This window comes from Scleropages formosus, chromosome 18 (assembly GCF_900964775.1).
Source record: "Scleropages formosus chromosome 18, fSclFor1.1, whole genome shotgun sequence".
Taxonomy (NCBI): domain Eukaryota; kingdom Metazoa; phylum Chordata; class Actinopteri; order Osteoglossiformes; family Osteoglossidae; genus Scleropages; species Scleropages formosus.
In genome coordinates, this window is record NC_041823.1 from 25,643,735 (window position 1) to 25,708,736 (window position 65,002).

The window sequence follows — 65,002 nt, forward strand, 5'->3', positions numbered from 1 at the left end:
TAATGAAAATGCAGCCAAGGTTAGTCACGTTGGTCTTTGAGTCACTAGCAGAGACATTTCTGCATTGACAACTAGGGAGAGGAATGTGAGAAATGAATTTAAAAGAAAAATACATTATACACAACCTAAGATAGGTTGGTATTCTGATGTGAGCCATGGTTACAGCCATGCCCCAAACAGCTGTGATTTGCTCACAAGTCCTCGCACTTCTGGTCAAGCAGCTACGTAGAACCAAAGTACATGTTACTCAGTAGCCTTTTGGGCTGGAATGGTGTTCAGGTTTTTTGCACCTGCACCCATCGCCCCCCAGCCACTTGTCTGCCTTGAAGCAAGTTTGTGACGAGTCACTGCAGAGCAGATTAGCTGCCACATACAAGGTCGTGCGGTGCTGTTCCCAATTGGAAAGCCAGGTCCCTGAGCGACCGCATCCTGGGTCCCTGGGAGCTGCATGCCTCTGCTTCCCTTCCCCTTCTCACTGTACTTGGCAAAGTTTCTCTGTTGTACCAACAGGTCGTTTGTTTTAAAATGTCTCTTATTTTACAATAATTTTAGGTTTATGGCCTTTAGTGTTGCTTTGCTTCAGTTTGAAGTGTAACTTTCACTAATACTTGCAATAAAAAGCTTTGCTTTAATGTGTGGTGCTGTCTCAGATCTTTTCCAGCATATTTGTGTTGACTTATTATTTTTAAATTTTTTTCTGAAACACAATGGTGTATCAAAATTGCATTAGACCGCAACATGAATGGAATTGTGAAGAAAATCAATGTTTCCATGGTAACTTTAGGATGTGTTACCATGTAGAACTGCAATGGGTTTGAGTTTTATGAAATAGTCAAATGCAACCTCCACAGGAAACTTTTGAGGTCCTGAAAAAGAAATCACCTTGATGTTAAAATGATGCCATAAACGTCATGGTATTTTGATTGATTGACCCCTGCTGCCTGCTACGCACTGCTGTCTGTTACCTGGAAACGATTTACATAATATACTGAACACAGAGCCAATTTACTGTGTAAGAGAACAAAGAAAATAAATTTCCAGTAAATTGGTTTAATGGAACTGTTAATGTCAAGTCATACATTACAAAGATTCAGGAACTGCTACTGTAATCCTTAAATACTGTGCTTTCACTGGCCCTATTTGAGGTACATCTAGCTCACACCACCTGGGGACCCTCTTTTGCCTGCGGAACAGCATGAATTAAGCCATAAGATACTGAACACGTACCATTTCCATGCTGCATACTAGTTTGACAGTTTGGCACATTGCTTCTAACATTGTGTTTCACCTCATCCGAAACATGTTCTACTGGCTTAAGAGGTGAGGACTCTCATATTTGTGGAACCATCTTGTGTGCTTTATGACACGGCACATTATCCTACTGGCGATGTCTGTTTGAGAAAGACCTGATTGACCACGAAGGGATGTTAAGGAAACGATTCCCACATCACTACACCACCACCTGCTGTCTGCAGTTGACACCAGGCAGTATGCGACCATGAATTCTTTTTTTTTAATTTTTTTTTTAATTTAAAAAAAATGCCGCTTTCCGCCCTTGCCATCAGGATGCTGTGGGATTTGACCGGGAAGTGTTTTTCCACTCCTCAGTTGTCCTTTTTTGATGACTGTGTGTATGCTAGAACTCTTGTTGCTGCACTCCATCCCTATGAAGGTTTACTATGTTGTGCATTCTGGGATGCACTTCTCTGCACTAAGTGCCTGTGAGACTCTTGCTGTTTTCTTCTGACCTCTTATCAGTGAGACTTTTTCCACTCATAGGGCTCCCACTATTTTTTATTTGCCCATCACACACTCTCCTGGCACTGTAATGAGCAAAGATTTTGGGGGTAGGGGTTGGGGGGTGCCTGTTTCTGAGATGCTGGAAGTAGAGTGGCTGCAATCTTGCCACATTCGAAGTGACTTAGATCACATAGTCTATTCTAACATTTGTTGGAACAGTATGTGGACTTCTTGACCCTGTCTTCATGCTGAGTCACAACCATGTCACTCGCTATTTGAGGACAAGCGATACGTGTAGACAGCCTGTTGTACCTAATAAAGCGGTCGGTGAGTTTATACTATTCCTAGTTTTCACGAATACCAAATAGTTTCCCAGTTGTAGCATTGCAACGCTTCAGGCAGTGTTGGAAAGGTCTAAGGCGGGGTCTCAAAGTACCGGCCCACAGGATGGTGTAATACGGCCCTCGTCACTTTGCACAGTGTCAATGGACTCGGCCAGCGAGTAAATTCGTTCTCTTGAAAGCTCGCTCACGTCGAATAAAGTGCTTTCCCGTGTACGCTTTCAGTGCTGACTATTGTTCAGCTGCTGAAACTAAGCAAGTGGAGCTTTCTTACTCCACACCTTTTGGAAGTTCGCGACTAGCTCTGGTTTCCCCAGTGCGGCCCTTTCAGCGGAAAAAAAAAAAAAAAAGAGAAGCTGATCCTGAGCAGAGACAATTTCTAGAAAAACTGACTGAGTATTTTTTCTCGAGTATAATGGAAATGCCACTTGTTTGATATGCAAAAAAAAAAAAAAGAAGCAGTTATGAAAGAATACAATGTTCGGGGCTGTTATGGTTCTGACACATGAAAAATACCAAGGCAAGCATAGAGATGCTTGTTTGGATGTTAATTGTCTACAGATATATATTGCTCGGAATGCTTCTATGTATTGTACAAATGTCACTATTTTAAAGAGAAGGGTTTAAAATGTTCCTTAATGATAAAGTTCTGTCTCCCTCTTGCATCACTGGAGAGCAGAAGGACTGCGTTGGCCCATGCTGAGCACGAGCTTTGTGGTCGCCCCTCGCGTTTTGAGTTTAATATACCTGATCTAAGGCCATCGTCAGTTCTACTTCTCATTTTGTGTCCTGCTCAGTGGGGCCGCGGCTGGACGAGGCGGTAGAGGCTCTCGATACGACTAACATGGGGCCTCCTCCCGGCAGTACTAGGGTAGGTCCGAATCCGAGCCTGGCCTCTTTGCACACATTGTTTCGTCCACAGTCTTCTAACAAAATTTAGAACAGACGCCAAGTTGTTCTTAAAAAGAAGAATTAACATTCTGGTTTTACATTCATGCCTTCAGTAACAGCAGTTTTACATTTTCATTCATGCATCTGACATGCTGTTCACCAAAGCAACTCAGTCAACAAAACTACATCAATGTGCCATGGGCTTAGAAAGCAATCATCAACACGGCCATTTTCGTAGCACATATACGGGTGGGGTGACGCATGGGAACGTGTTAGCAAGTTAAGCAACTTCTGCTCACAACATTCTATGTCTGGGTTTCAAGGTGGAGGCTGGGAGAGGGTAGCTGGTAGCGTGCGGGTTAGCTCTGTGGCTTGAAGGGTTGCAGGTTCAAATCCCCCCTCTATCGGATGTGATGTTTAACAATATCAGGCTCTAGACCAGTTGTCCATGGAATGGCCAAACAGTTATAAATCAGACTATTTTGCATCAAGGCTGTCAAGATGATTCATCCAATACACTACATTCAGAAAGATCATACAAGTGCACACGGGACTTTGTTCAGTGTGTGTTCATAAGCCATACTTTATTTTCTATTTAATGCTTTTTCAAAGTTACAAGTATTTCTGAACTCCCCTGAACTTCTGATTGTATAGCTATTTTTTGGAAAGTGTGTCTATCTAGAGTAAGGATATGGAGAGAATCCTGCCCACCATAGCTCTACACGTGGCAATTACTAGGAGACACAGGACTGAGGAAAGAGAGAGAGAAATGCTGCTGCTGAAGATCAACAAGGACTTGATACGTTTTCCAAGACTTGTTTAATGAAGACTTGATTTTACAAGAAGGAAACCTGTATAGCTTTGAAATCTGTAGCATCTGTAGCTGTGAAATCTGTAGCATTCCTGCTTGTTCTAAAGAATTGTAACGCAATTATTTAGTAAGCACTTCGGTGAGGTCAGGCTTCAGAGACATCTCAGAGGCCCACTTTCATGTGAGCATCCAGCTTTCATGTCTCAGAATATTTTGTTTAATGCCAGTCATGGATGTATTGCACAGACCTTGTGTTTGGCAGTAGCAGCTCACAATTTATTGAAAATGTGAGCATTTTTAATAGCAAGGTTTCCAGCTGAAGCCCCACTATACATAGCTACTGTTATGTTGTAACCCTTGAGTAAAGTAGATATGCTGAATTGCTCCAGTAAAATACTGGTTGAGACAGTGATGATGATGATGATGATAATAATAATAAGACATTATTGGCGTGCATATTCTGTGCACACCAGCAGAGGGAGGTATGGCCTAAGCTCTGAAGGAAAGGCAGCTGTTGCAGTGGCTGAGAGAGCACAAAATCCTGAGCACCATAAGCAAAGAAGATGGTGTTAGAATGGGAGGGGATGGAGAGTGGGAGATGCTTGGAAAGCATGAGTGATTTCTGTACATAAAATATTGTCGCAACGGAATGTTCCTTGTTGGTGTGAAAAGTTTTTGTTAAAAGGTTCAAGTGGAAGGGGGTGCAGTGGCGCAGTGGGTTGGACCACAGTCCTGCTCTCCGGTGGGTCTGGGGTTCGAGTCCCGCTTGGGGTGCCTTGCGATGGACTGGCGTCCTGTCCTGGGTGTGTCCCCTCCCCCTCCGGCCTTACGCCCTGTGTTGCCGGGTAGGCTCCGGTTCCGTCGTGACCCTGTATGGGACTAGCGCTTCTGCAAATGTGTGTGTGTGTGTGTGTGTGTGTGGTTCAAGTGGATGTGGAGATGATGATGGACCAGAGGCTGTTCGTGCTGTAATGACAAGTGTGCCGTAGCTTTGAAAGACACCAGGAATCTGGTGTTCTCAGTGACTGAAGGGCTCTTCATTCATCATTGGCAATTAACCCTATTGCTACCCCTAAACCCATCTTTTTCCCTAAGCCTATCCTTCTCTGTATCCCTAACCTTACCTTTCACCCTATTGCTTTCCCTATACCTAACCCTAACGCTTACCCTAACCCTAACTACTACGCTACCTGCTGTCCCCACTAAAGACTAGACTGGACACTAGAGACACTAGACACTGGCTGTAGGAGCAGCAATAAGTTAAATAACCGTTTGAGTAGATTTGTTATTTGCTTAATGTGACATGCACCTTGTTCAAGTGACTAGTGCAGACTTTTCTTTACTAATATGTGGAGAAAAAAACACTGCAAACTGTGTCAGGAGGTGGCTGTGCGGCTGGTCTGGGGGTCCATGCTGTTGAGGATTCTCACAGCCTGAGGGAAGCAGCTGTTGCACAGTCTAGAGGAGGAGATAAGGATACCTTGGTATCTCCTGCTGGACGGCAGGGGAACCAAAAAAGTGTAGGAGGGGTGGGTGGGGCCAGATCTCATGCTGTCGGCTTTACAGGTGCACCGTATGTGGTACATGTCCAGTGTGGAGGGTCCAGCAAACCTCTGTGACCTCCTCATCTTTATTTCCACTTCTTCTTGTCTTCTCTACATCTTCTTTGTCCAGTGTTCTCTGTGAAAACACCTTCAGGCTCTCATGTCATATATGGCACTTTTTTTCTCTTTTCCCCCCCCCCTTCTCCACAGTTTCTCATCATCTCTGGCTCACTAGTGATTCTCACACCAGCACTATCTTCATGAAACACATGGATCCCTTTCAAGATAAGACCTAGGAGAATAGAGTGATATCAGATTTCTCCACTCTTACTCATTGTTGTTCCATATGAGACTGCTGCACTGGCCATGGGCAGGCTGTTCTCCGTGTGAATGTATGCACTTCTGCCAAAAAAGTGACACAATAACCTCAGCAGAGCTGGAATGCTTGTTGTTAGCAGTGCGATAAGCCTTCGTGATAAGCATCGGTGTGGCGGTAGTGCCCGCCTTACTTTCCCATAATTATGTTCCTCAAAGTTTGTCCTGTGCTCGCATGCCAGGGGCAGCAGTGTGGCACAAACTGTTAGAGGTGTGTGGTGGTCAGTCTGAGCTCCCAGCGTGCTTGCTGGGTGGTGTGGATGTGAAGGAGCAACTTTCCTCTGTGCCCTGGACTGTCTGTCAGACAAAAAACAGGATTACTGTGCTGGAGGCAGAACATCTACCATCTGGAGGAAGACCTTCAGGCCAAAAGCATTGCCTGGAAATTGGCTCACGCATGTCTGAATAGAACAACATGTCGAGGATTCAGCGCTCTTGGCTCAGTGGGTATTATTATGGTGGAAGTGACCCAGGGGTGCTGAAGAGGACAGAGTATCTAGAGTTCAGATTACTCATCTGTGGTACTTTCAAAAGTCAATGCTCCTCTTGAATTATACCTGTAAGGGCAATTTATGTGTGAAAGTGTAAAAGTTAACTGTTTGACCATTGTCACTCTCCCACACCCAACACCATCTCTCCTGCCTTCCTGGATTCTCCACACTCCTCACCCTCTCCTTGTATCACAGTGAAGAGCTTTCCAGCAGACCCCAACAATCAAAGGAAACCTTTCTGTTGCTGGGGGGAACAGTTTGTGCAGAGCAAAGCAGACGTCTGTTTCGAGCCCATAATGTTCATCACAGCCTTAACATATTCAAAATAACAAACTGTTCAAAATAAAGACCCTTTGAGGCACAACTGCTGTTTTTAAATGATGACCCTGTTGTTTTTTGCCTTTCCATCCAGGAAGAGCACTCCAATCCCCCCAGCAACACCAAGGCCACATGGGCTTGGACCTATCCTATTAGTGGGTGACTCTAGCCAAGAATTGTGTTTTCTGGAGAAACACATTCACCTTTTGGCACACAGCAGCGAACCAAAGTGTTCTAAATATCCTCTTGTTACTTTGAATGTCCCCTTGTATCTCTGGCCCTTAAACATACCGTATGTACAGCACAAAAGCATTCTGAGTGCTGTAGGAGTCTGTTTGTTCTCTGAGTTCAGCGGCTGAATTGTTATAACAGGAAGCAAGCCTGTAATTTATCATCTTCAGAGATTTATTGTCTTGTAGAAAAATACAATTGAATATAAATAACACATTAGCCTACACAGGGCATCTACTGGTGTAATAACAACAGCTTCTGGTCCTGCCTTGTAAAAACAATCCCCTGTGCACCGCTTTATTCTCATTCAGCGAATTATTTTTTCCTCATGATTTAATTTTGTATAAACCTACAATCTGACAGATTCATTTTGTCAATATGACTGCCCCATATTTTTTTTAAAAAAAGCATAAAAATTCCTTTAATTTATTTTTCTATGTAAAAGGTCATTACAAAAATCATTCCATAGAATTTTACAGACAATTGTTTATCAATTTAATCATTATCATAACAGAAGACTGAAGCTGAAATTCAAAACAAAAACAGATCTCCTCTACTATCAAGCTTCAAACTGCTGTCAAGCAGTCAGCTCCCCCCACTGTTCCAAAGCTCAGCAGGAGGTCAAAGGGGTGCACACAGGAGGAAACCCCTCCCAATGGATGGCGTTCATTTCCTGCAGTTCCTGCAGCGCAGTGTCCCCAACAGGCAGTGGAAGTTCAGACAGCGAGAGGAAGGGATGGGCCCTCAGTCAGCTTTCTGTCCAGTGTGGTTCTTCAGAACTGAACCTCATACGACTCAGTTAGCCGCTCCCTTCTGTTCAAGTATCTTCTTCGTCTCCTGATGGACACACCGGTGGTATTATTCACATAGGACAAATACAGCAAAAGTTCACATAAATTAACAAATTATTTACACATTTCTACTTTAAAATTACCTGTGTGTGTTTGAGGGAATGAATGTGTGTAACTGCTCTGCAACAGACTGGTGCGCTGACAAGGGCGTACCCTGCCTCATGCCCTGTACTCCCAGGACAGTGTTTGGACCACCGTGACCCTGCACTGTACAAGTGCTTACTGATAATGAATGAAGAAATGTGCTTACACATTTCTGTATTTTAGCAGACTTCAAAATTATGGCATCTCCACCAGTACAATGAGTTGTGAGTCTCATTATGTTGTCATGACAACGTCCTTGTGACGAAGTTTATTATTGTGTATTTAAGCCTTAGTTCCCTTTTCTACAATCAACTGCTAACTACTTTTTTATAGAAAAGTTGTTTCACCTCCACATGATGAATGCCAGGGCAGCGCCACAGCTGAGCTGAATGACCAGGAAGGCCACCACCACCACAGCAGTGCTATTGCTCTGCTTCGCACAGGGCTCTGAACCACAACCGGGTGGAATGCACGCATGTCCCAAGCAGCATGGAGCAGACAAAGGGAGGGCAACAAAAAGCACAGACACACAACAGAAGTTACCATATAACATCACAAATTAAAGGTACAGAGATGAGGAGAAAAGCAGCAGGAGGGGACACACAGACAGGGGTCATAGAATTAGAGAGCCCAGTACCCGCAGTGTATGTGGCAGAACTCTGTCCCAGGCGGTTGCTGACGATACAGGTAAAGTGTCCGCAGGGTTCCGAGGACAGGTACAGCACGTGACCATCGACAGATGGCTTTCCCACCTCCTCATTCATCTGGGTTCTCTCATGCAGCCATTTAAATTTGGGGTCAGTGCCCCAGGCTTCCTGACACAGCAGACTGGTGTGGGACACGTTGATGGACACGGTGACATGATGCACAGCCTCTGAGGACACACAGAAAACAAGACTCGCATCAGTGAGGTGTACAACACAAGCTAAGCTCTGATTTCGATGACTGAGGTCCTGCTTTTAGATATACAGTAATTTAATGAATGCCAACGCTAAATGTAACACATGATGGAATATAGTGAAAAACGCATGTCTTCAGGCCTGAGTGCTTTCGTGATTAAGTAAGCAAGGTGTTGTCAGATGTGTAGTCCTCTTACTGTATTCCTGCACAATGCAGTCTGCAGACGCAGAAGTGCGGGACTGGCTGGTCACGGTTAACGTGTAAATCCCGCAGTCTTCCCTGCGGAAGCCCAGCACCCTCAGTGTGGCCCCATTATTGCCCGTAGTTATCCGGGAATTGATGTTGGAGCCTGGGAACTCTGCCACTGTAACCTTCCTCAAGCCAGTGCTGCTCTCTGCCCGTATTTCCCAGGTCACATGAGCAATTTGCTCCTTAGGGCTCTGAATGTGGGCTTCCAGAACCATGGTCTCATTCAGAATCACATGGAGGGGTTGCTGGATATGCTGGAAAGTAACCGATATGCACTGGCACAGCCATGGCACTGGGGAGAAGAGAAAAGGTGATTGCATTTTATACATTATAAATGATCAGAAACTTTTACAAATGTTTTTCACTATGCAATGCTCAAATGGAATAAGAAAGTGCTGTTATGGGGAAATAACATATAGTGGGGCTATTTTCCTGTTAGCAATAATGGAAAATGTCACTAAATCAAATCAAATCACTTTATTGCCACTCACCATAACCAAAAGTGAACAGGTAGTGAAAATCTTTGGTGCGTTCTCCTTAGCTGTTTGGCATAAATTATAAATATACACAATATACACAAAAAACACCTGTACAGTATGTGAACTGATGTGAAATAATGGTTCAAAAGTATTCTGACCCTTTCAGATTTTTGGTGGGGGCTTTAAATTCTGCTTGGTCCACTCTGAAAGCTGCTTGAGATGAATAAACAGAACAAATATAGCAAGTTGGACTGTACCGTATAAATGCACACTTTGTGCAAAAATGACACAAAGAGAGGCACTAACAGAACAAAGCTCTATGGAGGTGGATGACTACATCTCTTATTTTCATTTTTTTTATTCAGCAGACGCTTTTCTGCAATGAACTCTGTGTAGTGTTATCAGCCCACACACCTCATTCACCAAGGTGACTTACACTGCTAGATACACTACTTACAGTGGGTCACTCATCCATACATTAGTGATACTCTAGATTAGATACACTACTGACACTCGCTGTGTCATCATGCCACCCTATTAATCTTACCCTAATCATTCTGGTATTTGTTCACTTCCCACCCTTATCCTTGCAAATTTAACTGCCTTCATAGGTAACAGTCACTGTAATTTGGAAAATATATTTAGGAGGCATCCATACATGGTAACAAAATGAATTGTAGACAGTAGCAGAAGGAAGAAGATGCAACAAATGCATCTTATTGCAGTACTGTACTGTTTACTCCAATAATACTGTACTGGATATGTATTACTGTATGTACCTTTAAGCCCCCACCACCAGTTTCCCTTATTTCTGAAAAGTGAGTTCAGTGTATTAGAGGACTATTCTTCCTTTATTTTTGTCTTTAAGTGTTTCAGGGAAAGTGCCTTTTAGGAGACATGGTCATGAATAAGTTGCGACGGGTAGCGGGAACACGTGTCACGTGACACACGAACGGAACGATCGACTGTCCGTCCGTTCGCTCCAAACAGTCTAGTCACTACTACGGGCACATAATAAACTAAAGCGCTTGAATATGCAAATAAACAATGGAAACAGAAAAAAGAGCCCCATAAAAGAACCAAAAAAAGCTCAGCTAACGACGGTCACTTACCGAGCGCCAGCAGAAGTCCCAGAGCCCAGATCCGCTCGATCCCCATAGCGCCCACGTGTCACGCGGGAAGGAAGGTGCGCTTCTAACCGCAGTCTGCAGGGTGACGCTGTTCCTTACCTGCACGTCTTTCGTATGCGAGCAGCGCGCGCCACAGGCATGTGACACCGCTGACAGTCAGACCGCAGGAAATATGGCTCGCGGGAGAGGCGACGGGAAACTCAGTGTCAAGACTTTCCGCGCGCACGCTCCAAACAACTCAGCTGTGCTCGCGTTTGCTTTCCTTTGGCTAAAACATGAATGTTAGGATAATAAACGGGCTCTGTTCATGTGTAGAAACCTCAGATCACCCGCCGGACTCGATCGCTCCGCCGAGTGTTGCTCTGTCAGGCGCCTTTTAACCGGAGCTATTTCCTGTTTCTACAGTGCGTGCCGTGCCGTCCCGCCACTCTGCGCGCGCCGCATTGTGTTTTTTTTTCTTTCCCCTTTTAATGCAGTACAACCCACCAGTTTCCTTTTGTCTGACTTTATTATTATCAAACAGTACATTTAGTTGATTTTGTTAGCTTGCCAAACCGTATTCATATTGTAACGACCCCGCGTTACTGTTTTAGGAGGGGAGTGTGTGTTTAAATGCAAGTAGTTGCATTATGGGAGATAATGTTAAATGGTGTGTAACCACTGGGGGCACTTAAGGGGAAAATGGTAGGGTGACCGTCTCTCCCACTGCGTTGGGAGAGTTTGGGGGCGTTAAGGCAGACTGGCTGTAAGCGCAGGTCCTAGAGGAAAAGGGGTTTTCGGACCAAGAACATTTTTTTCTTTGTGCTGGTGTTTAAATTAATCGTTCGTTATAAGCGCTGTCTCCGCGTCCTTTTTCGCCCCATCCAAACCCACGGCGCTGCGCGCCACAATATTTTGCCCAAGCGTATAAAACAAATAACAACACACAGCATAACGAAAAGAGTATTTGGAGACGAGTTAGTCAGATGTCCAGTGTAATATGAGGCACAGCGAAAAACATCGATAAGCTTAAAGCTGATAAAATTTATGATAGAGGGAATAACTTCTAGAGAGTGAAATTCATTTTTTTTGAAAATCTTGAGAATATCGCCATAACATGTACAATTAACGAACTGAGTTTGACGTCTTTTGAGGTCACGCTTCGGTCTAAAAACAACTTACGAACTCTATACTATTGCACAAATAAGATTTGTGTTTTACCATCATGGAGGAGTTTGGACATCATTTTCAAACAACATGGATTTGTTTCCATCTCACGTACCAATTTGTGACTATATCAGATAGTATTAAAGTATGCTGAAAAGAACAGGCCTCTGTAGCTACCTAAGCAATACAATGTGGGTGTTGCTGGAAAAGTACTGTAAAGCCACCTCGGATGTCATATTAACATTATTTCATTCCTTTTTTAAATTCAATTTATTTTTATAGAGCGCTCTTCTCACACAGTTACCTCCAGTGTTTGAACACAGGCATAAGGCAAAGAAACAAATAGATCAGACAAAGAAACAAAGAAGACAGTTGATTACAGACTAGTGTAATACATTATCAATGCTTTTATAAAGCTATAACTACAAGTATGCCTACTGGCCACGGGGGAAAGGAACAAAAACTCCCGACTGAAAGTTGAGGGAGAAAAAATCCTTCCGGGGCACCCTTTTATCCTGTGATCCCTTGATGAGCTGCAGGTGGCGCTGATGGACCAGTGGGCGTGACAGTACTACCCCCCCACCTATGCTGCGAAGGGGGCGAGGTGCTGGCTGCTTCGGATGGTCCCTGTGGAAGGCATCAATAAGGTTGGGGTCCAGAATCTCTCGGGCACCTACCCAGGACTGTTCCTCCAGGTTGTACTCCCCCAGTCGACCGGGTACTGCAAACCCCAACATCGTTGCCGAGAGTCCAGCAAGGACCAGACTGCCTACGCTTGGTCCCCATCGACCTGCACTGGAGGGGGTGGAGCTACTGAGAAGGATGGCTGATGGAGAGAGGTGCTACAAGGCTTTAGGAGGGACACACGGAGCATGGGATGTACCCGTATATCTGGGGGCAGTTGCAGTTTGTATGTCACCAGTGTGACCCGTCACACTACCTTGCATGGGCTGATGTATCGGGGGCTCATCTTCTTGGAGGGTAGTTGCAGCCGAAGGTTCTGGGGAGACAACCAGACGTGTTGCCTGGGCACAAAGGACAAGGTCCGGCGCTGATGATCATCCTGTAGTTTGTACCGTGCTGTGCTCTTCCAGAGGTGTTCCCGGACCAACCGCCATGCGTCGCCGCTCTCGCAGTGCCAGTCCTCCCCGCTGGCACTTGGCTAGGAGGGGTCTGCCAAGGAAACAGGGAGGGTTGATATCCAAGACACATTGAAAGGGTGATAACCCCATGGCGATGTGGGTGTATTTGGCCCAGGGGCGGTACCAGGCCCACTGATGCTGTTTCGAGGTGCAGTAGGTTCGCAGATATCGGGGTATGTCCTGTTGCAGGCATTCGGCCTGACCATTAGCCTGAGGATGGTACCCTGATGCAAGACTTACCGTAAGCCTCAGCCTGTCCTAGAAAGCCCTCCACAATCTGGACGTGAACTGGGGGCCTCTGTCTGAGATGATGTCCTCTGGCAGGCTAAACAGCCGGAATACTTGGTTGAACAGGATTTCATCCATCTCCAAGGCGTTTGGCAGCTTGGGGAGAGGAACCAAACAGCAGGTCTTTGAGAACTTGTCGACCAACATCAGTATCACGGTCTTACCGTCTGAGACAGGGAGGTCCACCAGGAAGTCTATTGCTGCATGAGCCCATGGCTGGTGCAGGCAGTGGCTCGAGGAGGCCTGTGGGCTTCAGTGTCGGAGTCCGAGCCTGAGCACAGTTGGCACAACCCTCCACATAGTCTTGGATGTCATCCACCATGGAGGGCCACCAGAAACATCCCTGCAAAAGCGCAAGTGTCCTGCAGACACCTGGTGACCGGAGGCAGGCAAGTCTTGTGCCCATTGCAGCAACTCGGACTGCACGTGGGCAGGCGCATACTCTTTTCCTTCAAGCTTGTCGGGAGGTACTGATTCAGAGGTCTGGGCTGCGTGCAGGTCCGGGAAGAATTGCCATTGCATGGGGGTGACCACATGCCCTTTGGGGAGGATGCTCTTGGGGTTCTCTGGGGCCGGTTCGGGGTCGGGGCCGGGACAGGGCATTGACCTTAGTGTTCATGGAGCCTGGCCGGTAAGACACAGTGAACTGGTAGCATGTAAAAAATAAAGCCCAGTGGCTTTGGCGGGAATTGAGCCGATGGGCCTTCTCAAGGTACTTGAGGTTGCGGTGGTCTGTCAGCACCAGAAACGGGTGAATTGCCCCCTCCAGCCAGTGCCGCCATTCCTTGAGGGCTAGCTTGATGGCCAGGAGCTCTCAGTTCCTGATGTCGTAGTTGCATTCAGCTGCTGACAGCTTGCGGAAGAAGAAAGCACTAGGATAGAGTTTTGGTGGGTTCCCTGACGTTGGGAGAGAATGGCTCCTACTCCCACAAATGAGGCGTCCACTTCAACCATGAATGGCGAGAAGGGGTTTGGGGTGCCTGAGCACCGGAGCTGGAGTGAAGTGTGTCTTCAGGCCCTGGAACATCCTCTCTGTTGCCTCACTCCAGGGTAACCGGGGACCTTGGTGGCCATGAGGGCGGTGAATCGGGCTGTGTGAGTGCTGAAACCATGGATAAAGCGACGGTAGAAGTTTGCAAACCCCAGAAAGCACTGGAGCGCCTTCACGGTGTTGGGTCTGGGCCAGGCTGTCATGGAGCTTAGCTTCTGGAGATCCATGGCCACCCCCTTCGGGGCTCAGAATGTACCGCAGGAAAGACACCCGATGCTGGTGGAAAAGGCATCTCTTGCCTTTCACATACAGGCGGTGACCGAGGAGCCGGTGCAGGACAGCCTGAACCTGTTCTGTGTGTTCCTCCTGGGTCTGGGAGAAGATCAGGATGTCATCCAGGTAGAATAGCACACAATGCTTAATGATGTCCCCAAGGACGTGATTCACGAATGCCTGGAAGACTGAAGGGGCATTGGACAGACCAAACGGCATCACCCAATATTCGTAAGGACCCAGGGAGGTGCTAAAGGCGGTCTTCCACTCGTCTCTCTGACGGATCCGGATGAGGTATGAAAATGTCTATAAGCTTCTGTATCCTTAATTATGTCAAATAAAACTTTAAGTGGAAAATTGTATTATATGCACATAGTTTTAAATAGGGATATGTCTACATTTTTTCCCTAAAGTAAAATTTAAAGCTCACCAAACTGAAATTTGTTCAGTGCCCCTGCAAACAAATTCAAACTGAAATCACACTCCGCAGGTCTCCGCACTCCGCAGATCTCCGCACTCCGCAGATCTAATTTGGTGAAAATGGTAGCCCCATGAATCCTCTCCACGGCAGCTGTAATGAGTGGTAACGGGTGTGGGTACCTGACGGTGATGGCATTCAGCCCCCGGTAGTCGATCCAAGGGCACAGGTCCCCGTCCTTCTTACTGATGAAGACAAACCCAGCAGAGGCAGGCGACGTGGAGGGCCTGATGATCCCCACGTTCAGGGCCTTGGTGATGTCATCCTGCATCAGGTACTTTAAGGCAACCTTCATCCAATGAACAAATATGTCGTCCTGGGGTATAAGAATCAATAATCTCACATAGGTAAGACAGAGTAATGCCATATACTGCCTTATTATCATTGATGAGGACGCGAGGCTGAGGAATCAGTGAGGACCCAATTGTAGATTCTTTCATTGAAATCACAAACAAGGAGCAGACAAGAGTCATTGTCGGGGGTGGGCATGGATCGATTCATGAGCAAACATTGTTCCTGGGAAGAGACTGGAGACGAGATCGAAGAAGTAAAGCAGAGGGTCTTGAACTGGGATGTTGGAAGCAGGAAATAAGAGGATAGGTACGAAGGGGACCTGGAGAACGAGGAGGTAGGTACTGTTTCTTGCTGCCGCGCAGGAGATGCGGATTCACTCTAAGAGGTTCCGCAACCAGGTGTGCCGGACCAGCCTCTTTATACCCTGCTGCTGGAGCAGAGTTAGGAGCAGATGCAGGTGTTTGGTGTGGGGTCATGGGCGTGACACTTACAGGTCAGAATTAGGATTTTAAAATCAAATCTAAGTGTAACTGGGAGCCAATGCTCGTCTTATATCTGAGGAGGTTGCAATATTTGCCCTCTTTAAACTATTGCTGAAACAGTATACCAGTTCAAAGAGGATACTTACCTCCATGTTGGATTATTTATTATACACTTTTACACTTTAATATCAGATTTTTGCAGTAAATTCATTTCTTGTCTCATGAACTTATTGCATTCTTCATAGTCACAGTTAAACAAGATCATTGATTTAATTTTGATTAAATTCAAACTGAAATCAGATGGATTGCTGGCTTTAACAGTATTGACACCTTGCACGTCAGTTATTTAAATCTGTTTTTTAAAAAATGTTTTGTTTAAATATATATGTATTTTAATCCATACCCATTTCACATATCAGTGGACAGTGAATAGCAGAATTTCCAGTTCAGCCCTATATTATAATATAGCAATTTTGCCTTGTAAAATGAAAGCCTGGTTATAAAGTGGGTTTTTGAATATTTCAAACAATATTTCTTTACAGAGAGTAACCTAGTACCTCATGAAAAGAACTCATCACTAAATAGTGAAAGAACATAATTTGAAGAATCTGAATAAAAATTTGCTCTTTTACCATCTACAAAAGCAAAATCCATTTTTGGAAAAGTTTTTCAGGATTTGATGGGTGCTGTTATAAATCACATACTGTATATTAGGAAAACAGTCAGAGTTTGTCATATTCTACTTTGAGTAAGAATTTAGCTGGAGATTTTTTGTTGCTTTTAATAGAAAAAGTATTACAGTTACACTTATTTAATACTGAAATTAGTACCTACTATTATGTTTGCACTAAGGTCAACATATGAAATTTTTGCTGGACTACATGTGTGTTTGCCTTTGTATGTTTGCATGTATAAACTGTCGACATTAACTTGCACCTTCCTTCTAGGGATAAAGGTTTACAGGGGCACTGAACAAATTTCAGTTTGGTGAGCTTTAAATTTTACTTTAGGGAAAAAATGTAGACATATCCCTATTTAAAACTATGTGCATATAATACAATTTTCCACTTAAAATTTTATTTGACATAATTAAGGATACAGAAGCTTATAGACATTTTCATATCTTTAGTACAACACAGTATCAGACTGCCTGAAGGTGACAGTATTCATTCAGTCTGTAAAATTCTTGTCAGTGTCCCAAACCATTCATCCATCTGTCCAAGATCCTCCACTGTGCATCTGATCTGACCTCAGTGACTCTGTATTGCCACTGTGAAGGCTTACCCTCCCTGGCCCTCACAGCATCTGTCTAAGGGTGGCACTTCCTTCCTTGACTCACTTCTTTACTGATAGTTAAGCTTTTGCTCTCTCACTACTGGGAGATTAGATCAGAGGCCTGTGCATTCTAGGCTTGTACTTTGGTTCCTGGTGCAGGGGTGTCAGTCAAATCACACACAGTCTTTGTCATAGGTGTTACAAAATTAATGATAAAGAAATATTTGCTAGTCACTGAATCCAGTGGCTTTCAACTATTGATCAAGAAATGTAGTTTTTAACATTTAAGCAGAGATGCACGTGGTCATAACTTTGTTACCCTTTCATATAAGTGTGAGCCCTGCAGATGTGGAAGCTCTGTGTAACATCTCACCATGCTTGTGATGCACTCAAATATTGTCCAAAAAGCTACTGCTCTAGTGCTGACCTCTGTTCAGAAAATAGAGGTCGATAACCACGTTGCCAGGTGTTAGGCATCTCCCTCCTCCTGAGCCTCTGTAGTAGGGTTCATTTTTAATGTCACAGGCTGGACATGAGCCACCTGCATTCTGCAGACGAATTGGTCCCATTTGTGTGATCCATCCACCAACACCTTGGAGAGCATTGCAGGTAGTTAGATGAATTTGATGAGAGAATTTTTGTGCAGTGCCACTTAGATAAGAGGGGTAGAAAGAAGTGGTGGGGGTGCGGTGGCGCAGTGGGTTGGTCTGCAGTCCTGCTCTCCAGTGGGTCTGGGGTTTGAATCCCGCTTGGGGTGCCTTGCAGCGGACTGGCGTCCTGTCCTGGGTGTGTCCCCTTCCCCCTCTGGCCTTACGCTCTGTGTTGCTGGGTTAGGCTCTGGTTCCCCGTGACCCCGTATGGGACAAGAGGTTCCGAAAATGTGTGTGTGTGGGTAGAGAGAAGCAGAGGGATGGGGTTGCAGGGCCAGCACAGCAGGGTATGAAGAGTTGGAAGGAACAGAGAAGGAGGGAATGTATTAATGTGAGGGTGACTGGGGTTTAAGATTTAAATGAATCAGCTCTTGCTTGCACAAATCCTTTGTGGATCATTGAAGGACTGGGTAGCACTTACTGTCAATCACATAATTTGTCTCTGAGGTGATAAATCAACTTTGTTAGATAGTATTGGATATTTTCCAGCTGCTTAAGCGTGAAAGTCGAAGGAAAAGGTGCTATGCAGCACAAAGCCTAATATATAATATAGGTGGTTCACTGGCACCCTGTTGAGGATGAAATCTATCGTTGTAGCCTCCTTTCATGAATCAGATCAATTTTCTTTTGCTCCAGAATATAAATGTCTGTATGATTACTGTTAAAGGTTTGCAGCATGCCAACAATGGGTTGTCTTCTGTGACTTTACTACATTTTTCTCTCAGCTAGCAAAGCTTTTATTCCCTTCTGATGGATGCCTAACAAAGTGGCGAGCCAGTAGGGTTGTCCTGTTGTTGGCTTCTGGAAAAGTCTGGACACAAAACTGTTGACACTATAATGCCTTATGATTGAGCGAAGTCAGGCAATTGTTCCCCATGGATAAAGTGAGATGACTTTTGGCCATTCTAAAATACATTTTGTTTCATGAAGAAGCTGGTAATCACTTGATCATGTGTGGATTATTTTTCATCTTAATTTCTACTCTATCCCTGTTTCTCAACTATTCCCATGCTGTTAAAGCTATGAAAAGGAGTTTTTGCATCCATATGTGTCCTGTTTAAGCAGCTGAGGGTTGTGCATGAATCCTATCCATCCACGTGACCTTCAGGACCAACTGGTCCATCAGTTGATCTTCTGTTCCACCAACTAATTCTGAACGGGGCTCTGTCCCACATCGACTGTGAATGGGATCTGTGCTCTCTGGTGTGGATGTTTGCAGTATGTTTTGCAGAAGAATATCTAGAAAGAAAGGTTCTCTCTTTATAGACAGAAATGACTGCAACAATATATGGTGACAGTCACAGTTTAGTTGTTTTCCATTTACTTTCTTTTTCTTGACTTTAAGCCAGAGAAAAATGTTGAAGGAAAAACAGCTTAATGGTCAGCTTTGTGTAACTTTCATTATCACAGTAAAGTTAAAAATCCTGTAAGCATATACACAGAATATAACAAAGCAATGCATAAGAATACAAAATGATTACTTGCAGTTTCGAGGTACTCTATGGAGATCAGTATTCTCAGGTCCTTTTTCATTTACTGTGGTTTCCTTAATAATATTAATGACTCTAACATAAAATGTAAATAATGAATCAGCTATGAAAGTGATGCTAACTGCATATTCTTAGCAGGCTGGTTTTACCAAATTAGCAAAGCAATCACTCATAGAAATACCTTTTTTTGCATTAAGTTTAATTAGGTTTAACTTCTTGCCTGAATTAATGTTTTGATTCTTGATCAATATTAGGTGAGATAAATTCATTTAAATTAATTCAGAAGTTTTGTTTTTCCTTTACTCATCTGAAAAAAACTAAGGCAAAAACCTAACTAGGATGAATGACTTCCTTGTCTTTGGCAGGTATATAACTTATAGTTCACATCCATTTCTTTCAACAATGTTAAAAATGAAAAATATAATCATATGTTTTCAAAAATGACTTTTATCGGGGTTTTTGGACCAGCGTCCACGTAATACTTCTTATTGCCAGCAACATCACCCATATTAGTGACAGAAAGTGTCCTGCTGTAGGGACACAGCATTTATAACATCAACCGCTCTGATTAGTATCTAACAGACAACTTCTCAATATTGATCTAGAGAGATCTAGTAATTTACTACTATGGTCATATTATTAACTGATGCAAAAATAAACTTTGATTAGCTGTGTAATGTTAGTTGCTGTGTTTAACAGTATGACTTTGGCTTGAGCACAGATGGTGGAGCAGAAATATCCTGTAACAGTCAAGTTGTCTTCTCCGCTTGCAACTTTGCTGATTTACTCATGATGCAGTGAGCTGTTTGGCTGTACATTCTCATCCAGCTCAGTCGTGTGGAGTGTACATGTTCTCCCCATGTCTGCTCCCGGTGCTCTGGTTTCCTCACCACTCATGCAGTTCAGGTGAGCTGGCAATGCTGAGTTGCCTGTAGTGTGAGTGTGTTTGTGTGTGGCTCCGCTATAATGGACAGGTGTACCCTCAGCTTTGTGCCCAGTGATTCTGAGAAGAGCTCCTAGTGAGTGAGTGAGAGAAAATGAATGTCATTCTGTGTTGTCATGAGCAGTATATGAAGTCCAAGACAAAGAGAATTTATCATAAACTTTGTAAAACAAAGGTTTTATATCATTATATCTGCGAATAGTCATGTTGTATTTTTTATATGGATACTGAAATGAGTACTTTCACAGAAAACTCCCTTTAATGATTAGTCTTTCTGGCCTCCAAGGTCCCCTAGACCAGATGCTGATCTTGGACCAGGTATTTGAAAATGATGAATATTGAGGCCAGTGCTTGGAGTTATATGCATCTGAAGAGTTGAAGATCTAATGCAGGCTGGAATGCTGACCTGTAACAAAGTTAAGGGACTGGACCAAGACATGTAGCTTCTCAAGAGGGATTGACTTATATAAAAAAATATTATGAGCATAAAATTGTGTGACACTGAGGTTTCTGGCATTCTTTGGTTTTGAGTTGGAGGTATCAGAACCAGGTTCTTCAGGCAAAGTAACATGGGAACATTTACCTAGAAAATATAAAAGTTTAAGTCAGAGAGGCTTAGCTGGACAACAGTTTTCTTTCATCAGCTGCAGTACATAATATTGAGCATATTATAATATAGAGTAATACATGAATAATATACTATGTTATTAACTGGTCTAAAACAACTTGTCCATGTCATGTTAGCTTGTATTTTCAATAGTAATGACTATGGGTGGAACAGAAATGATGAAAAGCAGATATTTAGCATTTCACATAGTTGTGTATCAAGCTATAGATTAAAAAAAGATGAGATGTACGTCGTTTTGGACAAAAGCATCTGCTAAATGAATACATGTAAATGTAAATGTAAAAATCTGACAGTCTTTCCTTTAAAAATGGCAGAGAAATTTTAAAAAACTACTGGCATCCCTTGATTTATGAAATTGATCCATTCCTATAAAATGGTGCTAATATTGATATTTTGGATTCCAAAAGCCTACTTTCCCTTATTTTCATTGTGAAAAATAATAACAATTTGTTCCCAGCCCCTCTGAACACCCTAGATGAATTTTTCCAAATATTACTAGAAAATTGTAAAATTACACCTATTACCTTTACTGTCTTCTTCCAAACCATGGTCAGAAAACCAAGGGAATTTTTTTCTGGAGTTACTTCTCCAGATTAATTCTGACTTCTTTTTAATTGACAAGTTCTCTGCGGAATGAATTATAAACTAAGGAGGAATCACCTGAACACATCACATTTATTGTGTACTTTATAAAACAGTGCACTGTCGCTAAAAATGCACATACCTGCCAAAAACAGACAAGCTAAACTTTTCCTGCTAATTGCTCTGCTCATTCAATTAAATAACACACCCCATATGGCCAACAGACAATTTTGTGGAATTTCGTACTTCCCACAATGCTCCAGTCTCTGACAGACCAAGAGCTCTGGATGCAGACATGACAGCTACAGTACATTACTGCAGTTTTGCTTTACATGTGAAATGTGTTTCTTTCAATTATTTTTTGGGCACCTTTTGGATAAATTTTGTTAAATATATCAATATCAAAAGCCAAGAGCCATTATCCTGAAATTTAAAGAGATAAAGACAGTTTGTAAATCAAGGGATGCCTGTAATGTATTTAATGGTCATTTTGTATTGTCTTATACAATAAGAGTCACATAAAGAATATTGTACTTTAGTATTCCATCTTTATGAGATATGTCCTAGATTATATGCCTTACTGTTTCAGACAAGGGAGATGAGAAGACCAAGTAGAAGGAAGACTATTTTCGCAATCCAGCCCGTATACAAGGAATTGGCACCCGACATCAAGTCACCTGTAGTTGCATTAAACTGGTTATGACTCAACAAAGTTATTACAAGTATGAGGCTTTTATGTCTATGTTGAAATATGCTTACTGTAAAATAGCATTCCTTCTTAAACTTGAAATTAAGTGATTGCAGATGAGTGCATTGTAAGAAGCACTGTGTATCACTGCATCATAAGGTAAAGTTCAGAGGGGTATAAAGACAGTTTACATCTCTAAATGGATCGACATTACAACAAATGGGTATTGTCTAACTTTCATATGTTATGTGAAACGTTTCTTGATGTACATGTCAGAGTGCAAATAGACAACAGGTACAGATGGTTTAGAATGGGCACACAAAGGCACAAACAAATGAACTTGTACAAAGAGAATAAGGAACACAAACTGAAAATTTGGTACAAATGGATAAACATGTGGCACAGTTGGGGAAACTTACTTGTAATGTAGGTAGCTGTGCTTCTCCCCTGGCTGCTAGTCACTACACAGGTGTAGTTACGCCCGTGAATCCCTGATGGGAATAGCTGTTGTCCATCCGCCGACAAATTAGCGGTCTTGTTGGACACAACCTCCCCGTCCACCAGCCACTGGAAGGCTGGACGGTCCCACTGCTCCCTCTCCCGGGACACATCGCAGAGCAATGAGATGGATAATTGAGGTGGTACCTCTGGGAGCCCAAGGGAGACAGTGAGAGAGAGTGAAATAGAGGTGAAAGAACATAGCAAGCAATCAAGTAGGACAGAAAGAAAGACTGGTGAAAAATAAAGAAACTGCATTCATCATCTTTGGTACTCTGCGATGGACTGGTGTTCTATTCAGGGTGTATCCCTCTCCGGGATAGGCTCCAGATCACCGCGACCCTGCTCAGGACAAAGTAGTCATTGAAACTGAATGGTTGGATGGATCTTTGGTACTACATATCTGTATAAAGCAGCACATTTCTCAACAAAACAGATATTTTGAAGACTGTTTAGCAAGCTACCCTTAATTTATTACATTTTAAATGTTTTTAGAGAATACTTCAGCATGACTTCAGTTGAATTCTGATGCAGAACAGAGTTACTATATTGTACAAAAAGGATTTCAATAGATTGGAGTATATCAATTCTCTGTAGATGATCAGCCAGGGCTGTTTCTGTAGAACACATCATAATGTAACTCCAGTGGAAATATACTTGATTCTGGCAGTAACACACACACATTTTCAGAACCACTTGTCCCTTACGGGGTCACGGGGAACCGGAGCCTACCCGGCAACACAGGGCGTAAGGCCGGAGGGGGAAGGGGACACACCCAGGACGGGACGCCAGTCTGTCACAAGGCACCCCAAGCGGGACTCGAACCCCAGACCCACCAGAGGGCAGGACTGTGGTCCAACCCACTGCGCCACCGCACCCCACAAATTATTTTTAAAATGATATCATAAGAGGGGGGTGCAGCGGTGCAGTGGGTTGGACCAGGTCCTGCTCTCTAGTAGGTCTGGGGTTCGAGTCCCGCTTGGGGTGCCTTGCGGCGGACTGGCGTCCCGTCCTGGGTGTGTCCCCTCCCCCTCTGGCCTTACGCCCTGTGTTGCTGGGTAGGTTCCGGTTCCCCGCGACCCCGTATGGGACAAGCGGTTCAGACAGTGTGTGTGTGTGTGTGTGTGTGTGTGTGTGTGTGTGTGTGTGTGTGTGTGTGTGTGTGTGTGTGTGTGTGTGTGATATCATAAGAGACAGCATAAAAGGAAAAGGAATGATATGGTTAAAGTTATGCAGTAAATGCACCTCAGTCACAACTGGTAATACTGCTAAACTGTCAGTGCAGTAAACAGTGGTGCTCAGTCCTGGTTCTCATATTCCTGCTTGTATTGGTTTTTATTTCAGCTGAATTCATAATTATCCTTGATGGAGCTGTTGATAAAATGAATCATTCAAATTCACATTAGATCGAATGCATTAGCAAATGGTTAGAATTAATGCAAGAAAACTGTTAGAGTTGTACTAGCACAATTTTTTATTCATTTGATCTTTTGCTGAAACTTCAGAAAAAAAAAACAGAATAAATTAGTACTGAATGCCATGCGGATTAGTTAAAATTTTAATATCGTGGCTGGAGAGCTAAAATCAATTAGTACATAACAGCTGTAACAACTGTTTTATTAAAATAATGGCTGCTATATTAATAAGTTTAATGACAGTTAAAATGATTTTCTTACCAATCATTTCATTACCACCAATATTTATGTGAACAACACAAATTTAAAACTATTTAAAAATTCTGGCCCCAGCGTTTGAGAACACATACTAATGAACTGGTTTTCCATGATTGCTAAGAGTGGGTGGCCAAAATAGCAAAAATACTAAATGATTTATTGATATTGATGACCTATTATAAGAAGTAGAGCCACCCTTTGCTTTCAGAACAGTTTCAGTCCTTCTTGAAATGCTGTCATACGAGTCTTGAACTGTATGTAGTGGGATTTTGCACCATTCTTCAGGAGGAAAGCCTCCAGTTCTTTAAGGGATGAAAGAGGTGGAAATGAACTTCCCATATAGGTTTAATGATGTTCAGTTCTGGTCATTGGTGATGCCATGAAAAGCATTTGAATTTATCCTGGTGTTTATCCATACACTGCTCTTGAATATGTTTATGAGAACATTAAGTAGAAACACTGTTTATACCATAAGGTATACCTAGTACTGTAAAATGGCCTCATATTCATTGGTCTTTATACAACTATGCAGAGGAATAATCAAACTTAATGGCTTTCACAAGATTGCTGCCCATACCATTATGGATCGTCAACCATGTTTACCAGCTGGCAGCAGACACAAGAAAGACACGACAGGGTTGAAGGCATTCTTTGCCTTTTTCCAAACAGAAACTCTTGTGGATGGAGGGAATAAAGTGAAAGACGGTTCATGCAACCATGTTACGTTTTTCGTTGCTTAGGGGTCCAGGGTTTGTACTCGTTACACCAGATTTTGTGTTTTTGTGTGTTGGCCTATATATAAGCAGTTTTTGAATGGCAGCCCTGCTATAAATTCCAGCTTTCTGAGCTCAAGATGTACAGTTTTTGTTGAGACTGGGCCACAAAGGTGCTGGTTCTGTTTTGTGGTAATTTTTGAGGCTGTACTTTCGTAGCATTTAGCAACTATCCTGTGAAGAGTCCATGTCCTGTGAAGAGTTCCTATCAATGAGCTTTGAATTGTGACCACTGTTCGCCATATGGTGTCATCATACTTGAGACTATTCCCATTGACATATTATATATAATATTTGCAGTTTCTGGGCCCACTGTACTTGTAATCTAGGGAGTAACGGTTAGCTTCTTTGGAATTCTTCTGCTTTGAACATTTACCTATATATGATGATAATTGATAATTGGCACTCAACCTAATGTGACTCAACTTTGTTCCTGCGTCTGTAATTGTGATTTAGTTGCTTCAGTTAAACTCCCATTTTATGTGGTGTTTTTTGTACACCCCCTGTATGCTTTAAATTCTATAATGTATGATGTATGGATGAGTGACCCATTGTAAGAAGTGTATCTAGCAGTGTAAGTCACCTTGGTGAATAAGGTGTGTGGGCTGATAACACTACATAGAGATCACTGGAAGTCACTTTGGAGAAAAGCGTCTGCTAAATAAATAAATGTAAATGTAAATAATCTTGTCCATTTCAATGAAATAAGTAACCAAAGCTGTGGGATTTCTGTCTGCAACAATGGTATTGCAATACCGGCATAAGTATAAAAGTATCTTTGTTAGATGTTAAGAGCATGTTACTGAATTAACCATGTACCTCTAACTATAGTTAATGCTTGAGGATTCATGGTTGCTTTGCAGAAGGTAGCATGTGTTTGTTACTTTCTGAATGTAAATGAGTAGAAAATGACAAAATATACTAGTTAAGCAAAAGGTAAATAGAGCCTTATGAAGGTAAATCATTAAGATACACTGCAAGAACTTTGAAATGTCAAACTGCTTTGGCCAAGCCCATCAAACGATTTACATCTACATTATATTTACATTTGTTCATTTAGCTGATGTTTTTCTCCAAAGAAACTTAAAATTTGAAGAGCTTTAAAGAAAGAGGAAATCATGAGGACTTAACAAGGTTAGGCAGGTCAGAGGTGACCTCAAAATGACAGAGTAAGAATATCAAATAGCAAGTCTGTAAAACTAGCAGAACTTGCCCTTGAAACACAAAATCAGCTAAATGCAACAATTCCGCATGAGTGAGCACCTTTATGGTTTGCACTGTCTAAAATGGAAGAGGCAGTGTCATGGTCTAGGATTGCTTTGCAGGTGATAAAGTTGGTAATCTTCACCATGTTCATCATGGCTATCATAGCATAGCTCAGAGACATGCTGTCCCATCAGGGTTTTGCCTAGTTGGACTGTTCTTCATTGTTCTGAAATATAATCAGCTGATACAACTCAAAGTTCTGCAAGAATTTTTTGGTGAAGAATGAGACTGATCGAAAATGATCACTTGGCCTTCTCTGTCATTGGATGTGAATTCAAAAGAATGGGATAAAACGTTAATGCAGAGCAACTCACAAATGCTCTACTTCTCTGGGAATTTCTACAAATGAGTTGGGAAGTCATGTCAGCTGATATCCTGTTCAGATTTGTAAACCAAATACTAAGCTTATAAAATTGTCATTAAGGCAAAGGGTGGCTGAATCAAGGCTAGCATCCCAGGGGCAGTTTTCAGTTTTCTCGAATGTTGCTTTGATTCTCCTAACTTTTTAAGAAATTTACTCTAAGACATTTTGTTTTCAAGTGTTTACAGATATGTATAGGGGGTAAAATATTGCAAATTATGAATAAAATTGATACTAGTATGCTTACTTAAACATTTGACTTATGGTTTAAATCATTCGTTCATTAAGTTGATTTATCAAGTGATGATTTGCAAAAAAAAATGCGTATACAGTGCCTGGCAAAAGTGCTCATACATTACAAATCTTTTAACGTCCTTATTTTTGTGCAAATAATATTTTTACTGCAAAGTATTAATGCCAAAAAGGTACGTATTAAAAGCCACAATGAATTTCTCAGAAAAAATTCTGTAGACGTGCAAAGAACAGGGTTGAGCTAGCAAGCAGACATCTAACAAAAGCATAATTTGAGCTCTTACCAGCTTCTCTGACAATTCGTTTGGCAGACACCTGATTTCCGTTGTTCTCGGTAACCCTCACTGTATAGATCCCACAGTCCTCTTTGCGGAACTCTGTAACTTTCAGTGACATTCCTTGCATGTCCAAGGTTATACGAGGATCAGAGTCAGAAGTGCTGGGTGGAAACTCAGCTATTCTCACTCTCCTATTGGTAGGCTTCTCTGTATGTCTTTCCCATGTCACCTTGGAAAAAGTTCTAGCAGTTCTGTTGATTTGGGTCTCCAGAACCAGAGTTTCACCTAGAGCCACATACAGGGGTTTCTGACCCGAGAAGTGGATCAAAGAACTCTGGTTCTGCCCAGGCACTGGAAAGTCGTAAAGCATGGAATTACTGGAAGTCATCACCCATAGCTATGTCAGCATGAACAAATTTTCACTGCAACTGCTGGACAATAACAGTTGTTATATGCATGTTTCATTTCTTCTTTATCCAATATTTAAAAGTATTTCAACCATTTTGAACTGTGACTGTCTTTGAAATATTTTACCCACAGTGGAAAGTCTGTGCAGGGAGGAAAAACATGGATTATAAATCCTATGTCCTAATCCAGTCCTATGGATTGGATTCATTTTCATTGAAGTTGACTTCACAGATCTAACTGACCTGGTATCATTTCTGAAAAGTCTACTTGGCTTGTGTACCCCATTCGTTTATACCTAATCCTTTTTGGAGACTGGCAGGTTCTTGATCACTGTTATCATACCCTCTTGTTCTGTTACCAAAGGTTACTATAATTAAAGCATTCCTCAGAGAATCACATTGCGATACAAACATCCCCATTGTTTAACTAAATCTAACATCACTTTTATAAGATTCTAAAGAATGCAGTTGTTAAGTGGCATCTTAATAGATATATTATTTAAAAAACTTAAATCTAGTTTTAGATTTCACTATAGTACAGATATTGCTCCAGGACTTGTGTTCCATTAATGTATGGATGAGTGACCCACTGTAAGTAGTGTATCTAGCAGTGTAAGTCACCTTCGTGAATAAGGTGTGTGGGCTGATAACACTACATAGAGTTCATTGGAAGTCACTTTGGAGAAAAGCATCTGCTAAGTAAATAAATGTAAATAAATGTGTTTAGATTAATACATTATTTATATCTTTCCTTGCATCACATTGTAACACTGATACATACAGACCTGAGCACTTAATTTAATTAGTGTGAACTGTTTTGTTTCTATAGGGGGTGCGGTGGCGCAGTGGGTTGGACCACGGTCCTGCTGTCCGGTGGGTCTGGGGTTTGAGTCCCGCTTGGGGTGCCTTGCGACGGACTGGCGTCCCGTCCTGGGTGTGTCCCCTCCCCCTCCGGCCTTACGCCCTGTGTTACCGGGTAGGCTCCGTGACCCCGTATGGGACAAGCGGTTCTGAAAATGTGTGTGTGTGTGTGTGTGTGTGTGTGTGTGTGTGTGTGTGTGTGTGTGTGTGTTTTGTTTCTTAAGTAGAAGAATAATAAATTTTTGGGCCCCCTTTAGGTGTGGAAACCTAGAATCTTAATGATAATGATACTGGCTTTAAAAAATGCCTGGAACAAGTTATCAGACCCTGAACCTTGATTACCCCCATTATGTTAAAAAATGAGCTTTGTCCCATGGTGGCTTGATGTCACAGTGGGTAATGCTGTTGCCTCACAGCTCTTTGGGTATGGGTTCAGAATTGGTTTTGTCTGTACAGAGTTATTGTGTTTTCCCTGGGCTCGCGTGGGTTTCCTACGGATATTCTGGTTTCTTCCCACAGATATGTATTGCACAAGAGCTAATTATGCTAAACTGCCCTCTGATATACCATTGCAACTTTTCATTGGACAAGAGGTTATTGATAAAAGATGAATGAATAGCATCTTCTATTTTGTCACTACTTCTGTGAAAGATACTGCTCAAATATGTAATTTTTCCTTAGAAATACTGTCAAACTAATATAGTAAAAAGCTGGTGTACACATCTGAGAGCTCTACTCTACTGTTGAGTAGAGCTCTATTATTGTATCCTGTTAGTTTCTTGTATCTGTAATTCATCTTTAGGGTTTATGTGCAAGAAAACAAGAAAACTGCTTGTTTCCTCGTGAGAAATATAGACATATTGTTCCAGATTGGTGCTTTGATTTCATATTAAAATCCATTATTAATAACATTCACTAAATTATTAAGGTTATCACTTCAAGGCTTTATGTAGACTAGGTTTATGTAGAATATGTTTGAGACCTCATTATTCAATATAAGCCAACCCAAACCCTTTATTGAACCCTAAATGAGAAGCAGAAAGAGCTTTTGGTAATAGAGCTCCAACTGTATGGAACTGATTGCCTGCTTTTGAGATGAAGAAATAGTCATTTTAATATAGTTTAAATGCACATTTAGTCAGAAACACAAGTGATTGATCTACACTGTAAAGCATTTTGAGGTCGCTTTAAGATGATAGTGTGTGTTGTATGGTATTATGTGATGGTAGTATATAATGTATATGGCAGTATTCCTTTACATCAAGACTTTCCAACTCTTTTTGGCCAAGTATCACAAACATTTCTGTGAACTGGCAGCAGATGTGAAAATCAACATAAGTGACATACTGAATTTCAAATGTCTGAACAGAAAAAAATATTATTTATATTATTGTTTTTTCGTTCAGTGTGCGTTCAAATGTGTGTCTAACCATAGCTGTATTATCATGTGATTCAATAGAATCTATAGCATTTATGGTTTATATAGGTAGCTGGGTATATATTTATACTTTTACAGATGTTCTTCTGGGCTGCATTACGTGAAACGGTGCACTGTGTGTAGCCCTTGGACTACGTGTTTGACACCCCTGCTTTACAACCTTTTTCTTAAACTCATAGAGCAGTTTTCTGTCTGCTATTGCTGTTGGTATAACAAATCTGATGTACTGCATTTGACACTTTTTATTTTCTAGGTGCAGATATCCTAGCAATACAAAGGGACACAAAGAGATTGACTCACACAGCATGAGCACAACACAGATGGTCCCAAATGGAAGTGGCAGAACTCCCATAATGTATCTTCTCCTGTAAGATTTTTCATATTCATAAGCAAACTTCCTGCTAGTATCAGGACAGTGTTTGAGTTCCTAACAGCCAGAAAGATAAAAATATTGAAATAGGATAATGATAACTGTACTGATAGAATGCAAATGAGAACAGTTTAAAAAGAATACTATAGTGCTGTAAACAATTAACCCCCTTTTTGTTTTGCATTCTCAGACATAAAATAACATTCACTTTCCTCTATGACAAGAACTTCTGATTATTTTAAGTAAAATGTTTGATGTAAGATCACCATTTGGATGTCTCCGCCATAAATTTCTGAGTAAATAACCTAGCAAAGCATAGCTTTAGTGAGGAAGATGATAAAAATACATCTCTTACCTCAGGTTCTTTTTTTATTGTCTTCTCATTGCAGGAGTTCTTCCGGAAACTGTGGGCTAACAGCGCAGATTTGAAGCAAAAAATGTTTTTTTTTCTTCAAGTGAAAACTGAAAGTAAAAATACCAATTTTACAGGAAAAAACGCGTTGCCGCACTCGCAGCTGTACCTCCGTCTGTGGCTTATTTTCCAATGAACTTTGCTTGGTGTTTTTTGCATTTGAATACTTCCTTTTTCCTTTTCAGGCTGATAAGCCCTCAAACGCAGCGCTGCAACAGCTAGGCGACCAGATCACTGACACAGAGCAACAACACCCGGACTCTGTTATAATCATTCTCTGGGACTTTAATAAAGCAAACCTCTCCTGATAAACCCTGTCTCACACCCCACACCCATTCAGACCCTCTCTCCACAAATCAACTAACACCTCCAGTAACCCCCACCTTCCCCCCTCCTGCACCTTTGATCTGCAAAGAGGAGGTGCGTCGGGTCTTCATCAAACAGAAGACAAGGAAAGCACCAGGCCCAGACAGTGTCTCACCAGCCTGTCTAAAAACCTGTACTGACCAGCTGACCCCTATCTTCACAAAGATCTTCAACAGATCACTGGAGATGTGCGAAGTTCCTTCCTGCTTCAAACGCTCCACCATCATCCCCATCCCAAAGAAACCCAAAATCACAGGACTTAATGACTACAGACCTGTCGCCCTAACGTCTGTGGTCATGAAGTCACTTGAAAAACTGGTGTTGGACTACCTGAAGGACATCACTGGACCCTTGCTGGATCCCCTGCAGTTTGCTTACCGAGCAAACAGGTCTGTGGATGATGCAGTCAACATGGGACTGCACTACATTCTGCAACATCTGGACAAACCAGGGACTTATGCGAGAATCCTGTTCGTGGACTTCAGCTCAGCCTTCAACACCATCATCCCACACCTCCTCCTGTCCAAATTAACCCAACTCTCTGTGCCCACCTCCATCTGTCAGTGGATCTCCAACTTTCTGACAGACAGGCAGTAGATAGTGAGGCTGGGAAAATTCTCATCCAATATTCGCACGATCAGTACTGGCGCCCCCCCAGGGATATGTGCTCTCCCCACTGCTCTTCTCCCTGTACACCAACGACTGCACCGCAAAAGACCCCTCTGTCAAACTCCTGAAGTTTGCAGACGACACCACACTCATCGGCCTCATCCGGGATGGTGACAAGTCTGCTTACAGACAGGAGGTCCAAGAGCTGGCTGTCTGGTGCAGTCATAACAACCTGGAGCTGAACACGCTCAAAACAGTGGAGATGATTGTAGACTTTAAGAGAAACACCTCAGCATTATCCCCACTCGCCATCATGAACAGCACTGTGGCAACAGTGGAGTCATTCAGGTTCCTGGGCACCACCATCTCACAGGACCTGAAGTGGGAGCCCCACATAGACTCCATTGTGAAGAAGGCCCAGCAGAGGTTGTACTTCCTTCACCAGCTGAGGAAGTTCAACCTGCCACAGGAGCTACTGATGCAATTCTACTCCGCAGTCATTGAGTCCATCCTCTGCACCTCTATAACTGTCTGGTTCGGCTCAGCTACGAAATCAGATATCAAGAGACTACAGCAGATAGTTCGGACTGCTGGAAGAATCATCGGCACATCCCCCCAGCTCTCCAAGAACTGCACTCGTCCAGAGTCAGTAAAAGGGGTAGCAAAATCATTGTAGACCCCTCACATCCAGGCCACTTCCTCTTCGAACCCTTGCCATCTGGCCGGTGCTACAGAGCACCGAGCACCAGGACAGCCAGGCATAAGAAAAGTTTCTTTCCTCAGGCCGTCTACCTCATGAACACCTAAATCTCTCCCCTAGAGAGTAAACCAGTGCAATACATAACGCTATTTATATTTATAACTATTTATGACATCATATCTCTTACTCACACTCCCTTGCATTTGTATCTAGTGACTATTTTTGTATATTGGGTACTTTATATTTTTAAATATTTTTTATCCCTTGTTCACATACTCTATCTTCTCACCTGTCTTGTCACTGTCATTCTGTCTGTGCTGTGGAAGTTCCTGTCACCAAGACAAATTCCTTGTATGTGCGAACATATTGGCAATAAAGCTCATTCTGATTCTGATTCTGATTCTGAAACTGTTTGTTGTATTCTCAGCAGTATTGTGCTGAGAATGATGGGATTTACAAATAAACAAACCAAACATTTGGAGGAAAACAGTTAAATTTACATTTATTTAGCAGGCGCTTTTCTCCAAAGCAACTTCCAATGAACTCTGCGTAGTGTTATCAGCCCACACACCTTATTCACCAAGGTGACTTACACTGCTAGATACACTACTTACACTGGATCACTCATCTATACATGAGTGGAACACACTCTCTCTGTCACTCGCACACTATGGGTGAACCTGAACAGCATATCTTTGGACTGTGGGAGGAAACCAGAGCACCTGCAGGAAACCCACACAGACAGGGGGAGAACATGTAAACTCCACACAGACTGAACAGGGATCGAACCTACATCCTCTCACCACCGCCCAGATGCTGTGAGACAGCAGTGCTACTTGCAGTGCCATCTGTTAGATGGGTAATTCATCATACAGGAAGAAGGTAAATTGGTACTGGGTTAAGAAACAAGAGTTCCTTATTTCAGTTCTCAAATGGGCTTATTGTGCCCCCGTAAAGCTCAGCATCGCCTGTTGGAGACCATTCACCAAAGCCTTTCTGTACAATGCTACACAAGTTGGTTGTGCAGGAGCCACTGGTGTTATAGGTGTGGCGTGTCGACATACTTTCTCCCACAGTTCACTTCCTGTTTTTCTAAAATAGTGCAGTACACAATATATGTCTCCGGATTTCAAACACGACACATAATCACAACACAGATGTGAACTACACTGGGACCTTTATGTATTCTTTTAAAAAGAAGTCAGAATTCATTCTTAGTCTTCAGTTGTAACACTCTTTACTGTAACATGGGTTAATTCATACTACTGTTGCCTCTGGGCTTTTTTCATGTTAATACTAGACATTATACTACAGTAATTTAGGATAAGGTGGTTAACTGGTAGGGCCTTTAAGCAAGTATCAGCCCTCGTTATAGACCGCTTTGTCTGGCAGGCAGTGACACGTAATGAGTCGACATACCTTTAGTTAGTCAGATTATGAAAGCCTCTACTTGAGTGGGGGACAAAGTGAAAATCTGAGGGGTAATGACCACCCCAGACCCCACCTAGCACCTGCCCTGGTGAGTGTACTTCCCACTGCCCATACACCTTCCATTTACACAGCTGCTCACTTCACTTTCCATAAGATGCAAACCTGCTATAATAAATGTAATTCAGTGACACATACGTAGCCTGATTTAAAATAAAATCAATGTAATCACACTTCAAATGCAAATAGATTTCAGCGTTATAGTATCACTTTCTATAATCTTTGAAGATTAAAGTGGTGTAACACAGAAATGTATTTGTATTTGCAGCGTTGCCTGTTTTAGTGGACAGGTGAGTAGAATGAAGGTGGAGCCCTACCTCCAACACCCCAGGAGAACAGGATTGACAGGTTAAAATTCCAGGCGTGGTTTACAGTCAGCTGTGACGGTGAGAAAGAGGAGAAAAGAATCTAAATCTAAAACACAAGTAACAAGTGATTCCACAACAAACCAAAGAGCAAACATGAAGAGGACATACTCAGGTAAATGCATTATGTGCCCTAAAATTTATTCAATATGAACCATGTGAATTGAGCATGATTTTCCGTCATATATGGTAAGTATGATTTTGTACTGATACAAAACTTTTTTTCCAGGTATACTGTTTATTTAGAGGAAATGGGAGCTGTTGTTGTTCTTGCTGTTCTAGCAGGTGAGGAGGAGTCCACATCTCCTTTTTTTCCACTGAATTTCTTGATTAGTGCCCCTTTATTTTGCTTGTTTACCTGTAGGGAAGCTATGGAGGGTGGAGGTTTCTTGTCTTTAGGGGGAAAAACCCCAAGACATGTTTATTTGGTATTTCCTTCAGCGTCAACATACACTTCACTCAGTCAGCAGTCTGTCTTCGGCTTGGCCTGGGAGTGTCTTTCCTTGACTGGAACTTTCAGTATCATACACTGCAACAACGGTAACAACTGTCAGTGCCACAGAAGTGGGATGGTGTTTTGGTAGCATCATATCAGTTTCGCAGCAGTGTCACACATGGTCACAGCGATATCATGCAGTGACTCAACAGTTGCAAGCAAAGGGCTGGATTTACATTTATATTTACATTTATTAATTTAGCAGACACTTTTCTCCAAAGCGACTTACACACACACACACACATTTTCAGAACCGCTTGTCCCATACGGGGTCACGGGGAACCGGAGCCTACCCGGCAACACGGGGCGTAAGGCCGGAGGGGGAAGGGGACATACCCAGGACGGGAGCGACTTACATCTCATAGTAAATATAATGTGTTCATTATGTTAGGAGAAAGAGACATTGTTGCAGACATGTGATTCTTAAGTAAACCTAGTTTGTTTCTTTCCACTTTATGCACCAATGTTCATCGCACGAGTAGGTGCATAAAACTCAAAATAGACTATTCCTGATCACCATCCAACAATTTTTTTGAAAAAAAAATGTAAACGTACACAGACATTTACGTACAATATTGAATGGTACGTATGTTACGACGGATTGAATGAAACCTCGTGCACACATCACTAGATTTGCAAATTCTTTTTCTGAAACTATCATATAACAGCTCTTGATATACAATTTTTGATTTATGGAAGAAAAAATCCATAACAAATTTTAGCCTATCCAAAGAAAAAACATTTAAAAGTCACGTGTTGTATGGGGGGGGGTGTGGTGGTGCAGTGGGTTGGACCACAGTCCTGCTCTCCGGGGGGTCTGGGGCTCGAGTCCCGCTTGGGGTGCCTTGCGACGGACTGGCGTCCCATCCTGGGTGTGTCCCCTCCCCCTCTGGCCTTACGCCCTGTGTTACCGGGTAGGCTCCAGTTCCCCGCGACCCCGTATGGGACTAGCGGTTGTGTGTGTGTGTGTGTGTGTGTTGTATGAGTAAAGCAGACGTACAGTAATGTAGTCATTGGCATTATGTCTGTTGCTGTCTACTGAGTATAAGGAAAACACAATTTGTTTGTGAAACTCACTGCCTACAAGCATACCTATTAAAAACCAAATTAATTGTCTGATAATCATGAAGTTTTATATCATTCTGAAATCATTTACATTTATTCATTTAGTTGACCCTTTTTTCCAAAGCGACTTACAATGTTATGCTACCTATAATTATTTACCCTTTTATACAGTTGGGTAATTTTATTGGAGCAATTTAGGGTAAGTATCTTGCTCAAGGGTACTACAGCTGGAGGTGGGAATTGAACCTGTGACCTTCATGGATTCATGAGTTGAAATCATGGGTTGATTATTATTGTTGTGGCAGTGGGGAGAGCTGTGGATCTCCTATAATACAGTGCTGCCCCTGTGTATACACAGTTGAGCAGACAAGTGAATTTGCATTGGGGAATCATTGTCCCAGTGTTGTTCTGTCTGATCTACTGTTCCTGTTGGGTACATGTGTGTGCTCTGTGAGGCAAGTGCCAAAAGCACACTCAAGGCAGGCTGTGCTATTATGTTGATATTTTAAAATGTACTGATGGTACTTGGGGAAATTGGTTCTGTTTTTTTATGTAGGCTGAGAACACATTATTCTTCTTCCCATTTAAATAATGGAAAATAGGCTTTCGGTGTCTGAAAATTTGACGTATCCAATGTTTTCTGGTAAATCAAGGGATATCACAAGTAAATCTTCAGGAGTAACAGTAATTAATTAACTAGAAATGCTTATCTATGACAATTTTTCAGTATTTTGACAATTATTACATGCTGTCAAGTTGATGTCAGCTACATAAATATAGTGTCTCCAGAATGTCCAGTCCTTTACTTATACTAAATGGAAGGTATCCGTTGTGGTTGTCATTGAGTTCACCTATCTGGTCACTGATTGTCATGTTTTTCCTTCCATTTTCCATTTATGTATTTTCCAGAGAAAAATAGAGTTCTTTGCACGACACGTCTAAAGTATAATAACCTCAGTCTCATCACTGGGGCTTCCAGTGACAGTTCTGTTTTGATTCGGCCCCAGATGCAGCTGTTTGTTCACCTGGTTGTCCATGGTGTCCTTAAAAGTCTCATCCAGCACCAGCGTGCAAACGAGTTAATGTTTTTCCCATCCTGTTTCTTCAATGTCCAGCTTTCACATAAATTAAGTGTTCCGGAATATACTGTTACTTTAACTGTTCTAATCTTTGTTCTTGTAGATACAATGGCACACTTGAAAACATTTTCCAGATATTGTTATGGTATACTGGTACATGTTATATTATTGCTCATGCTGCCCAGGTGCAATCTAGTTTTAGACTGAATCTGTATTTGTATTTGCAATTGAATCAGTCCCCCTATGACAATGAAAAAGGTTTCATGTCATATGTTTCTCTTTCTGCTGTCCTTCTGTATATGTTCATAGGTTTCTGAGAAATATAAATTGCTTGCATTTATTATTGTCCCTTTCTCTAAGCAGTCCTCTCCTCTATTGTGCTGTCCCTGGATCCGGTCCCAATCCAGTTCCAAACGGCACCAGTGCTTGTGCAGACTGGAGGCCAAGCGGTAATCACAGTGGTCACCATCTCAAATGTGCTGTCGATCAGCTGGACCTCTCCAGGCGGGGCTGCGTTGGGCGTGTGGGTGCCTGCTGGTGCGGTGGTGAGCTCTGGCGGACAGTTCAATGGCAGAGTCAATATCACAGCCACACAGCTGCAGATCAGCTCCGTCCAGCTGATGGATGCTGGGAACTTCACTGTCACCGTGGTACCCTCTGGTGCCACAGGGCTGGGGCAAAACTCACGCTCTGTCGAGGTGAGAGTGTATGGTAAGTGGGCGGAAAGGAGTGAGTAGGAGTGCACATGAGATGGTTCTAATAATCAGCAATTAATAAGGTATTGAACAGAGAGTTATTTCATATGTCATGAACATTTTTGCTCATAGCAGGGCCACGCCTCTGGTTTTGTCCACCCATCTTGAAGTATTTACTTTGTCTTACAACAACAGATGCTGTTAATGGAGTGAATCTTTTCGTACCGTCTGTGGCTCTGGAGGGGGGCAACATCTCGTTGACCTGCACCTGGACACAGGGCACACAGATATCAGTGATTTGGGGAAAGGGGGGAGCAACCATTACTCCGAACTCTAGAGTGACAGTTTCAGGGGGGTCCCTGATGATCAACCCTGGCAACAGAAGTGATACAGGGGTGTATTCTTGTACAGTCGGCAATCCTGTCAGTGCTAAAACTGCCACAGCCAGCCTCACTGTCTACTGTGAGTTACTGTGATTTTTGTCTTCACTGTCTAATGTAAATCACCATGGTTCTAATCTAATTCCTCTTCCATTTTACTTTACCTTGTTTCTTAACTTCACTGCCTACTGGGAGTGATTGTACTTCATTTACAGTATATACATTTTTCATAACCAACCTCACCTCACGTACAATTTAAGTCAGTACTGGAAACTCTTTCATAAATATTTACTACAGGGTTTTAATTTCTAATTATGATTATACTGTTGGGGGACAGCCGATAGTGTAGTGGTTATAGCTGCTGCCTTTCAGATCAGAATGTTGCTGGTTGGAATCTCACCTACGGGTATAGTACTCTTGAGCAAGGTACTTACCCTAAATTGCTCCATTAAAAATTTCCTAGCTGTATAAATGGGTAAATAGTTGCAAACCACTTTGGAGAAAAGCATCAGATATACATTTCATTGCATTGCATAATTTGTTTCAGGTCATGTAGGGTTAGTTAATGCATGTAAGTATCACAATATTTTGAGCACTGGACAGTGTTCCAGGGATTGATACAGTGTTACAGGGTGCGATACTGGAGATAGAAAGGTAGCAGATGGCAGCTGAGGAGAAGAAAAAAAAAACATATAAACATAACAATGAAGAAAGGGAGAAAAAGAAACCGCTGTGAGTCCAAGTACCAGTTGTTGCCCATCTATTTTTTTAAGAAAAAAGTATAAAACTTAATTAACAAATGAATTTAGTTTTTGCAGAATATAGCTTAGCTGCAGCAAGTGTTACTTTGGCAAAGTTTCTGTACTCTGTAAGACAAAGACAGACATCATGACGTCTGTGTTGACTTTATTTCTATTTTGTGCAGATGGCCCAGACTCTCCTACCCTGCAGTTAGATCCTCAGGTAAACTGTGTGGGAGGAGGCCAGGCGGAAGTTGGGAAGATGGTGAAAGTCACCTGTCAGTCCGCCTCCCTGCCCCCTGCCCTATTCTCATGGCAAAAAAATGGTCAATCCGTGACTGCAGACCCACTAAACGGCAGTGTGATCACCTTTCAGTCCATCTCCTACAGTCAAAGTGGTGAATATGTCTGTGTGGCCAGCAATGCGATCACAACAAAGACAGCACAGCAGGTCATCAGCTTGACTGTTGTCGGTGAGCTATAATGTTGTGGTGCTGTTGCTTTTAGGAGTCAATGATTAGACTAGTGTTAACATTGATGCTTCAATAAATCCTTTGTTAAACACATGGCACTTCCAGTAAATAGAGTTCTGACTTTTACCACAGATCTCCACAGATACAGCACCACCCCTCTTCTTACTGTCTCTCTCTCTCTCTATCACTCTTTTTCTTTGCTTTCCTCCAGGCACTTGTCTCAGTCCTGGTGCAGTGGCGGGAATTGTCATTGGCTGTGTTCTGGCCATCATCTTAATCATCATTGCCATCATCCTGCTGCTACACTGGAGGAAGAGTGCGTGAGCCTCAGGGTGTTGAGAGATCTGTCACTATCTGCCTGTCCTGTTTATGATTTCGCTTGCTTGCATGTCTCTGTGCATGACTGCTGTGGCCATTGTGGAGGTGATGTTAATGGTGTTTGCACCTTGTTACAGAGAAGCACAGACTCAGACAAGACACCAGGAAATCAAAGTCGAATGGAAACCTCCAACCCAGGGTATGAAACACTGCCTTAGCCTTTATCTTAGCTTAATGTCTTTCTGCATCTATGTAATTAGCTGTATGTAATCTCTAATCTTCACCTCACTCAGAGACCACCATTTCAGACATCCCCCACTGGAGAACCCACCCGCAGTTTAACCTGCAGGCAACGCCCAGACCCCCCCTTACATAACTCTGTCCATCGTGACAGAGTTGCCTGTAGTCAACATCATGCCTATGCTCTCCCAAAGAAGGGCCACCAAGAAACCGGTACAGTGCAACAGAATGGTCTCCAGAACCCCAGTGCCCCAGAGCCCCATGGTCTTCACCAGACCAGTACATTTGCTGACCAAGGGCGTGTCAGTGGGGACACAGTCGCACCAAGTGGTCAGCACAACCTGAGCACAATGCAGCACAACAGCCAGCAGAACCCAAACAGTGTCATTCAGCCAGCAAAATCCAGCATTCTCATACAGACTGGGCCCACGCAACCTGGTTCACTTGCCCCGGCGATCCATGTGACACTCAACACTGTTCTTCCCACAGAGCAGCACGGTAACACCATCCAACCACAAACTATCCACCTTAATTTAAATGCTTCTCCGAACCAGCAGAACACCGATGTATTGCAGAACGCTAACGCAGATCAGCCCAATGCTGCCCTGTCACCAAATCCTAACCATCACAGCCTTATGAATTTCGTACCGAGTGCCCCGCCGCCCTTGAGTCCTGCTGTACAATCTGGACAGACAGCTTCATTGATCGTTGCAGAGAACGGTATTGTAGGCTCTGCCACTCGGAATGGTGCACATATTCAGACAGACTCAACACACCCTACTAACTGCACAGGCACTGATCAGCGGAATGCCATGACACAGACATACTGGACAAACCCCCGTAAAGCTCAACCTTCCTCTTCTCCCAGGCGTGCCCCAGAGGAGTCCCAACAGCTACCTTGGGACAACCCTCATGGCACCCCTGCTTATCCCAATAGACCCTCCACCCTGCAGCAGTTGGGAAACAGCTCCTCCAGCACCACAGAGTCCCAGCATAGTGGGCAAAGCCAGAACACCAACCCCCAGTCCAGGCCAATGGTGCCCAGATCCGTTGGTGGGCCCAGGGGCCAGACCATCACGCATACAACCATGCAGACAGCCACACGTGACCCCATTAGGCACACAGTTATACCGCAAATGCAAACTCAAACTCAGTCCACAGAACAGAATGTCACTACTCACCACCAAAACCTGCTCACTGTCCCAGCACCTCAGAACCAGGGGATGCAAGGACCCATTCGTGCACCGAACTCAAACTCCCAGCAGCAACATGCACCACAGAACAGCTCTGCTCCTGTAGCTGCCAGTCAGAACCCTCCGACACAAACAGTCCTGCAAAGTCCCCAGCAGATACGTGTCAACCAGCCAGGTCCCACTAACCCGGTTTCCTCTCCGCAGCCAATAACATCCCAAAGGCTTGTGGCTCACAGTAAGAGCAATCAAGCATACTGTGTAGCACAAAACCCTGATGGTCAGAGACAGGACCCAAACATTCAAGTGGACACAGTGACACACAGTGCAAATGTGCAGCAGCAGGTCTCACCACAAACTGCCAACAAGGCCAATCCGACTGCACAGGCCCCCGGCGCTCTCACACAAACTGCATTAAAAAGACACACCGCTCAGACCCACAATCCTTTCCAGAACCGGAACGAGCAGACCCGTGCTGTTCTGGCCAGGCAGGTCCAGCAACCAGGCCGCCGGCCTCCCACACCTCCTCCTGTGATACCCCTTGCTCAGTTCCAAGCTCTACCCCAGCAACGCCTCCCAGAGTCCCGCCCCAGGCAACCTCAAGTCACTCGTCGACCAGTGACCCATGCCCACCTCAATGGCCACCAGCTCCCTGGTCATGCACACCCCAGTATGCAGAGACTCCCTCAAACACAAAGGCACCTTACAAAGCAAAGACAGGTGAGTTTTGGCCTTACGGTGACTTGGTTTTACCGGACTCCTCTTATCAGTCTGTGTAACAGAATTGCTTTTTTGTAGGCAGCAGGGTGGCACAGTGAGTAGTGCTGCTGCTTCACAGCGCCTGGGTGGTGCAAGAGAATGTGGGTTTGATCCCCGCTCAGTCTGTGTGGAGTTTGCATGTTCTCTCCGTGTCTGTGTGGGTTTCCTCCTACAGTCCAAAGACATGCTGTTCAGGTTCCCTCATAGTGTGTGAGTGACAGATAGAGTGTGTTTCACTGATGTATGGATGAGTGACCCATTGTAAGTAGTGTAAGTCACCCTGGTGAATAAGGTGTGTGGGCTAGTAACACTATGTAGTATCCATTGTAAGTTGCTTTGGAGAAAAGCATCTGCTAAGTAAATAAATGTAAACATTTTGTGTGCCGTAAAAGATAATTCTTGTGTTCCTGTTTTTTTTATTTTTATTTTTAAATTATGCTGTACTTTGTGATGAGACATTATTTAAAAAACATCTCTTTTGCTAATGAATTTGTGCTCCATTTCAGTTCAGGACAACAGACCTGGCCTAACTGTTCATGTCTAATAAAGAAGATGCTTTTTATTCTGTGTTACAAGTGCAAACAGTTCAAGCACATTCCACCCACTATTTCATCTTTGTTTTATAAGTGACTTGTCATATAGGGGCTGATTACAATTCTCAACTAGGCTATAAATATTGAACGCGTTGCACATCCCTGTTTAAGTGCACTACATCGAGAGCTGTTTCTCCCCATGTCTTTAGCGTGGATTGAGGCTGTGCTGCTTGACAATGCTGTGAATTCGGGTGACATGACGGTAATGAAAAGTATCATTTGTCCCTCTCAAAACAGGCCCCTGGAGGCAGGCCGAGGCTCTAGAACATGTTGGTGCTGACAGTTGGATTGCTAACATGGCCCATTGCTTGACAGGATCTGCAGAGGAAAGTGATGGGGACATCGTGAGAGGGGTCTGATCTGCTGGCCTGTGGATAACGGGAGAACAATAAACCTCCATTATTCCTCGCTATTTGCAATATGGGCTTATTGTTGATGTCATGGACTAATACAGTGGAAATTCAATAGCCTCATTATTTATGCGATAGAACTGTATTGGCTGGCAATTACTTGGTCAGAACAATGAATGTGAAGAGCCTTGTGCTGTTGGCGCCCTACATTCTGAATGATTACGTGCTGCATTTGTATCACCCGAATGATAAGGCCAAGATAATTCCATTGTATTTCAACGCTTCTAGAAACAACAGCAGACCTACAGTAACAGGGACAAAAATATGGAACGGCTCCAGTTATTTGAATGGGATTGACTGGGGAATTGTTGAAAAGAATTGGATGGTCACGGTACTCAATTCCTGTGGAAATGGTAATTCAGTGGCGCCCATGTGTGGACCCTTATATTGACACTGTTCAATTAATGGGATTCCTTGTAGTGTCTTCATGGAAGAGCTGTTCAGTTAACTGTAGAGGGGACCTGAGACACACACCAGCTCAGATTAAATAACTGTATTAATTTAACGACTTGGCAAATCGTATTATTGCAAAGGCAGGAGGTCAATGTGCCAAGCGGCGGGGGGATGCATTTTATGGAAGAATTAAATGAAATTGTTCATTCAGGGATGTTAGCTGTTTGTGACATGCATAGTCAGACCTTCTTTGTTGAATGTGGAGAGGTTCAGGAGCATATTGTTCCCTTACATGTGTATGGCCTAATTTTATATTCTTTTATATTCTTGATATTTGTTTCTTTAACAACTTTTTGTCTTAAATTGTTATTCACATAACCTGCAACCCAGGGAAGCATGAAGAGCCCTTGTTTGTGACCTTTGCTTTTTAAGTTAATGAAATAAAGGATAGTAATAAAACATTTTTATGGCCTCATTGGTGTTTGAGTTATTTCCTTAGGTACAGACATTTATAGACAGGAGACACCCATGGGTACATAGTTAGAAGACTCCAATGGGCCTTGAATGTCCAGCAAAACAATAAATGTCTGTTAAAGCAAAATATTTGCTTAGTTTTTTTGAATCAGTTGTGATTCTTTTAGTTTTATGATTGGGCTGAGCCCTCGTCTATTATTTACTTGTTTTTTATTTTAAGTAAGCTCCTAATTACTCCACTGAAGCATTAGTTGAATAAAGAGTCATCTCAAAGTTTTGTTGTCTGAGGCCGGTGCTAATTAACACGTATTCTCTAAAACCTGCTGGATTTTGGTCTTCCACCACCATGATTAACCACCCCTGTGCAAAAAATGCAAGCAATGCTCACATATGGAAGACATGATGTAATATTTTACACAATAAATATTCAAACCATTTGTATGTATTTTAAATCATAAAAATATTGCAGTACATCAGTGTAAAACAATGTCTATAATTGAGAATAGAATAATCAATATTCTTTTTCATGACTGACATGCTGCCAAGTTGTTGTTTCTGAGTCACAAACAGAAAAACAAAGCCCCTTATCTATGGAGAGTAACAATAAGGAAAGAATGTTGAGCTCTGCCCTTGCACCCAGGCTGGGTTGGGAGACACTTGTTCTGACTTACAGTAAAATGGAGAGGCATATGAATGTTCTGCTGAATGTTGCCTGCACACTTATCCTGGGTAAGTGAGACCACACTGGGACACACTACATTTGTGTGTGTGTAGCTCAGCTAGAGAGAGGGAACAAGACAAATTGCCTTGGCACACAGAATGAAGTTCAAAGTTCATGCACACTTTATATAAGTATATAACTTAGTTTCCTGGATTTTTCCACTAGTAGTAATTTTTGTAAATTTGTGATTTACGCCTTGTGTTTTTCTTTCCTTATGTCCTTACAATTTATGTCATAGGCTGCTGAGAGGATTCACAGAGTAAGAATTTTGTTGTATGGTGCAACGAACTGCTTACTGTACACATGACAATAAACTATTGAATCTTGAATCTGGAATCTTGAATGTTATTAAAACAGCTTTGTAGATTATCAATGCTGTTGGAATGACTTTAGTCTGAAATTGGACATATTTTATATGGAATTCATTAATTCACCCTGCATGTAGTTTCCGCTGCCTGTGTATCAGACAGATCCCAATGGGCAAATCCTGTATGTTTGTGTGTGACTGAGCATTTATAGAGAAATGTTCATTTTGCCAAACATTCTTGAACAGATCATTTCAAAAACTATGGCTGGAACTTGTCCTTCCAGGATTTCACTTCCAGCAGTAATATTGCCTGCAACTCTTATTGATCTATCTGTTCTTAATGTAAAACTTTCTCCATATCTGATGTATGCCTTATTGCAATATGACTGGTTGAATGATCAGTCAGTTCCCAGCTTGCGCACTTCACTATCGCTGATCTAGTTTACATTATTTTTGAAGCGCTCCACTTAAGCGAAACTCAAGGCCGAAACTGTCTGGGAGAGCATTGTTTTCAAGGTGCATGGAGTTTTGCTCTATTTCCTGTTCTTTCCTTCCTTTGTTTGAGTTCAATGTAAGAGATGATTGTTTCAGAGCTGTAGCTGAGAGGAAGCTCTTGTGGCTGAAGCACAGTTTACTTTGCAGTGTGATTAACGTGGTTCTTCAGCCAGGGTCTGGGTCTCAGCTGTGGCCCCACCCTCTGAAAAACAGGAGTCAGAAAGCTCTCATCGTTCTGGACTTTTTGGAGGGACTTACTCTGAATCGCTCCAATGAAAATTGCCCAGCGGTGTAAATGGGCAAATGGGCCTGTATGCTGCACTGTAACAGTGAGTAATCTAAACTCTAAGCGATATTTATCGGCTCAGAGAATTTTATTTTATCAAGTACTGCACAATTACGCTGAGATCTGTGCCTCTGCAAGAGGAAAGGGAGACAGGACTTACATAATGCATAAACCATAACTATTAGAGCGTTAACCATAGCCATTTACAGTTAATGCCTTCCTGATTTATGCTTAAGGGAAATGGTTCATTTTGCATTTTTTCTTAGGCTGAATTTTATATCAGTAGCAGAAATATGATTGTCTGAAAAAGGGAGAAAGTTTGAGTTACTGTAACCAGAATATGAACATAAATACATAGAGGACTCAGAATGTGTTTGTGATTTCCAGCTACTGTCCATCCACCTTTTGATACAGTTGAAAAGTATGTCACAAAGCTATAGTTTTCATGATGGATTTGCAGAAAGTCATTTTAAACATCAGAAAACTGTATTATATCCTGTCTTGACCTGCTTCATGCTGATGCTGGTTAATGTTGGTTGCTGACTGCATACAACATAGCCAAGGTCATGTTTCCTCACTGTTCAGATTGTCGTGACTATACAACTCCATTTGCTCATTTCTTATATTTCGAACCCCTTTGGTCATCTCCAGTATTCTCGTGTGCTTTTCTCTCCGCCAGCCCTACCCTGTCCTGTCCTGTCTTGTCCTGCAATGGTATCTCATGCATTTACCATCAACACCCCCTGCAAGTGCCCATGCTACTGTTTGCCAGTAAACTGTAGTCTGTTACTGCTACAGTACTGTTTTAAATGTCATTTTATTATGTACATGTTCATATAAATGTATTAGTATGACACAACACTATACATACTACGAAGGGTAAATAGAAACTTAGATAAAAATTAACGGAATGACATATGAAAACCCATTGTTTAACATACTGGGAGAACCAATCTTCTGTTATTTGAGTAATCTAGAATCATTTACATAACTATCTCCTTCCTCTCTTTTCTTGTCCTGGACTTTAGCCTCGTCCGTGTATGCTGATACCGATGACCCACGGTTAACTGTCATTTTATGGGTCCTTGCCTTTGTCATTGTGGCTTCCTTCATATGTGTGTATTTCTGCATCAAGCGCTACAGGTGAGAACTACCTAACTGGCAGAGTTTTGTAAAAATAATATTAAAACACATCTTACATTGTCATTCCCCACTCCTTAAAAACTTTTTCAATGCAAAAATCATACCCATTCATGCCCCAAAATACTCTATAAGAACAATTCAGCTTGTCCCTTGTGTGGTGGAATAACATGACCTTTACTAGGATGTAAACACGCAATCTTCAGGTTACAAGCCTATGTCCTTTGACATTATGCCACCTGTACCCTTCTTCAGTATAATTCTGGGAATGCAGCTGGTAGTGTAGTGGTTAGTGCAGCTGCCTTTCAACCCAAGGGTTGTAAATTCAATCCCCACCTCCAGCTGTAGTACCCTTGAGCAAGGTACTTACCTTAAATTGCTCCAGTAAAAGTACCCAGCTGTAAAAATGGGTAGAATATTGTAAGTTGCTTTGGAGAAAAGCTTCAGCTAAATGAAGTGAGGCAACTGAGGATAAATCCAGTGTACACCTGACTGCAGCACCCTGTCCTCCCACAGAATCAAAAAGAATCCAGCCCAGCAGGAGGAACAAATGTGATGAGTGACTTCATGCTGGGATTCCACCTGTAAGGCCTGTCTGAGATGCGGTGGCTCACCGAGACTGCTTTCCCTGGTGTTCCATTACTTTCCCAGGGTTTCATCTCAACCAGTAGCATAAGCGCTGCAAATGTGTGCATTCACATATGAAAACAAGATGTTTTTCTGTATTGCACTGTCTTGAATCCTTGTGAAAGGCAGTAGGTCTCTTCTTTAGCTTTCCTCTTATATTTTCAAAAGCAGCTGTGCTCAAAATATTACATTACTGCATACCCCCATGGAACTACCAGAAAGAGACTCAGGACTACAAAAAAAAAACACAAACAACTTTATTTTTTTTGTGCGTGCGTGCGTGCGTGCGTGCGTGCGTGCGTGCGTGCGTGCGTGCGTGCGTGCGTGCGTGCGTGCGTGCGTGCGTGCGTGCGTGCGTAATCTTCTTAGCCATAGTCTTAACACAGACAGTGCAAAACGGCTCCAAAAGACTCAAAAGTTCCCTCAGGTCACCCTAACCTCCCTACTCCACACAATGGTTAGGAGGTCATCCTTCAAACCCCCCAGAATGCCCTGTGCCAGATTAACATCAGCAACATAACAGCCAATCAGAACGGAACACAGGACCCTGTACAGGAATATACACTAACACCAACTATTTACATTAATCCACATCAGCCCCCCTCAGCACAGTTGCAATATTATCAGATCCCGAGAAAATCTGAGAAATTCCTGAGAACATCTTACAGCTTTTGGTACTGAGTCCCAGCAAACATGCTTTGTTTGATGAAAGTCTTCATGTCTCATGGAGCTCAGTGCTGCTCCGTGACGAGAGCTCATCCACCACCACCTCCAGGGGTCAGCAGTGACTCAAAAATAAAAGCATTCTCCTGCACAGCTCATTCAGCTTCTTTACTCTGCTTTGCTTGCAGCATTCGTCACTGCAGTGCAGGCCCTTGAACCAAATAAAATAAAATGCGCAAAAATTGCAAAATCGCATAGATTACTACTGCAGGAACACATCATCAGTAGCATAAAACGAACCTGTCTCACAATGGTCTAAACCCAGCTCAAGTTCCCTATTAGTGGGTGAACAATCTAACGCTTGGTGAATTCTGCTTCACAATGATAGGAAGAGCCAATGTCGAAAGATCAAGATGTGATTCACCAGGTTGATTTCTGCAAAGGGCATCACTGTATGTTCTCAGTATAAAGAAGTGGTTCTAAAATTCACATTCTATAACTGTTCAGGGGTTCCTTTGCTGTCTGTCTGTTTTGCAAATTTACAAGAATGTAATTCTGGGCAATAATGTAAAACCAACAAAGGATGTTACTCAACTCTTTATTCATATTTGGCCCTTTGATTGACACTGTTATAGTTTTTTTGATGATATGAAATTACACGTGGTGGCTTGTCTCTCACTGACTGTCAAGGTTTGAATTCTCACATGTAAGGCACCCGTTATGCAAAAAGTTAGTTTTTTGAAGAATTTATCTCAGAATAACTCAGTATTTCCTGTCATTTCACACATCAGACATGTTGAGTACATGGCAACTACCAGTCTGAACTATGGTCTATTTATTTACTGCGATGCAGGTTATTTCCATGACAACATTCACCAGTTCTGAAACTGTGCATCCAGAGCGTAGATTGAGCCAGATAATTTAAACAGTTAAAACACACACCCACACTTCTGTTTTGCTATCATTGTGGGTATTTGGAAAATATGAATAACCCACACTAGTTCCAGTAGTATATGCCAGACATGAGGATAAATGAACTGTTTATAAATGATCATAGACAACATGTTCTGATTTATAAATAGTTAAGTAGGTATCAGCTGTGATACACACACATTTTCAGAACCGCTTGTCCCATACGGGGTCACGGGGAACCGGAGCCTAACCCGGCAACTCAGGGCGTAAGGGACACACCCAGGACGGGACGCCAGTCCGCCGCAAGGCACCCCAAGCGGGACTCGAACCGCAGACCCACCGGAGAGCAGGACTGCGGTCCAACCCACTGCGCCACCGCACCCCCTCTCAGCTGTGATATCTGAATCGAAACTTTGAATTAGCAGAAACAAAATAATATGTATTTCGCTATGCAGTGGAAAAGGTGTTGATACATCCGTTTCACTCAGGAAAGTGGCACAAGATAAATAGGTGTTAATAAAATGTTAAAAAAAATCACAAAATAAAAAAATACTTACAGCTTTACATTACATTTACATTCACACACACACACACACACTTTCAGAACCGCTTGTCCCATACAGGGTCACGGAGCCTACCCGGCAACACAGGGCGTAAGGCCGGAGGGGGAGGGGACACACCCAGGACGGGACGCCAGTCCGTCGCAAGGCACCCCAAGCGGGACTCGAACCCCAGACCCACTAGAGAGCAGGACTGCGGTCCAACCCACTGCGCCACCGCACCCCCTGCCATTTACATTCATTACATTTAAATTTATTTTTAAATTTAAGTTTCTGTAGAGCTTTTCTCTGTCTTTGAAACACACACATACAGACATTGCCCGTGTCTCACCCTGTCTCTATCTTACACACACACACACACACACACACACACACACACACACACACACACACACACACACACACACACACACACAGAGTGTGTCAGACATTCAGAAACACACATGATGTTGCACAGACAGAAAGGAGCTCATGAAGCAGACTTTACAGAGACAGACCACAGCCAGCAGCGCATGCACTCAGCATACGGACCACGACCTTGCCTGTCACATCGGGCTAATCGTGCAGCTATCAAGATCATGGCTCTCTAATTATCACATTTGCTGCGGCCATGCGTGAATGGAGCCGAGCGCATCGGTGTGCATGTCACCACAGAGGGTGCAGGTCGCAAGCGTGGCTGATTAAACATCAGTTGCCCTTTCTGGGTCGTGATCTTTCTGTGCGTGTGTTAATTTCCTGCACTTCACTTTCCCTGTGGGATGTCCATTAAGAAAGCAGAATTAGCATTTAGTCGCATGAATGTAATTTGCACAGGGGTTACCTGGGAAATCATTCACGCACCACTGTTTGTTGAATGTTTCAATAATTCTAATTGAACGTACAGTAAATTCTGCAATCAGGCTGAAATGCCTACCTTCCCAGGGCCGACTAGTAAATGGTCACCATGCCAACCAGTGGTTTCACTTTTCAGTACTTTCACTTTACTTCTGTGTTGCTCAAATAAAGGAGAAACATGTAGGTTTTCTACAGCATTAACTTTTCAAGAGTAATATTCATATATCCAACTGTGGGTGAGAACAAGTATTTATATATTTTTGTAAAAGTTTCAGAATTTTCTTCAGCCATTTAACGTGGCATCTCTGTCATAGGAACTCCAGTCCACAACCTCGGCACGCTGCCATAATGATACATAGCAGCACTTCCAACAACAGGCTGGGTTATTTGTGCTGTTCAGAGAACTACCAGAGGTTACATTTAGCAGATTCTTTTGTCCAAAGTGACTTCCAATGCGGGGGTGCGCGGTGGCGCAGTGGGTTGGACCGGGTCCTGCTCTCCAGTGTGTCTGGAATTCGAGTCCCGCTTGGGGTGCCTTGCAATGGACTGGTGTCCCGTCCTGGGTACGTCCCCTCCCCCTCCAGCCCCTTGCCCTGTGTTGCTGGGTTAGGCTCCAGCTCCCTGCGGCTCCGTATGGGACAAACGGTTCAGACAATGTGTGTGTGTGTGTGTGTGTGTGTGTGTGAGACTTCCAATGAACTCTGTATAGTGTTACCAGCCCACACACCTTATTCACCAAGGTGACTTACACTGCTAGATACAATGGGTCACTCATCCATATATCAGTAGAACACACACTCTCTCTCTCTCTCTGTCACTCACACACTATGGGGGAACCTGAACAGCATGTCTTTGGACTGCGGGCAGAAATGAGAGCACCCAGCCGAAACTGACACAGACACGAGAAGAACATACAAATTCCACATAGGCTGAGCAGGGATCAAACCCACATCCTCTAGTGCTACTCACTGTTCCACCGTGTTGTCTTGGTTATTTTGACCAGCAGCCATCAGACTCTACAATGAGTCCTGTGGTTGCCTGGAGGGTGACTTCAATGGCATTGAGCTTCTCTGAGTCCCACAATACCCAGCACCACTTTACTTCACTCATCATCTCACTTTACTTTACTCCTTCCACTCTTGCATTTATAAATATGTATTAAGATTTGGTATTTAAATGTTTGCCTATTCAATCACTTATTTATTTTTCTACTTTTTTATATGATTGGTTACGTAACTGTGCATGTACGTGCATACAGTATATGTTGTATATGTGTATGTATATGTTTTACATTGTATGCTGCTGCAACCAAAGTGAATTTCCCTCTCAGTAAAGTCTCATTCTTTCATTGAAATAGGTAGCTGAAGGTTGAAACTAACTGTGTGCACTTGGGAGGTAAAATGCTTGGTACATGACAATCAAAGCCTAATGCTGGGCTTAATTATTAAGCTCTATAGACAGAAAGATAGATAGATAGACTGATGCATGTTGGGAGGAGCAGGAGAGGCTTGTCTAGTTAAGGATATTGGCCCGTCTGTGCTGTGCGTAGGGATTGTGGGCATGTGGCTGCTCTCTGACCCACGTACTGAGTTGACACCCTCAACAACCTCGGATGGGATTGGAGACACGAGAGACACGAGCTGGGTGGGGTTGGGCTGTTCCCCTAGCAGTGTTGGACCAGGCTATGACTTCAGATCCTGCTTGGGAATGGCGGACCTCGTGGGAGATGCTGGTGAGACCAATTGGGAGGGCCCCATTTGTCTGAGAGGCCAGAGCCTGAGAGATTGGTGGGATGGGCTGGGAGTGCTTCCGGTACTTCCATCTCTTCTCCCACCCAGCCCCACAAAAGGAGAGCCTGGGCCATCTGATGCACCCCCACAACTGCCCATCCCTGGTGGATGGTTTTGAATGGGCAGGGGTGGGGCTGAGCTGATGGATAGCACACTACTGCCCACACCTTCCATAGCTCAGAGGCTCAATGAGGGCCAGCTGCCTATTCAGGGGTTATCAGCAAGAACTTTAAAGGCAGCTTGTCTGAGGACTGAGGGAGAGACATTTTGTGTTATTGTGTTGCTCTTGGTTTGTGCCGGTCTGTGGTGGAAGGGTCTGAGGCTTCATTGTTGGGTCTGATTTGACCTTTAGAAAATGTGCTGTCCTGTCCTTAATCCTCCACCGCACAACCAGCCGCAATAGATGGATTAGAATTTTATTTATGCCAAAGACACAGCACAAGGCTACAGCAGAATGTAGGTATAGGTTAAAGTCTCCTATAATACAATGCTGTCATCTCTCAAAAACAATTTCTGTTGGAGGAATTGTTAACCATGGATGAGTGCTAGGTGAGGGATATTTTCAACTTCACTTAAATGGGTGAGAGCTATTTTCAACACCACAAAAATAAAAAGAAACACCACTTAAAGAAAAGAGTAATATCAACAGTGCGCTAGTTTTATTGTCTGGTGAAAGAATGTGCTTAAGACTGTGTTTCACATGTTCAGAAATGTCCAATCAAAGCAGCTAAGAAAAACACAACAATTCATAACTCAGTCTTACTTTTACATCATTCTAGAAAGCACCTTTACAGCGAAATAAAGTGTAGTGAATTTCAGTTAGGAAACGAGCAAAAGACAAAGTAGCATTCCCCAATGATGTATATGAAAATAAAAACTCGACTATTTTTATATGATATTCTTGTAATGTAAAATATTTTTCTATGTAAAATTATAAATTTGTATACTTATTTTTGTAAAGAAGTATTTTATACCCTGTAACCCTTTTCAATTCAGCCATTACATCTTCCATGCCCTCTCTTCCCAGAAGCGATACAGGGCTACCAGGTCTTAAGCAAAAGTCAGAAAAACAGATTTTTCCTTCATGCAGTGCCCCTTATCAACCTCTGAAACTTACATTGTAAACCATACCACACCTAAAATGATATTAAGTTTCCACTGGTATATAGTTATTAAGATGTTGAACTGCAAGCATACTATATATCATAAAGTAATACATTCATTAAATTCTCATCAATTACACTTATTTATATATAATAAATAAAATATATTTATTCTTGTTTCCTGACAGCAAAACAACCAATTTCTATGAGAATCACAAACATGATAAGCAACACAACACATTTTTTTTAAGAAGCGGAAGACTCAGTTTAGAAACAAATCAAATTCAGAACAAATTCAGGAAGCACATGCATATCTCAAATATGGAAGAACTTTTTGAGACAGGTAAGTTCTCACTGTGGTATGATATTTCTGAGCCAGAATACACCAGCAGAGGTTCTCCCACTTTGTGAAAGCATCAAGCCCCTTTTTATTTATAGTCCCAGGGGTATTTCCACTTCTGTACTTGTATTACTTACAGGCTATGTGAACATGCACATTCCTTTAACTGTATTGTTTGTATAGTATTTATTGTATTTCTGTTAGCTTTGTTGCTTTTTACTTATTATATTACGATAATTTTGTTTCATTATTTTAAGTGTGTCTCAATGAGAATCCAAAATGTGAAATCTTTTGCAGACTTACTCCGTCAAAAAGTGCTGTGTCATTAAAGCATGTTATTCACATATTCATGCTGACATTGTTTCAGAAAATAGGATTTCCTCAGTTTCGCCCACATGGTCTTTCGTAGCATGGAGAATCCTGCCTTGCATGTGCAGTGGGGCTTCCCGTCCATCCGCAGCCACACGTGCCCAACTAAGTCACTGGCAAGGATTACTGCAGTACAGATCTGCTACTGAAAAACTCTGCAGATGGCTTCTCAGCCCTGGAAAGTGTCACATTTTCTAGGCCTCAGGTCATGAAGCTGTCAAAAAACTACTATGAAGAACAATAACAAAAAATCAGTACGAGACCAGTTGTGTACGTACAAGTGTGAAACTGCAGCAGAAGAGCCACTTCCCTTGTGTGTAAAGCAAAGTTTTCAGCTCGGTGGAGGGAGTCTCTGTGAAATTCTATGACCACGTAGAGTAAAATTTGTTCCCTGTAACCCAATGCAATGTCTGTAGTCTACGGGGCCACCGCTCACCTTCTTGCCCCCCGTGTCAGGACTTCTGAGGTCAGCTGTGTGTGCAAAATATGAAGGTGCATGTGTCAATGTGTGTGTTTGATAGAGAGACGAAGAGCGTGATAAACACTTCTGTGACTTTTGGCCAAGACTGTGCATTTTTTTAGAGTACATAAATAAACAAATGAAAGTAAGAATGGTCTCACTGCAGCATCACTGCTTCAGAGCTCAGTTTGATCGCAGTGTGAGTTTACAGCGGCTGGAGATGTCCCCCAAAGGCGGCCCTTCTTGAGTCATCGCTAAGGAAGTGGCGTGTCTTCCTCCCAGCCTGGTCAGTGCTACGTGATGCATCTGCAAGTGTGCATAACCATAAAAAGCGGTGCCCCGCTGGGACTCCAGAGTGTGGTCACCATCACAGCAGACGGCAGCGGACGAGCTGACAGCGGTAGGTATCAGCTATCTCTTTCACATCCACTTCATATGTACTAAGTACTGCCACGCTCACACTTAATAGAGCTGGGAGTAATTTGAAATCTTGAATTTACCAATTAGTACAAATTGCTTGACTTTTTCAACATGATATTAAAAAAAATATTTAGACCAATCCAAGTCATTAAGCCGAAGGTCAGGTTTCACCATTGAGTTTATGCGATGTTAAATCAAGAGTATCTGCAATAATGTTTTATTTTTTATAAATGGATATTTTTTCACTTCTCTCATGAACAGTATTTTGGAATTTTGCAGAACTTAAAGTTAGTTCTCAATAGAGTTTTAATATAACGGTAAAAAAAAAATAACATTATCGCTTTCTGGAACATTAAGTTTAATAGTTAACTTGCTGATAACCTAATGTCACGCTCTGCTCTTAATACTACAGCTTATGAGGTATAATTCATTTAGTTCAATTACCAGTATTAATAAATATAACAAACTAGAAGTGAGGGGTGTGGGTGTCAGAGCTGGCACAAAGAAAATATTTAAATTTTATATCTAATTCTGAAAGACAAATTGTTCAAACTGTGTATATCATTTTTAATTGTAAAGTACTTTAATCTTTGTTTTATTGTTTGGATACAGTCTATAGTGAAATGTTAGCACATTTAACATGTATAACATGTAAAAAGTACTAATAAGGAACGAGTACAACAGAATGAAAGCACAAGTACAAGAATAAAATATTATATAGATTTGTTATATAAAATGTTTCTCATTTGGTTCAGTCAGTACAATAATAGCTGATACCTTTCATCAAGGTAAGGACTCTATGGTTGTGGCTGCTCTTTCACCAAAAATTGCAATTTGCCAAAGAACAAAACATTTTAAGAGGTATTATCATGCAATGAATGTCTTGCAAAAATGGGCCTCAATAGGCAGATAACAAATTACACTGAACCTTTAAAGGTACAGCATATGAGCTGAATTCCTTGTAAATTCATTTGCATTTAAGAGTTTATCTGACTATTCTTGAAAGTGGTGTACAGCTCAGAGTAGATAAAAGTGAATCCCACAACAAACAGAGGGCTTAGATACATACACATGGTGACTGAAGCACAGCTTATTTGTTCAATACCGCTGTTGTCATAGTGCACGTATACCAATAGCAACCAGTAGAAGTGATGTGAATAGGAAGACAGGTAGATAAAAAGTACAAGGTGGTAAAGGATGTTTCAGGAGCTATGATGGCAAAGGGATTCAAAAGAGATGAGGAAGGAGACCTTTTTGAATGGAAGGAATTCAACAGTTCAGCAGGAATTCAGAGGGAGAGAGAATTAATTCCACCACATTGATAATCAATGGATTTTAAATTTGATGCAATTCATTCATTGTATTTTTCTTTGTGATATGCGTTGCTTTGGAGAAAAATGTCTGCTCAATGAATAAAAGCAAAATGTAAACATAGATTTTGGATCTATTGAGGGTTGAGGGGTGAGCAGAGGTAGAAGATCACTGAATTTGATGTAAGCAACTACAAGAGGCCAGGAGGCTGTTTCAGTTGGCTAAGCAAAGTATCATCACAGCCTGGACCAGGATCTGGGAAGAGTGTGATGTAATACAAATAGTTTACATAGTTATGCCCTTCTGTTTGTTGCACAGTAAACACAACATTGTTTTATGCACCCAGCTGATGGGTGTCGTAGTACACACCAAAACAGAAGAGGAGTGATGGTCCAGATTGATTCAACTCACTTTCACAATGTTTACAGTTCATGTCTGGTGTTTGAGTTTGTGATCAATAATTACATTATGAAAATTGCAAAAGTTTATGGAGTCAATGAACAATCAAAATGGAAAGAAAATTTTGTGACAACATTTTTATTTTCACTCCTTTAAAATTAATTTTAACATTAAAATTAATGTTAGCTTGAAAGTAATAAAGAAACGAAAAATAGATCCTAAAACTGACATTTTTACGGACCCTAATCCGAAAATAAATAAGTAGGCTTGTACTGATCGTGAGTCACTGATGAACGTAATTTTGCAGTTAGACAAAACTGATTTTGAATAAACTTTCAGTCCCAATCGCGTTCATGAGATGAGGATACAGTGTACATAAATATGTTTATGGAAATACAGCAGGGTAACGGCTCTGCCCCTGCAGTATACATGTATATATTAACTCACATGTAAATACATAAAGGCACAAAGCATCATGGATGTATGCTGTCCTTAGCAATATTTTAATATGACCTCGTTATTTGTTCTAATGAATAAATATTGCCCAGGAAAAAAAAGGGGAAACTTCAAACAACGTCAAACACAGATCTTCCAAAGGTCAGCTTGTGCAACTCACTCCTACTACATCAAAGGGCATGCAGCTCTTCTCAATGGCTTGGAAGTTGTGCATTTACACACTTGACTATTCCTGGGCAACACCTGCCAAACCTTGACAGCTGAACCTGATAAAAACCATACACTCCTTTCATATTACTGGTGTCTATCTTGTTTTCGCCAAACCCTTTTTTATGAGTTCTGTTTCTTTCAACATTGTTTTGACTAATTTCACCTGCATCCAATGATTAATTACGTAGTTTACTTAGCTCTGAATGCTTATTTGAATAAACTGATGGTTCAGCACACGTTTAACTCCAGGAGCATTGTGGCGTAGGTGGTAGTGAACCTCAGTGACGCAGAACAAGGGGCCCCATATCTGTTGAGGTGACTCAGGAGCATTGGATCTGCCTGGGATTCTGCTTCACTTGATTCAGCCCATTAGAAGGTACAGTTGTAGCAGAGCAGCCAGAGGAGCAGTCAGTACTTTTGGACTGTGAAAGGGCTTTTTCTGAGTCTTTGTCAGTTGATACCGGCAGAGACAGACTGGTGCTTCTGGCATTGATTCAGCACGTCACATTTTGGGATATCTGGTGAGACTGCTTCTAACTGCATCTATCAATTATATTTTGTTGTCATATAAGTGTTTGCACTTCTCATAGTTACTTCTCATTAAGGCAGAAGGATGAAACAGGTTCCTTAAACTGATTTAGTAAGCAATGCGATACATAAAAATTGAAGTGTAAAAATAATGTAACTGGCTGTGGATAAAACTTCAGGAAAGTGAGTACATGTTGGGGTACAGTACTGCTGTGGGTTGGTAAGGGTTAATGTGTCTGTGCTTTCGAGGGTGTAAATTGAGGAACACACCTGGGTTTTAATGAGCCAAATTTCTTGAGAAAACTGAGTGTGAGGCCAAAGAGCCCCCTCTTTATTGCTGTGATGGGCATTCTCTTTACTGCTGTTTGTGGGCTCTTCCTGAGAAGAAGCTCTGCCACCTCTGGCTTCAGTCTTTCTGCCTCTTTAGACCAGAAGGGTTTGTAAAGTGTTGTGCTCCAGGAATATTCAGCACCGTGTCACGTTTGTACGTCCCTGAAAGTATATAGTCATATCTTTAATGCTGTACTTATTGAAAGTCTCTAAACTATGAAAGCTTTGAAGATCCCATAAATCTCCCATAGGGTATTTCACCAAGCTGGGAAACCTGCTTACCTTTGAAAAGTGAGAACCGTTCGACAGGACACAAGGATCAGGAGTATACTGAGTTGTCCTTTGTGGCAGTTTTACCAACATGTAAAATTTAGAGTTTAAACACATTGTCCCCCATGCTGGGTTATGACTAAAACTGTTCTTTCTTTCCTTTCTGCAGAGTGACTTGTTGAATTCCTGATCTGGATTAAGAGATGGAAGTCAAACTGGACACCACGTTAATGCTGGCAGTGTACATCATCACTTTCGTTACAGGCCTGCCTGCCAACCTTCTGGCGTTCTACGCATTCATCCAGAAGTTTCGCCAGAAGCCCACACCCATCGACATCCTGCTGCTAAACCTGACAATATCTGACCTTATCTTTCTCATCTTCTTGCCATTCAAAATGAAGGAGGCAGCAGATGGTTTGCAATGGAATCTTCCCAAGTTCTTGTGCCCATTGTCTGGCTTTATATTTTATACCACCATCTACAACAGCACCTTCTTCCTCATGGGTGTTAGTGTGGAGCGTTATCTGGGGGTAGCCTTCCCCATCAAGTACAAGCTTCACCGGCGGCCTCTCTACGCAGTCATTGCCAGTGTGATCTTCTGGTTGTTCTCCTTGTCACACATCAGCATTGTATACATCATGGAGTATCATAACTCCACAGATAGCACTGAGCATTCTAAGAACAGCTGCTACAAGGATTTTAACGAGGAGCAGCTAAAAATCCTGCTGCCAGTACGCCTGGAGCTCTTTGTGGTGCTCTTCTGCATCCCCTTCCTCATCTGCGTCTTCTGCTATGTCAACTTTGTCCGCATCTTGTGCAAGTTACCCCATATCAGCCCACAGAGGCGGAGGCGGGCAGTTGGGCTATCTCTGGGGACGCTGCTGGTGTATGTTCTGTGCTTTGGGCCCTATAATGTGTCTCACGTGGTTGGCTATGTCTATAGGAAGAGCCCCGACTGGCGTCACTTTGCACTTCTCTTAAGCACGTTCAACGCCTGCCTGGACCCCATCATTTTCTACTTCTCCTCCTCCACAGTCAGAAAACTACTGAACAACATACTAAAGAGGATGGTGGGAAATCTGCAACTAACTTGCTGCTACAGATACTTCTACTGCCAGCAGTGGAGCTGCACTGGAAGTGAGGAGGTCACCCAGAGCTCGAATGAGACATCCTGATGGACCATCCAGACAGAGGGGACATTGCAGTGTCATAGTTCAGTGTGTCATGTTTGAGTGCATCTTGGACTCTTCCGAATTCATGGTATTTGCTGCACTGAATGGATCAGTGGGTTTGCTTGGTTCTGTCTGTCTCCAAGTAGTAGGTTTCATTTTTACAATTTCTAAGCACAAGTTCAGTTGTCAGCCTCATATTAGCCATTCTGAAGAACATGTTGCCTGTTTAAGTTTTTTACAGTGACTTTTAATTGGTTTGCTTGGTACTTCATGTTCCCCACCCTGTGCAGAAGAATTTGTATAAAAGGTTATTTTACGTATACATTTATTGTACATATCAGTGTCTGTCCATGTTTTTGTAGACACCCTCACAATGTGTAAGTAATTTCATATTCATATTGTATTTGTATTTTTTTACTTTGAAGGGAAAGGTTTTCACATGCTATTAGTAAAGTAATATGAATTTATATAAAAATGTTCTAAAATAAAATAATATCTGCTGTCAGGGGGTGTGGTGGTGCAGTGGGTTGGACCACAGTCCTACTCTCTGGTGGGTCTGGGGTTCGAGTCCTGCTTGGGGTGCCTTCCGGCAGACTGGCGTCCTGTCGTCCTGTCCTGGGTGTGTCCCTTCCCCCTCTGGCCTTACGCCCTGTGTTACCGGGTAGGCTCTGGTTCCCCGCGACCCTGTATGGGACAAGTGGTTCTGAAAGTGTGTGTGTGTGTGTGTGTGTGTGTGTGTGTGTGTGTGTGTGTGTGTGTGTGTGTGTGTGTGTGTGTGTGTGTGTGTGTGTGTGTGTGTGTGTGTGTGTGTGTGTGTGTGTGTGTGTGTGTGTGTGTTAAAATAAAATAATATCTGCTGTCAGGGGGTGTGGTGGCGCAGTGGGTTAGCCCACAGTCCTCCTTTCCATGGGTCTAGGGTTCAAGTCCCGCTTGGGGTGCCTTGCAACGGACTGGCGTCCTATCCTGGGTGTGTCCCCTTGCGCCCTGTGTTGCTGGGTTGGCTCCAGTTCCCCGCGACCCCGTATGGGACAAGTGGTTCTGAAAATGTGTGTGTGCGTAATATCTGCTGTCATAAAATATATATTTACCCTTTATTTGTTTTCTGTAACAATTCTGAATTAAATCATGCTTTTCCAAACAAAAATAGCATTTTATTCTATTTAATTATAGAATTTTCTAGAACAAGAAGAAAAGCAAAAATAAAAATATTTTTAAAATGCCAAAAGAAAATTAATTGCATTAATGTGGAGCCAGTTTTAATTTAACAATACTTTACACATTTCTGTGGGGAAAGTCCCTCAGGCTGGCGCGATGGCGCAGTGGGTTGGACAGGGTCCTGTTCTTCAGTGCGTCTGCGGTTCAAGTGCCGCTTGGGGTGCCTTGCGATGGACTGGCGTCCCGTCCTGGGTGTGTCCCCTCCCCTTCTGGCCTTACGCCCTGTGTTACCGGGTAGGCTCCGGTTCCCCGTATGGGACGAGCGGTTCTGAAGATGTGAAGTCTCTCAGGCTGCTGCTGCAATGGTGCCAAACAGGTGCCTTGGGATAAGAGCCAGCCATATCTTTTTGGGGGCTCTAAAAGGGATTTTAATATGCTCCACAATATGAAATGGGACAGAATATTTTTTTTTTCTAGTAAAGCAAATACCTTAATGAAGTTGAAACACAAAATTACAAAAATTGTGTAATTTAACAGCTGAATTTTGACAATGTGCAAAGATCGCAATGCTTACAAGAGCATACACACCCACACAGACACACAGTCTGAAGCTGCTTGTCCCAAGTGGGATTGCAGCAAGCTGGAGCCTAACCTGGAAACAAAGAGCGCAAGGCTAGAGGGGGAGGGGACACAAGTCCATCACAGGGCACCCCAAGCAGGACTCAAACCACATACCCACCAGACAGGAGGCGTGGGCAAAACCCACTGCACTACTGCATCATCACGTCCCCCACTTATGAGAACAATACTTAAAATACTTAAAAATAAAATGATAGTAAAAGGAAAAAATCCATTTTATTAAAAAAAGTAGCACAGAATAAATTATCCAGTTAAATTGACTATTTTGATGATGTCAACAAGTAAAATGATTAAATTAAAAAAAAAAACTGTAACGTAACCCTCTGGCCAAGTGCAAAGATAAAGTGAAACGTAACAATAAAATGGTAATGGCAGTAATATTTATATAATTTAATAATTAATGTTCTCAGTGAAAAACCACTCGTTATTTCATTTGTACATACAGTGCACACACTGCTTACAACTTTGGTCCCCTTGCCTTTCTGGAGGCACAACCATTGATCACATCATTATAAGACAACTGGGCACCAGCTCCATGGTTGATACTGATTTTTGACAGTCCGCTCAGACATTCTTGTGCCATGGAAAACCTCAGATAGCTTTTTATGAGTTTTTATGTGAGAGTGCATGCAGTTCTCGGGGCAAACCAAAGATCTGGATGCCATAGTTAACAAACTTATAGATGACTTAATGGTCATATAGCAACACTAGTAATCTTTATTAATATATTTTCTTGTTATTTTGAAACATTATACTGATGTCATGGTGAGATGATGTGGAAGAGAAAATTCAGGAGCTCAAATGGGCACTTAGCTATACATCTGTACACCCCGATACGGGGACACCCCGTTCACAAACTTCTGGCATAATGGCCCTAGAAAAGTTCGACCCATGTTCAGTACACGGACCATCTGCTGCCGGTGTTATATACTTTTTTCCAGTGCTTAAGGCAGACTTTTTCCCGATGATCTAGAAGTCATGAGCCAATCAGGCACAGACTTTTCAACAATGTATGACCTCTTCTTAATTGGTCATTTTTTAGTTGTTTTTTTAAAGTCTGGAGATCTGTTTCCCTTTTATTTATTTATATATTTTTTTCAACTACCTCTCCACATTTAAGAGGGGTCTCAGAACTCACCTCTTTCTGATGCTCTTCTCCCTTGATGTTGTAAGTGCTCAATAAAAGTGTACTAGTTTGTTATGCTATAACAAATATAAAAAATTTTAATAATGATGTATAAATAGTTTTAATAATAATTTGTTTAATAATGAAAAAGACTTTATACAGCTACTTGTGTGATGTACACCGGTTCATATGGTGGAATATGACAAGTGGACTGCACTCAAAAATCACAGGTCTGCATCCAAATCTCTCCTTCTGTTGGTGTGATACACTTTTGTATTGTTCTCTCAGATGTACGTCGCTTTGGAGTAAAGTGTCTGCTACATGAATAAATGGAACTGTAGATGTGCTGGTTGTGTCTTTCGTATGTTTCTGTGTTCCTGCTGTACAGTAGTTTAGTGAAAATAAAATTTCTGCCCCAATTTAGTCTTTGTTAATTTTCTCCATAATCATCGTAATGTTTTGGTTACTATTGCTTGAGACTGTTCTTAAGTGTTTGCGGAAATATTTAGGCATCTCTGTAAAGTCCAGGAATACATCATTTTTTCCCCGTCTGAAATAGTGGGAAAGGACCTCCTGGTTTATATTTAGAACTTTTGTGATGTCTGTGGCATTGACCATTTTGCAAGATTGCTGCTCATCCCTGAGGAAACTCTATTGGGTAAGTACATTTACATTTATCTGATACTTTTCTCTAAAGAGACTTATAATGTTAAGGTCACAAGTATTACATGCTTACAATCATTTACTCATTTGTACAGCTGAAATTTTGAGGCTAAGTACCTTGCTTGAAGATACTACAGCAAGAGGTGGGAATCAAACCTGCAACCTTTGGGTCCAAAAGAAGCAGCTCTAACCACTACACTACCAGCTGTCCCATGCGATTTGTTAGGGAGCCTGCTGCCAGGCACAGGGACCTAAGGAGCCACCTATTAGGTACTGTGGGCTCTGTCTGGAAGTGTGGGAGGAAACAGGAGCACCACACACACACACACACACACACACACACACACACACACACACACACACACACACACTCCACATAGACTGAGCGAGGATCAAATTCACATTCTACCCACCTGTGTCACAGTGTATACCCAGTTTATACACATGCCTTATACAGTGAGTTCCCATACAAAGAACTGCTTTGTGGCTTATGAAAATATATACGCTTTCCCATACAATACAATTTCTATTCAGTATAACAGTATTTTTGTCTATTATGTAGTCAATTTACTTCCAGAGAGTGGATTTAATTTTGTACATGTTTTGAGAAAGAGATGCACACTTTGTGTCTCCAATTCAGAAGATTTTTTTGTGGCACCCTGGAAACAGTGACTGCTAGTGAAAATAATGCCTAGTGATCAAAAAATCATCTACCGCCAGGCAATTGTTAGTAACACTACATGTTGCCTCTGATGGCACAGTGTCTAAGAATGAAATAGTTATATAATAATAACACAGACAGTTATCTTTTGAGCTTTATTTCTTGATATAATAAACTTTTATGAGCTCATTTACCACAACGACACCTATAAATTGAGGAAAGGGGATTGGCAAACTGAGCAAAGATGGCAAAGACTGCAAAGGCAGAGAAAAATAAATGGAAATAAAAAAATAAGTTAGGGACAGTGAAAAAAAATTAGAAATCATACATTTCTTCTGGAAACTGGTTAATTTTTCCCATAAGACATGATTAGCGCTTGAATTTCTCGCACAGCCTGACTTCATGGAATAAATGAACTCTTTTATGTGAGTGATGCTTGTATTTACATGTGGCTGTTTACAGCTTTGAGGATAATGACAGCCTGTGCTTGACAACACAGAATAATTTGGAAAACATGGTAAAGTACAGGATGTACATAGAACAGAAAACTTGTGAAAAGAACTTGAAAAAAACGACTTTGATTGCAAAAACAATAATTTGTTATGCAATTTTGTAATATGCTGCTGCTAGAGTGTTGTAATTTACTTTTGTAAGACTGTTGTAATATAGCTGTCAGTTTTGGCTTCCTGTTGAAAAACTGATCATCTGAAAAAAGTGATTGTGTTAAGATTTCTGTTTTGTGTGAAACAGAAATTTTCAGTGGCCCTTCTTTATTGTCACATTTGGAAGATAACTGTAATGATATTCAAATTAAATGAGTCAGGCAGAAACTGTAGCTACTTACAAATACACAAATGAACGGAAACGCTTGAATAAATTTGTAGGTCAAAGCTCACGATGTCACCACACTGCTTAGAATAAATTATCCTTTACATAGCATTCACAGGGTGGTTAGACTGCATGTAAATTTAACTTTTAGTTACCTTTTTATTGGACCATTACAGAGCTATCTAGATGTTTTTGAAGCACTTCACTTTCCTTAAGCAGCTATAAAAGAGGTTACTGTCACAAGACTCTAATGAAGTGCATATTTAATTCATTGTCTGTATTTATTTATTTTTTTTAACCTCCTCATTAGCATAACCTGAGTTACCTCTAAATTCATGTCTCTTATGTCACTACCATACTACTGCAGCCCGCTGGTCATAGAATAAAGAATAATTTCCCACTGACTTGCACCTGTACATTCCCTTATCAACCTTCACTACACACCTGGCAAGTGACTAAAACAACAAGGGTTTGGTAATGTCAACAAAAGGCCTTCACTGACCCATGAAAGGGTATACTGCCCCAGTGGGCAGTCACAGATGGAGAGAGAAGGTTGTTTTGCCCGGTGGGGGCAATTTCATAGCCTTTCGGACTGTTTTTCTTCCTCTCATCTTTTCCTCATCAAGAATGCTATACCTGGAGGAAATAAACCAGATAACATCCTGGTGGGTGACTAATGACCTAGTTGACTCCGATGTCTGTAAACGAGGGCTTGGACGCACTCCCTGAGATATAACCGGGTTACTAAGAGACGTGGTATGGACAATCTCCCTCATGCCACCTTTCAAGACAGTATGGGTTCCTAGGCGACCTTGTTTGAAGAACAGGGTAGAATGCACATTGCAGGATCTTATTCATTTTCCATTATCTCTGCTGATTATTGAGATGATTGGGCAAATGGTGAAGTACATTGCCTGCCTCTGAGTGGAAATCGCTTCCAGTAGGACCACGAAAGATATAGCCGAAGATGTGCAGCAGATTTGGGGGGACTGCCACATAAGCAGCACTGCGGTAAGTGCA

General features: G+C 42.3%; 4 protein-coding genes across 7 annotated transcripts; 2 read left to right on the top strand and 2 right to left on the bottom strand.

The window, feature by feature from the left end:
* Nucleotides 1-6,977: 6,977 nt before the first annotated feature.
* On the bottom strand, nucleotides 6,978-10,880 carry LOC108919154 (uncharacterized). 2 transcript variants are annotated; one of them, XM_018726945.1, is made up of 5 exons: nucleotides 10,418-10,879; nucleotides 8,774-9,118; nucleotides 8,315-8,551; nucleotides 8,025-8,124; nucleotides 6,978-7,579 (listed from the first exon to the last, which is right to left on the bottom strand). In XM_018726945.1, exons 1-5 carry the CDS (start codon nucleotides 10,461-10,463, stop codon nucleotides 7,516-7,518), a joined length of 792 nt encoding a protein of 263 aa, XP_018582461.1. In that variant the 5' UTR covers nucleotides 10,464-10,879; the 3' UTR covers nucleotides 6,978-7,515. The 2 variants fall into 2 exon arrangements, with proteins under 2 accessions (XP_018582461.1, XP_018582462.1); XM_018726946.1 differs by lacking the exon at nucleotides 8,025-8,124 and having other exon boundaries at nucleotides 7,504-7,579; nucleotides 10,418-10,880.
* An 8,430-nt stretch (nucleotides 10,881-19,310) lies between these two features.
* On the bottom strand, nucleotides 19,311-30,555 carry LOC108919102 (uncharacterized). Of its 2 annotated transcripts, none has more exons than XM_018726875.2 (6): nucleotides 30,318-30,555; nucleotides 29,893-29,957; nucleotides 26,893-27,237; nucleotides 22,205-22,432; nucleotides 21,679-21,774; nucleotides 19,311-20,470 (listed from the first exon to the last, which is right to left on the bottom strand). In XM_018726875.2, the coding sequence occupies exons 2-5, from the start codon at nucleotides 29,942-29,944 to the stop codon at nucleotides 21,683-21,685; spliced, it is 717 nt and encodes a 238-aa protein (XP_018582391.1). In that variant the 5' UTR covers nucleotides 29,945-29,957; nucleotides 30,318-30,555; the 3' UTR covers nucleotides 19,311-20,470; nucleotides 21,679-21,682. The 2 variants fall into 2 exon arrangements, with proteins under 2 accessions (XP_018582391.1, XP_018582390.1); XM_018726874.2 differs by having other exon boundaries at nucleotides 29,893-30,019.
* Nucleotides 30,556-33,944: 3,389 nt separating this feature from the next.
* Nucleotides 33,945-43,182, top strand: LOC108919110 (carcinoembryonic antigen-related cell adhesion molecule 20). 2 transcript variants are annotated; one of them, XM_018726884.1, is made up of 9 exons: nucleotides 33,945-34,017; nucleotides 34,132-34,187; nucleotides 36,906-37,253; nucleotides 37,433-37,699; nucleotides 38,543-38,830; nucleotides 39,042-39,146; nucleotides 39,286-39,347; nucleotides 39,442-41,298; nucleotides 42,168-43,182. In XM_018726884.1, the coding sequence occupies exons 2-9, from the start codon at nucleotides 34,154-34,156 to the stop codon at nucleotides 42,192-42,194; spliced, it is 2,988 nt and encodes a 995-aa protein (XP_018582400.1). In that variant the 5' UTR covers nucleotides 33,945-34,017; nucleotides 34,132-34,153; the 3' UTR covers nucleotides 42,195-43,182. The 2 variants fall into 2 exon arrangements, with proteins under 2 accessions (XP_018582400.1, XP_018582402.1); XM_018726886.1 differs by having other exon boundaries at nucleotides 41,032-41,298.
* A 10,939-nt stretch (nucleotides 43,183-54,121) lies between these two features.
* On the top strand, nucleotides 54,122-59,431 carry LOC108919151 (free fatty acid receptor 2-like). The gene is made up of 2 exons (XM_018726941.1): nucleotides 54,122-54,214; nucleotides 57,908-59,431. The coding sequence occupies exon 2, from the start codon at nucleotides 57,942-57,944 to the stop codon at nucleotides 58,911-58,913; it is 972 nt and encodes a 323-aa protein (XP_018582457.1). The 5' UTR covers nucleotides 54,122-54,214; nucleotides 57,908-57,941; the 3' UTR covers nucleotides 58,914-59,431.
* The last annotated feature ends 5,571 nt before the right edge of the window (nucleotides 59,432-65,002 follow it).

What these genes read in the sequence shown, in the direction of transcription:
- LOC108919154 (XM_018726945.1), bottom strand. Translation starts at nt 10,463, where the DNA reads ATGGGGATCGAGCGGATCTGGGCTCTGGGACTTCTGCTGGCGCTCG. An exon ending in GGGACTTCTGCTGGCGCTCG is followed by an intron (nt 9,119 to 10,417) that starts GTAAGTGACCGT and finishes TCTTCTCCCCAG; the next exon opens with TGCCATGGCTGTGCCAGTGC. An exon ending in CTGGCATTCATCATGTGGAG is followed by an intron (nt 7,580 to 8,024) that starts GTGAAACAACTT and finishes TGTGTCCATCAG; the next exon opens with GAGACGAAGAAGATACTTGA.
- LOC108919102 (XM_018726875.2), bottom strand. Translation starts at nt 29,944, where the DNA reads ATGGGAGTTCTGCCACTTCCATTTGGGACCATCTGTGTTGTGCTCATG. An exon ending in ACGAATTGTCAGAGAAGCTG is followed by an intron (nt 22,433 to 26,892) that starts GTAAGAGCTCAA and finishes TTGGGCTCCCAG; the next exon opens with AGGTACCACCTCAATTATCC. An exon ending in CACAGCTACCTACATTACAA is followed by an intron (nt 21,775 to 22,204) that starts GTAAGTTTCCCC and finishes ATGCAACTACAG; the next exon opens with GTGACTTGATGTCGGGTGCC.
- LOC108919110 (XM_018726884.1), top strand. Translation starts at nt 34,154, where the DNA reads ATGGGAGCTGTTGTTGTTCTTGCTGTTCTAGCAG. An exon ending in ATGGAAACCTCCAACCCAGG is followed by an intron (nt 39,348 to 39,441) that starts GTATGAAACACT and finishes CACCTCACTCAG; the next exon opens with AGACCACCATTTCAGACATC. An exon ending in ACCTTACAAAGCAAAGACAG is followed by an intron (nt 41,299 to 42,167) that starts GTGAGTTTTGGC and finishes CTCTCAAAACAG; the next exon opens with GCCCCTGGAGGCAGGCCGAG.
- LOC108919151 (XM_018726941.1), top strand. Translation starts at nt 57,942, where the DNA reads ATGGAAGTCAAACTGGACACCACGTTAATGCTGGCAGTGTACATCATC.